At 42.0% G+C, this 66,451-nt stretch overlaps 3 protein-coding genes, 1 long non-coding RNA gene and 1 pseudogene across 4 annotated transcripts; 4 read left to right on the plus strand and 1 right to left on the minus strand.

Annotated features, from left to right (window-relative positions):
* Positions 1–489: 489 nt before the first annotated feature.
* LOC111954756 (myelin-associated glycoprotein) lies at positions 490–5,461 on the minus strand. Its single transcript, XM_023974673.2, has 9 exons — positions 5,287–5,461; positions 5,106–5,187; positions 3,961–4,329; positions 3,338–3,649; positions 2,139–2,405; positions 1,871–1,967; positions 1,728–1,746; positions 1,331–1,420; positions 490–1,159 (listed from the first exon to the last, which is right to left on the minus strand). The coding sequence occupies exons 1-9, from the start codon at positions 5,308–5,310 to the stop codon at positions 1,076–1,078; spliced, it is 1,344 nt and encodes a 447-aa protein (XP_023830441.1). The 5' UTR covers positions 5,311–5,461; the 3' UTR covers positions 490–1,075.
* A 4,013-nt stretch (positions 5,462–9,474) lies between these two features.
* Positions 9,475–13,250, plus strand: LOC111954857 (formyl peptide receptor 2-like; annotated as a pseudogene).
* Positions 13,251–16,543: 3,293 nt separating this feature from the next.
* On the plus strand, positions 16,544–22,323 carry LOC111954884 (fMet-Leu-Phe receptor-like). The gene is made up of 2 exons (XM_023974795.2): positions 16,544–16,755; positions 20,316–22,323. The coding sequence occupies exon 2, from the start codon at positions 20,317–20,319 to the stop codon at positions 21,379–21,381; it is 1,065 nt and encodes a 354-aa protein (XP_023830563.1). The 5' UTR covers positions 16,544–16,755; position 20,316; the 3' UTR covers positions 21,382–22,323.
* A 24,787-nt stretch (positions 22,324–47,110) lies between these two features.
* LOC111955359 (zinc finger protein 706) lies at positions 47,111–54,876 on the plus strand. The gene is made up of 4 exons (XM_023975578.3): positions 47,111–47,199; positions 48,080–48,221; positions 54,018–54,145; positions 54,286–54,876. Exons 2-3 carry the CDS (start codon positions 48,087–48,089, stop codon positions 54,111–54,113), a joined length of 231 nt encoding a protein of 76 aa, XP_023831346.1. The 5' UTR covers positions 47,111–47,199; positions 48,080–48,086; the 3' UTR covers positions 54,114–54,145; positions 54,286–54,876.
* Positions 54,877–61,444: 6,568 nt separating this feature from the next.
* On the plus strand, positions 61,445–61,947 carry LOC112067877 (uncharacterized). The gene is made up of 3 exons (XR_002893445.2): positions 61,445–61,484; positions 61,602–61,671; positions 61,761–61,947. It is a non-coding gene; the product is annotated as an uncharacterized lncRNA (long non-coding RNA).
* The last annotated feature ends 4,504 nt before the right edge of the window (positions 61,948–66,451 follow it).

Consider the following 66,451-nt stretch of genomic DNA (forward strand, 5'->3'; position numbering starts at 1 on the left):
AGATGATTCAAAATTAACATTTATCACACATGTTTGATACTGTATTTGAAACAGTTGCTAAGTGGTGATTCATTTTTATCCGAATTTTAAATCGTTCTCCTCCCTTAGTAAAATAATCCCCCAAAATGTCCCCACACTGCACCCCACACACAACCCACCCAACCCTCTCTGTAGCTAGCAAGTACTGTCAGATCTCCCTGCTAGCATTCTGCCTGTTGTTGTTTCATGGATGGACATGAGCGCAAAGAGACTCACACAGAGCAGACAAAGGAGATGAGCGCGCCATGATGTCATCAAAGATCCGTCACTTCCCTCCTGGTGGGAAATCAGGGGGCCCCGAAGGGGGGGGGGGTCAAAAAGTGATGTCAGATCACGCCCTGCTTCTTTTGCCATCCCCCCCGACCGGCCACCCACTCCTTTACTTTCTTTCCTGTTCATTGATGGAGGCAATGGAATGTGTGGAATTTCAAGAGAGAAAACACGGTAGAATGGCATTAAGAGATTTATTCGACTGATTACCACACAACCCACAACCCCCTGCATGGTTTAACATCCTCTACAGAGAAGACGACAGCAATACACTGATGATGCTGAACCACAAACCAAAATCCTTCAAGAACAATTAAGTACTATTTTAGGAAATACAACTATCAGTGCATAAAGCATTGCATTTATCCATATACACAGTCTTACACATTGAGATGTAAATACATAGCTCACAGGGGCAACACAGAGGCATTATGCCCATTGAGTTTATCGATTTGTACACTGAAAATACAGAAGCTATGGTTCATCTTACGCATGAATCCAAAGATATCCAATTTGGCCATCAATGCCCCCTTTTATAAAAAAAATCAGGTGCATGACGCCTCTGGATCATTTTGAACTCTTTCAGGCGAAGTACACTAGCAGAGGTGATGACATTCAGAAAACATCAGGTTCAAATATATAATATCATGTCTTTTGTGACTAAAAATGATACAGTATGATCCGAAGCTAAAGATACAAGATGATCATTTTCCATACGAAAGCTAAAATGAAAAGGTCAAATCTGGAGCTGTTTTGCCATGTGGTTTCAGGGCGCAGCTCTTTCACTCCTTCTGCCAATTCCATTGGGGTTTTCATAAGAGTGAGCTTTACCTGGAGCAGCCCTGGTCATCTGTCAGAGGAAAACATTGTGCATGGACACACACACGAACACATTTATGGTTTTTAACTGTACCTTATTCAAATGAATCCTCATACATAACAGTTAGCTTAAATATCTAAAAACTCAAACTTGGTATTTTGTTGTTTTGAGTTTCTATTTGAGGTTTTTCTTCATGGTCACCTGGAGTTGGTCATAGTCAGAGCTGGTGCTGGCGATCCTTAGGTTGGTGTATGTGTTGTCCGCTTTCCCTGAGAGGGAGAGCTCTATCTGCTAAAATATTGAGGATAAATCACTTTATGTAAACAGAGGAGTCATATTACCCAACAGAGGTAGCAATACTATATAACATTTAATTACGAAATAGGAGTATTACACGTTTTATACAAAACCCCAGTAAATTTGGTCAAAGACGCAACATGTGTAATAGTCATACTGAGAATTGTTCAAGTTTCGACGTGGAATTGAACACATCAAACTCTGAGTATCAAACTGCATCATCTACTGCCAATGTCTTAAAATTGCTCAGTGGTTGAGGTTGGTTAAACAGAATATTATGAAATGAAAATGTTCCTCTTACTTTCAGTCTTCTGGAGAGACTTAATAGGGAAGGAAAAGGGGGAACTTGGGTTAGAAGAAAGAGGATTGGAACAGTCCTTCAAGAAATCTATTATATAAATCTATTCCTAAACTCGATGGGCATGACTACGTAAACAATGATACCTTTTATATTTATACACATCCACGGTGACGGTCAGAACATAAAGCAACACCATCACTCCACAGATGATGTAGGGGGCCATCTTGAAAAATTGGTCACCTGAAAACAATCGGAAAAGAACATGTGTTTTTAAAGTTAATGTGTTGTCCATTTGTCTTGAGTGTTACCCACAACAGCACTTTTCAACCAATCAAATTGCACTCTATTTCGTATAGTGCACTATTAGGTCAAACGTAGTGCACTATTCATAAAGTGAACAAAATGGCTTACTTTCGAACTCCAGAGGCATGGCCTTTGACCTCTGTGATCCGTTCTGGTTGTGGGCCTCACAGAGGTAGAGCCCGCTGTCCGCCTTGCTGACCAGGAGGACTAGTGTCTGCCCATTGGCCTTCCAGGTCTCCTTCCCACTGATGTCTTTGTACCAGGAGTAGCGCTCTATCGGTGGGTTGGCATCACTCTGGCAGGTCAGGGTCACTGCCCTCCCCTCAGGCACAGGCCCCGTTGGGTTGGACAGGGCTACAGTGTTTTTAGGGGCATCTGGAAGACAAAATCCACACAGTTAATTCAACTTCCTGTGAGGTATACAAGCTCATTTTGATTTGAAATATTAAACACCAATTCCCACGGGGAACGTTCGTCATGTGAGCGTCAACGAGCGTATGAATGATAGAAATATAACGTGTTGAAGTGAATAGAAAAAAATACAAATGATTAGTGTCATTTTGAAGTCTCACTAATGAGCTGGAAGGTTGCCATAGTATTGAGAACATGATCTCGAAAGCACTATTGAGAAGATACACATACAGTGTACAGTATGAGGATGGGAAGAATCCTTGCACAGGTATGATTTTTTAAAATTATATTTTACCCCCTTTTTCATGGTATCCAATTGTTAGTAATTACTATCTTGTCTCATCGCTACAACTCCCGTATGGGCTCGGGAGAGACGAAGGTCGAAAGCCATGCATCCTCCGAAACACAACCCAACCAAGCCGCACTGCTTCTTAACACAGCGCGCATCCAACCCGGAAGCCAGCCGCACCAATGTGTCGGAGGAAACACTGTGCACCTGGCAACTTTGGTTAGCACGCACTGCGCCCGGCCCGCCACAGGAGTCACTGGTGCGCGATGGGACAAGGATATCCCTACCGGCCAAACCCTCCCTAACCCGGACGACGCTAGGCCAGAGTCTCTGGTGGCACAGCTAGCGCTGCGATGCAGTGCCCTAGACCACTGCGCCACCCGGGAGGTCGCACAGGTATGATTAGCTAAATCACTGCCTATTATCTGCTAATTCATGTCTAACCAGTTCGTTTTTCATGCCATGTGCTCTTTAATACTGTTTAGCACTTAACAGTTAAATCACTAAACACGTTTAAACACAGAATATGGAGATTACACTACTGTTTATGGTTGTGGTCATATGGTGGCGGTATGGTCATATGATTATGGTTGTTGTGTTCTCTCACACAAAACATTGAGGGTCAGGTTCCCCTGAGTCGTCTTGGTGGTGCCCCCTGGCTGCAGTGTGTAGCGGGCAGAGCACTTGACCATCAGCCCGTGATGCAGGAGGGAGGCGGTAAAGGTCAGGGTGGAGGTCATGGTCATGAGCCCATCTATACCCTCTTGTAGCTGGCTCTCAACACTTCCACCCAGCCCAGAGGTCCAGGTCAGGGAGGGCGGCAATGTAGGGCAGGGGGCAGGGGCAGAGCAGCTCAGTCTAACCCACTCCCCCTCCATGATGTTGCCCATAGGGATCAGTTGGGGTCTGGGTGGGGTGTCTGGGTGGATGACGATATGTGGGAGAAAGGGTGATATTGAATCAATAACATGACAGAAAGCCGTGTGGGGCAACCAGGTTGAAACTAACTTTTCTAACAATATCACTTTTCATGTTGAAATAAATACGGAATTTCTAAAATTCTGTTTTTGCTTTGTCATTATGGGGTATTGTATGTAGATTGATGAGGGAACAAAATATATATAATCAATTTTAGAATAAGGCTGTGATGGGACAAAATGTGGCAAAAGTGAAAGGGTCTGAATACATTCCTAAGGCACTGTATTTCTTAGGAAAGGTAAAATTCAGTACCTGTATGATTGATATTTAAACCTGGTAGAAAGTTATACTTGAGGGGATTTGTTCCAGCACATTCCAGCCTAAAGATATATGTGTCATCATATCCTGCAGAGAAACTGTTGAAAATAGTGGTGCAGTTCTTGTTCAACAGATTTCCCAACATCACTCCCTTGATGATGTTCTTGGCATCCGTTTGGGCTGTGTGGAAAACGATACTTCCCCATTCTGAATGTTTCTTCCAAAGCCCATGGGGTGTGCAGTTGTTCAAGGTAGCATCAAACTCTGCAGGGATCTGGAATCTACATGGGACCATTAGGCAGGATCCACCAACAGCCACAAGGCTTTGGGGCGTCCACAGACTCCACTGTTGGCAGAGAGCACCTGGAGAACACTGCACCATCAACAAACACTGAACAGCAAAACCTGGACTCAGGGATAGACGTAACATAGTAAACATAAAATCTGGCTGCCTTCATTTAGTATGATATGTTACGAATTACAATTTGTATATGATATATCACGCATTTCAATTTGTATAATATGTTAAGAATTTGCAAAACGTATGATATGTTACGAATTCCACTTTGCTGTGCAAATGTTAGCTACAGTTGGTGGCTATGTGGGGTTAGGGTTAAAATTACGGTTGAAGTTAGGGTTAGGTGTTAGGGGTTAGTTTTAAGGGAAGGTTTAGCTAACAGGCTAAGTACTACTGTAAGTAGTTGCAAAGTTGCTATTTCGTTAAAATGCTAAAGTTGTCCCTGATTTGATAAAAAAAATTGACCTTTGGGTTGCTAGATGTTCACGTTTACCCATCCTCCCCGACCAACCTTCCTCCTTCCTTTAGTTTTTTGGCATTAATAACCTTCTGTCTTATGTAACCATACCAAACATAACATATCATACTAATTTGAGTGTCACAGATGTACTTTTATTATATTACGTCTAGTCTATGAGGCCAGGCTGAACAGCAAAACAAATTTCTCTGCACACACACAAACACACACACAAAGATTTATCAATCTCACACACATTTGTTAAAACGTACAAGCACACATTGCAGAGCTGTTATCAGTAAAATGTCAGTAAAATTGTCAGTAAGTCTAAGTGTGTACAAGTTAAGAGGGATGTACAGTACGCACAATTAGGAAGAAACTGACCTTTCAACAGAAAAATGGTGAAAGCAATAAACCACAGACCCATCTGTGATGTTGTTGAGGTGCCTTCCACAGTAACGATACACTTCAAATAAACATAGAGACAGAAAAATACTGTTTATTGTGTAATGCTTCTGAGATACTCTAAACGTGTCTTTTAGATTAAATTATGAAAAAGCCTTACCTGTGACTGAGTGATGGAGATCATGGATATTGAGATCACAGATATATCCAAAATGGCACAGGGTGTCCAATCAAAGCAAGAAGCTGTCTTTTATTTTATATGCATTGGGAAATAAAGGGAAATCCAAACCCTGTTTGCTTAATGCTGAACCAATGACAAACATCAGAATAAAGAGGATGTTTCACAGTTGATGGAACATTAGAACATTTACAATTGGTTGCAACATTCTGTGACAGGACATCTCTGACTTCTCTATTGTAATAAGGCACAACATGATGACTTGACACAGTCTGCCGCCAGAGTGCAACATCCCCATGTAGGAGCCACCAAAACTATCAGGGGCCTGAGGCATCCTGCAGATAGCTTTAATAAAGCTCTGTACACAGTCGTGCAGTACATGCATCAGTAAGACAGCTATTGGTACATTGGAGAGTGAGATACTCTAACTAATTAAAGTATAATATTACTAATTACTATTGATTTGGCGCATTCGCCTCATTCTGGTGTGGTCTGTTGGCTGAACATAGAGAATACAGGCAGGAAGTGGACACTCTAGGACTCCGTTGAAGAGGGAAGAGCGTCTAACAACCGAGTAAGGCATGGGCAGTTACCACCCCCTTCCACACCCCCTATCTATGTGAGCGGAGAGAGGGGATGGAAAAGCGGATGGGAGCGGGAGAGATGGAACATGAGAAAGAGAGAGCGAGAATCTGATTACTTTTCTCTGGCCACTTCACCCAAGTGACACAATGACTTAAGGCTGGCGTTCACATCACTTAGACACACAGCACACTCACACACACACACACACACACAGGAAAGACAGAGAAGATCGTGAGGATTGTCTGTAAACTAAAGACACACAGCTTAGAACTATGAACCTCCACGCTTTGTTCAACCTCTGAAGCTCAACATGCTGGACAGCTACTACTGAAGCATCTCAGCTCATAGGTAAGCATTATCAGTATGAATAACAACGACCGTATACACGGTTTTCTGGCTTTACTTTTCATTTAGATTCTTAAATCACTTTATTTGGATATTTTCAAATACAGGAGAGAATATTCTCTAGATGTTCTGACTATCTACACTGGCCACTCAAGCTGTACACGTACGTAGTTGTAGCATGCTGTAGCCTCTTCTGGACAAATGATGAGATTCTGTGGATAGTTAGCTGAATATAACAGATCATCCGTCAGGACATATATAAGAAGATACTGTATGTTACTCTTTATCTGTGTCCATTGCTTCCATTGCAATATCACCACTTGCCAGCTCAAATTGAGTCGCCAACAAATGGATAAAATTAGCCACTGATATACATTACTACCGTAGATTAAAATATTGAGTAAAGTCTAGGCTAGATACAGACTTTTTTTTTCAGCATTCATTGAAACTTAATTTATCCAGCAACAGTAAGTAATTGAAAACAAAGCTGTTCTACATTTACGAGCAGGGGCGAACAGCATTAATCACGTAGGCAAGCAGAAATATTGTAGTAACACAAACAGTGCCATAAAATAGGATGTGTAACAAAACAATGTAATCTTTATCATGTATACAATGAAGTGCAGAACAATCAGTCCACTGTGCTAGACACATTGCTCATGAAGTCACATCTAACGATAAGACATCATCTTTCTCGACAAAAAGAAATGAAGCAGAAAGGATTTTACTTTGTAAGTTTAACATGAATGAAATACATCCTCAAACTGATAAGAAACACAATGAATGTAACCTGTCATTATTGACTTTGACTAGTGCCGAGAGCCAGCATTATGGCCACGCAAGTATTTAGGGGGATTCAAATTGTATTAGCGTCATATCAAAGAAGCCTCTGCTCATAAACAACAAACCGTACGAGAGGTGGAGTGAGCCTTGGCTCATGGCACAATAACGCATTCCTAATTGTCTTGCTCCTAGGTAAACCCCTTCCCTTATATAGACTGGAAGCTTATTGGTTGCCAGACAACAGGACTATGTTTGTTTTACTGTTGGCTCACTCATGGGAATATATATACAGTGCATTCGAAATATCAGGCCCGGTTTTCAATATTAATATTTTATTACATTACAGCCTTATTCTAAAATGGATTAAATAGTTTTATTTCTCATCAATCTACACAAAATATCTGATAATAAATAACAAGGCAAAAACATTTTTTATATATTTTTCAAATTTATTCAATACAAAAAATTGGCTGGTGACCAAACCCGATGGTCACTCTGACATAGGTACAGAGTTCCTCTGTGGAGATGGGAGAACTTCCAGAAGGACAACCATCTCTGCACACACACCAGTCAGGCCTTTATGGTAGAGTGGCCAGGAACCACTCCTCTGTAAAAGCACATGACAGCAGCTCGCTTGTCCTTTTAAAAAGGGGGCCTAAAGGACTTCAGACCATGAGAAACAAGACTCACTGGTCTGATGAAACAAAGAGTGAACTATTGGCCTGAATGCCAAGCGTCACATCTGGAGAAACCAGGCACCGCTCATCACTGGCCAATAATACCCTACGGTGAAGCATGGTGGTGACAGCATCATACTGTGGGGATGTTTTCAGAGGTTAACCAAATTAATCCATTTTAGAATAAGGCTGTAACCTCTTCTGCAGATGTATACTATCCACCACCAGAGGGTGTTGCAGCACCCCTACTTCTCGCAGCTATGACACAGAGACTGGTCAAATGAGTCATAAGCCAAAAACATTTATTGATTCCTGTCTATGCATGCCTCTGGAAAGGAAATGGAGATACTGTATGCAAAGAGGATCAGGATGGCAATCATGTTCTTACACGTTCCTTGTTGGACTGATATGTTTTAGGGGATTGCAGAGAGTATGTCAATATCCGATTAATTGTATATTATGTGGGTATGCACCACAGGAGGTTGGTGCCCTAATTGGGCTCGTGGTAATGGCTGGAGTGGAATCGGTGGAATGGTGTCAAATACAAATGGAATGAGTGGAATGGTGTCAAATACATGAAACAGGTGTTTGATACCATTCCATTTAGTCCATTCCAGCCATTATTATGAGCCGTCCTCCCTCAGCAGCCTCCTGTGGTGTGCACTTTGGGGAAAAGTTTCAAAAAGGGTAAACTGTGGGTAGTTCACAGTCCCAGACCCCCGCCACATACTCACAAAAAATACACACACATGCATTCCCAGTCACAGACACAGAATGAAAGACAGAGACATAGGAATGGACTGTCATGAATAGATTACATCATCCTGGTACACAACATCCCATCTGAAGATTCAGAATACTTCCTAAACAGCAAAATATATAATTTTAAATCTTAAAGTCAAGAATTTATAGAGTTCTGTTCATTTGTGACTATGAGTCCTCCTAATATTAAAATCTCTTAAGGATCCGCCCTTTTTTAAAGTTTTCGTCTAAATGACATACCCAAATCTAACTGCCTGTAGCTCAGGCCCTGAAGCCAGATATGCATATTCTTGTACCATTTGAAAGGAAACACTTTGAAGATTGTGTAAATGTGAATATAACACAATAGAACATGGAATGTGGAGAACATAACACAATATATCTGGTAAAAGACAATACAAAGAAAAACAACGAACGTTCTTTTTTATTTTTTTGTACCATCATCTTTGAAATGCAAGAGAAAGGAAATAATGTATTATTACAGCCTAAGGTGCCATTTAGATTTTGCAACTATATGGCAGCAGTGTATGTGCAAAGTTTAGACTGATCCAAGGAACCAATTGCATTTCTGTTCAAAATGTTGTATCAAGACTGCCAAATGTACCTAATTTGTTTACTAATAACTTTCATGTTCAAATTGTGCACTCTCCTCAAACAATAGCATGGTATTCTTTCACTGTAATAGCTACTGTAAATTGGAACAGTGCAGTTAGATTAACAAGAATTTAAGCTTTCCCAATATCAGATATGTCTATGTCCTGGGAAAGTTTCTTGTTACTTACAATCTCGTGCTAATCACATTACCTACGTTAGCCAACCGTCTCGTGGACAGGACACCTATCCCGAAAAATTTTTAACTGACTGGCTGCTGCTTTGTGACAAAGTGTTCTACCATTAGAGGAAACAGTGTTACACAATATGACTCATCTAGAGGAAATCCATTAAGTATACTGTAGACTAGAAGGAAGTCATTCTGTGTATTCACACCTTGTCCTTTTTTACAGAATGACACCAAACGCCACCATTCCGTTTGCCCTCGTCACCTCAGCGCCCGAGATGACGAAGCCAAGGTGGTGGACATCGATGCCATCATGAACAAATTAAACATTGTCCTTCTCACGCTGACCATTGTCCTGGGCACCACGGGCAACTCTGTAGTCATCTGGGGCAGTTCAAGCTCAAGCCCACAGTCACCAATGTGTGGCTGGTCAACCTGGCCGTGCGACCTCATCTTCTGCTTGAGCCGTGTGCTCTCGCTGACCAAGAAGCTCTTCTTCGACTACCCGTTCGGCATTTCTTATGCAAGTTCAACGGCTTCTTCAGGTATACCAACATGTTCTGCAGTGTGTTCCTGCTCGCTGTCATCAGCATGGACGGACGCTCTGCATCTGGCACCCCGTCTTTACCAAACGGCGTAGGACGATCTGCGCCGCCCGCCTGGTGAGCGCCGGCGTGTGGCTGGCGGCCATTTTGAGCGCCCCCACTTCGCCTACCGCCAGGTTTACCTCGGCAAGAACAACCTGAGCAAGTGCTCTCTGGAGGACAATGAGCCAAAAGCGATAACAGTGCTAAGCTAGCGCTTTACCTAATGCGCTTCCTATGCGGTTCCTGCTTCCTTTCCTCATCATCCTCTGCTGCTACATCCTAGCAGGGTTAGGCATCCGACGCACCCGCCTGTTGGGCAAGTCACGTCCCCTCCGTATCCTGGTATCGCTGGTCTGTGCCTTCTTCCTGTGCTGGGCGCCCTACCACTGTCTCCTACTGGTCAAGATGGTGAACAGCAACAGTACGTTGGTGACGGGGGGGCTGACAGTGGCCACAGCCTTTACCTACTTCAACAGTTGCGTGAACCCGCTGCTGTACTTCTGTATGGGGTTGGACATGAGAGGGTCGAGGTTCAGGCAGACCTTAGAGGGGGTGTACCGGAGAGCACTAGCCAATGACAGAGATGGTCGAAACACGCAGTCCAACGAGCGAACAGTGGATAATAGTTCTGGCTCTGCGTCACAACCTGCACTCAGTCTCAAGTGAATGTGGCCCACGTCTGAGGGAAGTCACATTTGGTATGAGGAGTGGTTCCAGTCCTTATTAGCTCACAGGCTAGTTAACACTAAATAGGCTTTCCCAACTTGTGTAGACAAAAAAAAATCATACTTTTTATCAGATGGAATACATATAGACATAGGGTAACTGTGAATTTACATAAATTACTCAATAAATCAGTTTCACATTTTCTAAGTGTTATATGATGAAAATCCCAGAAAGAAAGTGGAACTGTGTCTAGAAAATATAAAATAACCTATCAGCGGAAGTGGTACAACTTTTGGGGAAAGTCATAGATGACTTCAGTCATGCTATGTTTTAATAAGTGTCATGTTTCAACAGTGGAAAAACAAGGATATMTATTCCCATTTTCCATTTCAGCTTTTCCATTTAGAATCAACGTCTACTACAGGGCAGCATCCTTATGTGCCACCGGTGAATTTTCCATATTGCTGACACCTCATTCACTCTCATTGATTTAAAGAGGGGAAAATAAAGAGTTGAGAGAAAATAGAAAGAYAGGTAGAGGGGAGTCAGAAGAAGAGGATGTGATCTGGACAACTTGACTTGAGGAAGCGTGGTGGTCGCTTGTTTCTCTTTTAGTCACCACATTACTCCTCCTAGTCAGACTGTCTCTATCATGTCTCAGTCATATGACTGGTCTCTCCTTCAGACTAACTGTATCAGAGGTGAACACAGAGGCTTAGCTTAAGCTCTGTGGTTGCCAGATCAGATAAAACCGTGTGGTCACCTTTCCACTTAATATGCAATGTCAGACACCACACTCACAGTGGAAGAAAAATGAATTCAATTCACTTTATGACTCTCTCTCTCTCCCTCCTTCCCTGTTTCTCTTTCTCTTTCTCTCTCTCTCTCCCCTTCCCTGTCTCTCTTTCTCTCTCTCTCTCTTCTCCTCTCTCTGATTATATGTTTCAGGACTCTTGTACTAAAATATAAAGTATGAAAGAGACAATTCAGCTGACATCTATTTATCTTTTGATAAAAATTCTCAATGAGAATCAAAACTGTTTTCCTGTATTGTCTGAAACTGTGGAGCTAGCGGTGTCATACATGAAAGGCCTAAACGCCCAGGATGCAGAGAAACAGAAATCCCCCTCAGGACAATGGAGGAAAGGAACATAAATGGATGGGAACAAACAGACAGACCAGCCAGCCTTCTTCTCATCTTTTTGATGCTCTGCCCTTTATCAATGTAAAATAAGTTTTTTAATCAATGTGTGTAAAACAAATTGACCAATTGCCATTGTTGAGAAAGTACCATGCCAACGGATATCGCATTCTTCAACCAACATGTTGACCTATAGGAAGAGGGAACTCCTACTGTATGTCTGATTCATTTGATTTGTCAGGAGTCAAAAGGTCTTGAATTGAGCAACATGTGAAATAATAAAATGGGTTGAAGGCAGTGGGGTGAATGGTGCTGCTGTGTATGTAAGTACACAAGTTAGGTTTTCCTTTGCCTCTATTCCAGCAACACACATCCTCTATAGTTGCTTTTTCACTGGTCAACATTCACAAGGGGGCGACAGAGGTTTTCCTGGTGTCTTCTGTTGTGGCAGAATCAGATTTAGCTAAGTAACATAGATAGATAAGATGTTATTTTCATCATATGCTTGTGAGATACTTGTCATTAGAATGGGGCCCTTTGGACTATAGGATTGGCAGTGCCTTTTCCCCTTCTGTGATAGGGCTTAGTAACTTGGGGCCAGAGAGGGGAGAGGTCAGGCTTGTCTTCATAAGTCAATGTATCTGTTAAACCATGTGGTGCTATGTAGAATATCAGAAGGGGAGGAGGACAGAATGGAACGTTGTTTTCTTATGAATGTGTCTGTAACTATAATCTTAAACCATGTGACGGGATGGCGTTATTAATGGGGAACCAGTTAGTTATCTCGTACAATGTCTGTACGCCAGTCACTCCCTACTTTTCTCATAGGGGGAAGGAGTTTGGCAGTGTTTGGAACCATTGTATTTCCCCTCTGAGGTTGCCCTTATCTTGATCTAGTCTATGACCTAAGAGGCTCACTGTCTTTTCTGAGCTTATCCAGGAGGGGGGTGTATTTGAGATGGGAGTATATCAAATGACAATTGATATATGCCATTGGATGAGGCAAGGTTTTGGTAGACAGTGAAGTACCAAGCATGAGATTGAAACCTTGTCTTGGGAGACCAAACTGAACGATGATTTATAGCTGATGCTGTCTATACTCCTCTTTCGGGTAAAGGATTCTTTGTAAGTTGAGAGGGGTGTATCTTGGCTATAAATGAAACTAAGAATTGTTTTGTAAGCACTCTCAAAGAATTCATTTATAGATACTGAATTGATCTGAGAGTCAGAAAAGGGCTTTGGTGAAGCTTATATATATATATTAAAGATGTACATTATAATATAACTCTGACTTGTGTGTGGTTGGCTCTCTCTCTCTCTTTATTGAGTAATACAGGAAATTACCACGACACTTCTCATTTGTTGTGAAAGCAAAAGAAGAGTCTCTCTTGTCTTGTTGTCTTCCCTTGCTAGCAAGTTGGCTGAACACTGCAAGCTAGCTAGCCTTTTGAAATAATTGGATGTCTAATGAAATAATATTAAATGGCAAATACTTCCCAGTGTAACCTACAACATTATCTCAATTTGATTTGCTGCTTCAATGTATTGGCTCCCATATCAGCTAAACATACAATGTCATCATTTTTTGTCAGTGCCTCTCCTGTTTTAAGCCCCACCTGTTTAGCAACAAATATGTAATGTTGCCTGTTTTGCATGCTATTTTGGCATTAATATTATATTTCAAAATGATTATTGAGTTAATAAAGCTGCATACAAACATGTTCTCTTGAGTAAGGCATCTCCAAAATGCAGGTGTTTCAGCCTAGCTCAGTGCTATCTGTGGAGGAGAGGCAGCCAGTGGAAAATACTGAGCGTAGGGGTTGGTAATCTTCTCTAGTTGCGCCTTGATTGGCTCAGTGTTCTGTTACTCATGGAGACACTACGTCACCACAAAATCTACAGGGAGAGCTACATAGTTCAAGCCCCCTTGAGTACTGTCATAGATTTACATTAGAAGTGCCCATCCAAGAAGGCTCAAGGTCATTGGCCACAGATAAAATGACGTCAAATCATGTCATATTTACCGTAGCTTTGATTGTCCACATCATACTTTCAAAATCTTAGCTAGCAAGCTAGACAAGCAGTCATCGTCATGAATCACGTCGGCAAATCCTTTTCAATCCTTGTCATATGAATAGAAATGATAGATAAAACGTATCAGTGCTCATCGGCCATTGGACAAAAACATTACACAACAAGTTGGAAATTGCAAATTCAGCAATGAGTGGTTTGGAAGGAATCAGTGGCTAACTGCAAGTGTTGCAAAGCCATCACTATTTTTCTTCCACTACCTGCTATTCGGTGGTGAAGGTGTGTGGTCTAAGTCTGGGTTTAAGGGTCTCTTTTCCAAGCTTAAAAGGATAGACATTCACACGCAACATCATGGGACAGAAAAGGTTGAATACATAGGCCATGCTGTTATTCCAGCATGACTTCTGCCGTGGTCAAAACAGCTGGAAACTCAGAACTGGGAAATCTCAGACTACTGAGAACTCCGAAAAAAACAAGCTCAGACTGGGAAAAAAAGTTTAGAATGGTCATCCAACTCGGAATTCCAAGTCGAGAACTCAGGCCTCATTCTAGAGCTCCGACCTGAAGATCACTGACGTCATGATTCAACCTTGTTTTTTTTCAGAGTTCCCAGTTGTCTTGAAAGCACCATAAATCCAGAGGATGCCAGACTTTGATGACAAAGTTTCATTACAAAATTTGCCCACAAGAAGGACTGCCGCGCAACATTCCTGTTCAGGTGAGCACAGCACAACACGGTGTGTCCAAAAATGTATTGTATGCTGCTGCATAAATTATGTAATATGCCAGGGAGATGTGTATACTGTAGTTTAGAAAGTAATACTAAGTGTATGTTGTGTAGTAAGCTATGGGCTAAAGCCCATGTGCCTCACCTAATAATGTGGTCCCTTTCCCCTTCATAACTTAGCCTACTGTTCTGACTTGGTGGTACACATTTAGCCTATAGCCTGTTTTAGAGAAACGTCATCATCGAATATTGTAAGAGCTTTCATTGTCTGCTTATATGTCCCCTTTATTTATCCTACTGTTCTGACTTGGTGTACAGAGAGTATATTGTAAGAACGGCCCATGTTCTGAATTCTGTCGCCTCTACATTTCAAAAGTGCTGAACAAATAGTTATATTGACTACGTCCGTATTAGCTCGCTCGTTAATGTCTTAATCGAAATTACGGATTGCCTCTTATCCGCTCATTGTTCCCTTATGCCATAGTTTGTACAACTCAATTGTCAGTGGAAACCACATTTGTCAGCCATATCAGCAATGTTTTTTAAAAAGACAATAAATGAGGCTGAATGAACTGTTTCGCTGCCAGACAAGGCTTCGCTGAAAGCCAGGTGTAGCAGTGGTAAGGATTCACTTCATGGTGCTGAAAATAAAGCTCTGCTGTTAGTACAGCTTTATGTAGGCCCTAACAGTTTGTGGGCATTGTTTGTCACTGTTATAGTGCAATTCATGTATTGTTTAGTGTTGTGTTGTGTAGTGGCTTTGCTGGCATGCATACAAAGAAATAGTAACGTGAAGTTTGCCCCACCAAGATGTACATGCTAAAATCGCCACTGATCTTCTTTGATTTATTGTTTGAACAGTCGCTAAGATTATATTTATCAATGCCAAATAGGCTGCTTATTTAGTGCCAAGCTAAACTGAGACAGTAATCTTGAAGTTTAAGTGATATTAAAGATGATTAGCTGTGAAATAATCACATTTATAATTAAACAACATGTTATCAGTAAAATGTCAGTAAAATTGTCAGTAAGTGTACCAGTTCAGAGGACAAATCAGGAAGAAACTGACCTTTCAGCAGAAAAATGGTGAAAGCAATTAACCACAGACCCATCTGTGATGTTGTTGAGGTGCCTTCCACAGTAACGATACACTTCAAATAAACATAGAGACAGAAAAACACTGTGTTCATTGTGTAATGCTTCTGAGATACTCTAAGCGTGTCTTTTAGATTAAATTATGAAAAAGTGACTGAGTAATAAGAGCGTCTGCTAAATGACTTAAATGTAAATGTAAATGTAATAGAGATCATGGATATTGAGATCGCAGATATATCCAAAATGGCACAGGGTGTCCAATCAAAGCAAGAAGCTGTCTTTTCTTTTATATGCATTGGGAAATAAAGGGAAATCCAAACCCTGTTTGCTTAATGCTGAACCAATGACAAACATCAGAATAAAGAGGATGTTTGCTACAGTTGATGGAACATTAGAACATTTACAATTGGTTGCAACATTCTGTGACAGGACATCTCTGACTTCTCTATTGTAATAAGGCACAACYTGATGACTTGACACAGTCTGCCGCCAGAGTGCAACATCCCCATGTAGGAGCCACCAAAACTATCAGGGGCCTGAGGCATCCTGCAGATAGCTTTAATAAAGCTCTGTACACAGTCGTGCAGTACATSCATCAGTAAGACAGCTATTGGTACATTTGGAAAGTGAGATACTCTAACTCTAACTCAAATCTGCAATAAAACAAGAAATTGTGATTGAATGATGCATTTAGATACTTTGAGATTGGGATGCCATCATGAAAAAGCCCTTCTCTTGACTTAATAAGCTACTAACTACACCATCGTTCATCATAAAGTCCTAATTTATTGAGGCATTCACCTCATTCTGGGTCTGTTGGCTAAAAATTGAGAATACATGCAGGAAGTGGACGCTCTAGGACTCCAGGGAAGAGTGTCCAACGACCGAGTAAGGCATGGTCAGTACTGCACACCCCCTTCCAACTCTTGCCCCTTGTATCCGTGTGAGCAGAGAGAGGAGGTGGGAGATAGGGGATGGGAGCAAAAGAGATGGAGCGTGAGAAAGAGAGAGCGAGAGGCAGGAAGTTCACTTTTCTGTGGCCTTTTTACCCAAGCGGCACAATGACTTGCGGTTGGGGGCCACATCATTTAGACATGCACACACAGACACACGCACACAGACACACTCACACACACACAGGAAAGACAGAGAAGATAGTGAGGATTGTCTGTAAACTAAAGACACACAGCTTAGAACTATGAACCTCCACGCTTTGTTCAACCTCTGAAGCTCAACATGCTGGACAGCTACTACTGAAGCATCTCAGCTCATAGGTAAGCATTATCAGTATGAATAACAACGACCGTATACAGCGTTTTCTGGCTTTACTTTTCATTTAGATTCTTAAATCACTTTATTTGGATATTTTCAAATACAGGAGAGAATATTCTCTAGATGTTCTGACTATCTACACTGGCCACTCAAGCTGTACACGTACATAGTTGTAGCATGCTATAGCCTCTTCTGGACAAATGATGAGATTCTGTGGATAGTTAGCTGAATATATACAGATCATCCGTCYGGGACTATATAAAGAAGATACTGTATGTTACTCTTTATCTGTGTCCGTTGCTTTCCATTGCAATATCATCAAATGCCAGCTCAAATTGAGTTGCCAACAAGACGAATAATGATTAGCCACTGATATAACTACTGTAGATGAAAATATGGAGTAAAGTCTAGGCTAGATACGGACTGTTTGTTTTTCAGCATTTATTGAAACTTAATTTAGCCAGGAACAGGAAGTCATTGAAAACAAAGTTTCTTCTACGTTTACGAGCAGGGGCGAACAGCATCTGTCAGTCACATCTAACAATAAGACATCATTCTTTATCTTGACAATAAGGAAATCAAACAGAAATAGTATGTCATGTTTGTCAAAGACAAATTACCGGATTTTACTTTGTAAGGTGTATTTACATGAATGAAATACATCCTCAAACTGATAAAGAACAAACAATGAATGTATCCTGTCAATATTGACTTTGACCTAGTGCAGAGAGCCAGCATTATGGCAACGCAAGAATTTAGGGGGATTCAAATTGTATTAGCGTCATATCAAAGAAGCCTCTGCTCATTAAACAACACAAAACCGTACGAGAGGTGGATTGAGTCCTTGGCTCATTGCACAATAACGCATTCCTAATTGTCTTGCTCCTAGGTAAACCCCATCCCTTATATAGACTGGAAGCTTATTGGTTGCCAGACAACAGGACTATGTTTATTTTATTGTTGGCTCCCTGAAGGGAATATACATATACAGTGCATTCGGAAAGTATATGAGTAAAGAATCTGAATACTTATGTAAATGTGATATTTCAGCTTTTTTGCTTTTATACATTTCAAAACGTTTCTAAAAACCTGTTTTTGCTTTGTCATTGTGGAGTATTGTGTTTTGATTGATGAGGATAAAAAACTATTGAATCCATTTTAGAATAAGGCTGTAACGTAACAAAATGTGGGAAAAGTGAAGGGGTCTGAATACTTTCCAAATGCACTGCTCACTGATTGGAATATTCAGCTCTTCTGCAGTTTTACTATCTCACCACCAGTGGCGCTGCAACACCCTCAGCACCCCTACTTCCCCCGGCTATGATCCAAAGAGACTGGTCACATCACGGCTGGTACCGCCACACCAGCGGTCACGAGTCATGGAGGCAGTCAAATTCAAATTCCATGTGAAGTCACGGTAATTCGGCTTCTCCAAGCTCTGATGCTGCTGATGGTCATTAGTAGCCTACCAAACTTGCTAAGACGGAAACGCTTTGTGGCAAGTTCTCTGGGCGTCGCTAGTTACAGGGCAAGGTCTGGATTTTAATCAGATCCAATTTAGACACTTAACTTCCCATTTCATCTTTACAAAAACATTCTATTTGATCTGGACATTTTCCACACAACGTACAGTATGCAAACATCAGGTACATATTGTGAAAACTCTTCAAGTTACAATGTTTTTGTTATAACGTCATCATTTAACTTTTAATAGCATAACAAAAACGACTCGATTCCTTTTCGTATTCCATCTATCATTTACCACCATTTTGGCTGACGAAACATATTGTCCAAAAGTCCATTTATTGCATGTTACTGTTCTGAGGTAGGTTCTCCATAGGCCCATCATACATTCCATTCCTCCACAGTCAGAGGACAAAGGGATTTTGTCTGCTGCCTTAAGATTTACTATGGGCGTGAGGTGTCATAAAACCCCCACCTCCATACCTCTCAATCTCTCCCTCTCTGGTTGGTGTGAGAGGTGTCTCTGTAGGAGTGTGGCCCACGTTAACCTGACCCGAACAGGCCAGTCATGACAGAGCCTTTTGGTCCTAGACTTGGCGCTCCAGTATTGCTTGCCTTGTGGTAGCAGAGAGAACAGTCTATGACTTGCGTTACTGGAGTCTTTGACAATTTTTTTGTCTTTCCTCTGACACCGCCTAGTGTATATGTCCTGGATGGCAGGAAGCTTGGCCCCAGTGATGTACTGGGCCATAAGCACTACCCTTTGTAGAGCCTTATATCAGATGCCGAGCAGTTTCCATACCAGGCGGTGATGCAACTGGTCAGAATGCTCTCGATGGTGCAACTGTAGAACTTTTTGAGGATCTCCCATGCCAAATCTTTTCAGTCTCCTAAGGGGAAAAAGGTGTTCTTGGTGTGTTTGGACCATGATAGTTCATTGGTGATGTGGACACCAAGGAACTTGAAACTCTCGACCCGCTCCACTACAGCCCCGTCAATGTTAATGGGGGCCTGTTCGGCCCGCCTTTTCCTGTAATCCACGATCAGCTCTTTTGTCTTGCTCACATTGAGGGAGAGGTTGTTTCCTGGTACCACACTGCCAGATCTCTGACCTCCTCCCTATTGGCTGTCTCATCGTTGTCAGTAATGAGGCCTACCACTGTTGTGTCGTCAGTTGTGGTGTTGGAGTCGTGTTTGGCACGCAGTCGTGGGTGAACAGGGAGTACAGGAGGGGACTAAACACGCACCCCTGAAGGGTCCCCCGTGTTGAGGATCAGCATGGCAGACGTATTGTTGCCTACCCTTACCACCTGGGGGAGGCCCGTCAGGGAGTCCAGGATCCAGTTGCAGAGCGAGGTGTTTATCCCAGGGTCCTTAGCTTAGTGATAAGATAAGAAACGGTAGCAGCAACATTATGTACAAAATAAGTTAAAAAATAAGTTACAAACATCGCAAAAAAACTAACTAAATAGCACAGTTGGTTAGGAGTCCGTAAAATGGCAGCCATCCCGTCCGGCACCTTAATTGGGGAGAGCGTGCTCGTGGTAATGGCTAGAGCGGAATGAGTGGAATGGTGTCAAATACATGAAACAGGTGTTCGATACCATTCCATTTACTCCGTTCCAGCCATTATTTTGAGCCGTCCTCCCCTCAGCAGCCTCCTGTGGTGTGCACTTTGTAAAAAAAAATTAAAAAATTTAAGGGTAAAACTGTGGGTAGTTCACAGTCCCAGACCCCCTCCACATACTCACCCAGATACATACACACACATTCCCAGACACAGACAAAGAATGACTCAGACAAAGACATAGAAATAGACTGTCATGAATAGATTACATCATGCCTGGTACACAACATCCCATCTGAAGATTCAGAATACTTCCTAAAGTCAAGAATTTATAGAGTTTTGTCCATTTGTGACTATGAGTCCTCTTCCTGATAATAATAACTGACTGGCTATTGGCTGTGACAAAGTGTTATACCATTAGAGGAAACAGTGTTACACAATATGACTCATCTAGAGGAAAGCCATTAAGTATACTGTAGACTAGAAGGAAGTCATTCTGTGTATTCAAACTATTGTCGCCCTTTTTTACAGAATGACACCAAACGCCACACTTCCGTTCGTCCTCGTCACCTCAGCCGCCCGAGATGACAAAGCCAAGGTGGTGGACATCGAGGCCATCATGAACAACTTAATCATTGTCCTTTACACGCTGACCATTGTATTGGGCACCACGGGCAACTCTGTAGTCATCTGGGTGGCAGGCTTCAAGCTCAAGCCCACCGTCACCAATGTGTGGCTGGTCAACCTGGCCGTGGCCGACCTCATCTTCTGCRTGAGCCGTGTGCTCTCGCTGACCAAGAAGCTCTTCTTCAACTACTGGCCGTTCGGCATCTTCTTATGCAAGTTCAATGGCTTCTTCAAGTATGCCAACATGTTCTGCAGTGTGTTCCTGCTCGCCGTCATCAGCATGGACCGCACGCTCTGTGTCTGGCACCCCGTCTTTACCAAACGGCGTAGGACGATCTGCGCCGCCCGCCTGGTGAGCGCCGGCGTGTGGGCWGTGGCGGCCATTTTGAGCGCCCCCTACTTCACCTACCGCCAGGTTTACCCCGGCAAGAACAACCTGAGCAGGTGCTCGCTAGATGTCAAGGAGTCAACGAAAGGTGCTAACAGCGCTAAGCTAGCGCTCTACCTAATGCGCTTCCTATGCGGTTTCCTGCTTCCTTTCCTCATCATCCTCTGCTGCTACATCCTAGCAGGGTTAGGCATCCGACGCACCCGCCTGTTGGGCAAGTCACGTCCCCTTCGTATCTTGGCATCGCTGGTCTGTGCCTTCTTCCTGTGCTGGGCGCCCTACCACTGTCTCCTACTGGTCAAGATGGTGAACAGCAACAGTAAGGTGGTGAAGGTGGGGCTGACAGGGGCCACAGGCTTTGCCTACTTCAACAGTTGTGTGAACCCGCTGCTGTACTTCTGTATGGGGTTGGACATGAGAGGGTCGAGGTTCAGGCAGAGCTTAGCGGGGGTGTACCGCAGAGCACTAGCCGATGACAGAGATGGTCGCTCCACGCAGTCCAACGAGCGCACAGTGGACGATAGCTCTGGCTCTGCATCACGACTTGCAATGGTGAATGTGGCCAACGTCAGTCTCAAGTGAATGTGGCCAAAGTCTCAGGGAAGTCACATTTGGTATGAGGAGAAGTTTCTGTCCTTAATAGTTTACAGGCTAGTTATCCCTGAATAGCTGAAAAGCTTGTGTAGACAAAAAAAAATCATATTTTTTATCAGTTGGGATACATATAGACATAGGGTAACTGTGGATTTATGTAAATGCCTCAGGAAATAATTATCACACTTTCGAAGTGTTATGTGATGAAAATCACAGAAAGAAAGTGGAACTGTGTCTAGAAAATAACATATCAGGAGGAAGTGGTACTTCTGGGGAAAGTCATAGATGATATGTTTTATATGTGTTTGGAAAACATGAAAGAGTGGAAATACAAGGATATCTATTTTTCATCTCATGAGACAAGATTGTAATTGGAAATGACAAATTGGGGCGAAAATGGGGCGTAAAATGCCCTGGCAAATATTCTTACACTTATCAGTGTAAACTACAACATTATCCCAATTTGATATGTTGCTTAAGGGACAGCTCACAATTTACTGGGGGGGGCTTGGGTGTTCCAAAATAGGGGAGGGTTGTCAAACTTTGTTTTTGTTGCTTTGGGGAGGGTTGTGTGTTTTTTTTATTGGGCACTGGTTTTACTATATAATTTCTTCCATCCTAGCCAAATATCCTCATCTGCTTGCATGCACCTCCTCTATATCAAGATGTATTGGTGCTTCCCTAAATGCACATGCTTTTCCGTGTGCTAACTTTTACTATACCACAGGTCAGTATAGTCTACCAGTCTATCCAGCACTCATAGTGACAATAGTGGTAGGTGGATAAATTTGTCCAGATCTGCAATAGGCTAACTAACAATCACACCGCACATAAACCATTCAAAGCTGCACCTCATTCACTATCATTGATGATTCAAAGGGGGAAATAAAGAGTTGAGAGAAAATAAAAGAAAGGTAGAGGGAGTCAGAAGAAGAGGATGTGTCTGGACAACTTGACTTAGGAAGCGTGGTGGTCGCTTGTTTCTCTTTTAGTCACCACATTGCTCCTCCTAGTCAGACTGTCTCTATCATGTCTCAGTCATATGACTGGTCTCTACTTCAGACTAACTGTATCAGAGGTGAACACAGAGGCTTAGCTTAAGCTCTGTGGTTGCCAGATCAGATAAAACCGTGTGGTCATGTTTCCACTTAATATGCAATGTCAGACATCACACTCACAGAAGAGAAATGAAAACCACAATTCAATTCCCTTTATGACTCTCTCGCTCCCGTCTTCCATGTCTCTCTTTCTCTCTCTCTCTCTTCTTTCCTCTCTATGATTATATTTTCAGAAAGAAAAGTATGAAAGAACAATTTGTTATGCTGATGAATGAGGACCCAAAAGCGACGTAATAGTAACAGAGTCTTTATTCCAGTAATAACAAAATAATGATTCTCCTGGATATAATCAATGGTAATCCAAAACAGGAAACTGAAATCCTCTCGTCAATAGAGAGGAACGCCTGGAGACGCGACCACAGACTGCAGGTCGCTTCGGGAGGCACTGGCCGTAGCTGACATAGACACCTGCTCACACGCAGCATCTGAAGAAGGCAAAGAACACGACAGGCAAACAACGACACAGGAACAGCAAACATCAAACAAGAATCCACAAGGACAGGAGCGGAAAACAGAGGAGAAATAGGGACTCTAATCAGAGGGCAAAATGGGGACAGGTGTGAAAGAGTAAATGGGTCGTAGGGAGAATGAGAAACAGCTGGGAGCAGGAACGGAACGATAGAGAGAGAGAAAGAGAAAGAACCTAATAAGACCAGCAGAGGGAAGCACAGGACAAGACATGATCAAAGACAAACATGACAGTACCCCCACTCACCGAGCGCCTCTGGCGCACTCGAGGAGGAACCCTGGCGGCAACGAAGGAATCATCAATCAACGAACGGTCAGCACATCCGAGATGGACCCAACTCCTCTCCTCAGGACCGTAACCCTCCCATCCACTAAGTACTGGTGACCACGTCCCGAGAACGCATGTCCATGATCTTCCGTACCTTGTAAATAGGAGCGCCCTCGACAAGGACGGGGGGGGGGAGGGAAGACGAACGGGGGCGCGAAGAAAAGGCTTGACACAAGAGACATGGAAGAAGGGTGGACGCGACGAAGATGTCGCGGAAGAAGCAGTCGCACAGGACAGGATTGACGACCTGAGAGACACGGAACGGACCAATGAACCGCGGAGTCAACTTGCGAGAAGCTGTCGTAAGGGGAAGGTACGAGTGGAAAGCACACTCTCTGACCGCGACAATACCTAGGACTCTTAATCCTACGTTTATTGGCGGCTCTCACAGTCTGCGCCCTGTAACGGCAAAGTGCAGACCTGACCCTCCTCCAGGTGCGCTCACAACGTTGGACAAAAGCCTGAGCGGAGGGAACGCTGGACTCTGCGAGCTGGGACGAAAACAGAGGAGGCTGGTAGCCAAGACTACTCTGAAACGGGGATAGCCGGTAGCAGACGAAGGAAGCGAGTTGTGAGCGTACTCAGCCCAGGGGAGCTGTTCTGCCCAAGACGCAGGGTTTCGAAACGAAAGGCTGCGTAATATGCGACCAATCGACTGATTGGCCCTTTCTGCTTGACCGTTAGACTGGGGATGAAACCCGGAAGAGAGACTGACGGAAGCACCAATCAAACACAGAACTCCCTCAAAACTGTGACGTGAATTGCGGACCTCTGTCTGAAACGGCGTCTACGGGAGGCCATGAATTCTGAACACATTCTCATGATGATTTGTGCCGTCTCCTTACGGAAGGAAGCTTAGCGAGGGGAATGAAATGTGCCGCCTTAGAGAACTATCGATAACCGTAAGAATCACAGTCTTCCCGCAGACGAAGGCAGACCGGTAATAAAGTCTAAGGCGATGTGAGACCATGGTCGAGAAGGAATGGGAAGCGGTCTGAGACGACCGGCAGGAGGAGAGTTACTGACTTATCTGCGCGCAGTCCGAACAAGCAGCCACGAAACGGCGCGTGTCCCGCTCCTGAGTAGGCCACCAAAACCGCTGGCGATAGAAGCAAGCGTACCCGAACGCCGGGGTGGCCAGCTAACTTGGCAGAGTGAGCCCACTGAAAAAGCCAGACGAGTAGAGACAGGAACGAACAGAAGGTTACTAGGACAAGCGGCGCGCGCGACGCAGTGTGAGTGAGTGCTTGCTTTACCTGTCTCTCAATTCCCCAGACAGTCAACCCGACAACACGCCCTTCAGGAGAATCCCTCGGGTCGTGGTAGAAGCCACAGAAGAACTAAAGAGACGGGATAAGGCATCAGGCTTGGTGTTCTTATTTCCCGGACGATAGGAAATCACGAACTCGAAACGAGCGAAAAACAACGCCCAACGAGCTTGACGTGCATTAAGTCGTTTTGCGAACGGATGTACTCAAGGTTCTTATGGTCAGTCAACGACAAAAGGGACGGTCGCCCCCTCCAACCACTGTCGCATTCGCCTATGGCTAAGCGGATGGCGAGCAGTTCGCGTTACCCACATCATAGTTGCGTTCCGATGGCGACAGGCGATGAGAAAAGTAAGCGCAAGGATGACCTTATCGTCAGACTGGAAGCGCTGAGACAGAATGGCTCCCACGCCCACCTCTGAAGCGTCAACCTCGACAATGAATTGTTTAGTGACGTCAGGAGTAACAAGGATAGGGCGGAAGTAAACGCTTCTTGAGGAGATCAAAAGCTCCCTGGGCGGAACCGGACCACTTAAAGCAGTTTTGAAGAAGTCAGAGCCGTGAGAGGGCAGCCACTTGACCGAATTACGAATGAAACGCCGATAGAAATTAGCGAAACCGAGAAAACGCTGCAACTCGACACGTGACTTAGGGACGGGCAATCGCTGACAGCCTGGACTTAGCGGGATCCATCTGAATGCCTTCAGCGGAAATAACAGAACCGAGAAAAGTGACAGAGGAGACATGAAAGCGCCACTTCTCAGCCTTCACGTAGAGACAATTCTCTAAAGGCGCTGGAGTACACGTCGAACGTGCTGAACATGAATCTCGAGTGACGGTGAAAAAATCAGGATATCGTCAAGGTAACGAAAACAAAAATGTTCAGCATGTCTCTCAGTACATCATTAACTAATGCCTGAAAGACACTGGAGCATTTGCGAGACCGAACGGCAGAACCGGTATTCAAAATGCCCTAACGGAGTGTTAAACGCCGTTTTCCACTCGTCCCCTCTCTGATGCGTACGAGATGGTAAGCTTACGAAGGTCCAACTTAGTAAGCACCTGGCTCCCTGCAAATCTCGAAGCTGACGACATAAGGGGAAGCGGATAACGATTCTTAACCGTTATGTCATTAAGCCTCGATAATCCACGCAGGGCGCAGGAGTACCGTCCTTCTTCTTAACAAAGAAAAATCCGCTCCGGCGGGAGAGGAAGAAGGCACCACGGTACCGGCGTCGAGAGAAACAGACAGATATCCTCGAGAGCCTTACGTTCGGGAGCGACAGAGAGTATAGTCTACCCGAGGGGAGTGGTCCCCGGAAGGAGATCAATACAACAATCATACGACGGTGAGGAGGAAGGGAGCTGGCTCTGGACCGACTGAAGACCGTGCGCAGATCATGATATTCTCCGGCACTCCTGTCAAATCACCAGGTTCCTCCTGAGTAGAGGGGACAGAAGACACAGGAGGGATAGCAGACATTAACACTTCACATGACAAGAAACGTTCCAGGATAGAATAGAATTACTAGACCAATTAATAGAAGGATATGACATACTAGCCAGGGATGACCCAAAACAACAGGTGTAAAAGGTGAACGAAAAATCAAAAAGGAAATTGGCTCACTGTGGTTACCAGATACAGTGAGGGTTAAAGGTAGTGTCTCACATCTGATACTGGGGAGAAGACTACCATCTAAGGCGAACATGGGCTGTGGGCTTCCCTAACTGTCTGAGAAGAGATAGTCATGTTTCCGAGCCCATGCTTCGTCCATAAAACAACCCTCAGCCCCTGAGTCTATCAAGGCACTGCAGGAAGCAGCCGAACCGGTCCAGCGTAGATGGACCGACAAGGTAGTACAGGATCTTGATGAGAGAGACCTGAGTAGTAGCGCTCACCAGTAGCCCTCCGCTTACTGATGAGCTCTGGCTTTTACTGGACATGACATGACAAAATGTCCAGCAGAACCGCAAATAGAGGCAAAGGCGGTTGGTGATTCTCCGTTCCCTCTCCTTAGTCGGATGCGAATACCTCCCAGCTGCATGGGCTCAGTCTCTGAGCCGGTGGGAGGAGATGGTTGAGATGCGGAGAGGGAAGCACCGTTAACGCGAGCTCTCTTCCACGAGCTCGATGACGAAGATCTATCCGTCGTTCTATGCGGATGGCGAGTGCAATCAAAGAGTCCACGCTGGAAGGAACTCCCGGGAGAGAATCTCATCCTTAACCTCAGCGTGAAGTCCCTCCAGAAAACGAGCGAGCAACGCCGGCTCGTTCCAGTCACTGGAGGCAGCAAGAGTGCGAAACTCTATAGAGTAATCCGTTATGGATCGATCACCTTGACATAGGGAAGCCAGGGCCCTGGAAGCCTCCTTCCCGAAAACTGAACGATCAAAAACCGTATCATCTCCTCTTTTAAGTTCTGATAATCGTTAGACACTCAGCCTTGCCTCCCAGATAGCTGTGCCCCACTCCCGAGCCCGACCAGTAAGGAGTGATATGACGTAAGCGATCCGAGCTCTCTCTCTTGAGTACTGTGTTGGGCTGGAGAGAGAACACAATATCACACTGGGTGAGAAAGGAGCGACACTCAGTGGGCTGCCAGAGTAACAGGGTGGGTTATTAAACCTAGGTTCCGGAGACTCGGAAGACCAGGAAGTAGCTGGTGGCACGAAGACGAAGACTCTGAAACTGTCCAGAGAGATCGGAGAACCTGAGCGGGCCAGGGTCTCAACGGCATGACGAGCAGCAAACAATTCCTGCTCGTGTCTGCCGAACATTGCTCCCTGGAACTCGACGGCAGTGTTGAGAGAATCCATAGTCGCTGGGTCCATCTTGGTCGGATTCTTTGTTATGCTGATGAATGAGGACCCAAAAGCGACGTAATAGTACAGAGTCTTTATTCCAGTAATAAACAAATAATGATTCTCCTGGATTAAATCAATGGTAATCCAAAACAGGAAACTGAAATCCTCTCGTCAATAGAGAGGAACGCCTGGAGACGCGACCACAGACTGCAGGTCGCTTCGGGAAGGCACTGGCCGTAGCTGACATAGACACCTGCTCACACGCAGCATCTGAAGAAGGCAAAGAACACGACAGGGCGAAACAACGACACAGGAACAGCAAACATCAAACAAGAATCCGACAAGGACAGGAGCGGAAAACAGAGGGAGAAATAGGGACCTAATCAGAGGGCAAAATAGGGGACAGGTGTGAAAGAGTAAATGAGGTCGTAGGGAGAATGAGAAACAGCTGGGAGCAGGAACGGAACGATAGAGAGAGAGAAAGAGAAAGAACCTAATAAGACCAGCAGAGGGAAGCACAGGGACAAAGCATGATCAAAGACAAAACATGACACAATTCAGCTGACATCTATTTATCTTTCGATAAATATTCTCAATGGGAATCAAAACTGTTTTCCTGTATTGTCTGAAACTGTGTAGCTAGCGGTGTCATACCATGAAGGCCTAAACGCCCAGGATGCAGAGAAACAGAAATCCCCCTCAGGACAATGGAGGAAAGGGACATAAATGGATGGGAACAAACAGAATAGACCAGCCAGCTGCACCCTAGTTTTTCTCATTTTGTTGATGCTCCTTGCAAGAAATTCCCTCCGTATCATCATTGCTTTGCTTAGACTGAATATAACATAGGTCGAAATGTCCAATGCAAAAAAAACATTTTTACTGGTTTGAATAGTGTAAATGGTGATACTGTAAATATTGTGATATATTTCTGGTAATTTTATCTCTTCAATGTATTATACAATGTAAAATGTGTTTAAAGCAAATTGACCAATTGCCATTGTCGAGAAAGTACCATGCTAACGGATATCACATTCTTCAATCAACATGTTGACCTATAGGAAGAGAGAACTCCTACTGTATATCTGATTCATTTGATTTGTCAGGAGTCAAAAGGTCTTGAATTGAGCAACATGTGAAATAATAAAATGGGTTGAAGGCAGTGGGGTGAATGGTGCTGCTGTGTATGTAAGTACACAAGTTAGGTTCTTCTTTGCCTATATTCCAGCAACACACATCCTCTATAGTTGCTTTTTCACTGATCATCATTCACAAGGGGGCAACACAGGTTTTCCTCTCTTGCCTTGTTGTCTTCCCTTGCTAGCAAGTTGGCTAAACACTGCAAGCTAGCTAGCCTTTTGAAATAATCAGATTTTTTATGAAATAATATTCAATGGCAAATGCTTATACTTTCCAATGCAACTTACAACATTATCCCAATTGAATATTCTGCTTCAAAGTATTGGCTCCCCTATCAGCTAAAAATAGAATGTCATAATTGTTATGTTATAACAGGCTGTCTGTTTTTACGTTTCAAAATGAGGGGATTCTAATCAGGCTACAATCTTGTCCAGTGTGACCCGTCATTCAGGGCATGGGGGCAGAGTCCCACCTGTTTTGAGCCCCACATGTTTAGCAAAAAAAATGTACAAAAGTACCGTTAACGGGATCGATATGACAACAGCCAGTGAAAGTGCAGGGCGCCAAATTCAAACAACAGAAATCTCATAATTAAAATTCCTCAAACATACAACTATCTTACACCATTTTAAAGGTAATCTTGTTGTTAATCCCACCACAGTGTCCGATTTCAAAAAGGCTTTACAGCGAAAGCACCACAAACGATTATGTTACGTCACCGCCAAATCACAAAAAAACACAGCCATTTTCCAGCCAAAGACAGGAGTCACAAAAAGCAGAAATAGAGATAAAATGAATCACTAACCTTTGATGATCTTCATCAGATGACACTCATCGGACTTCATGTTACACAATACATGTATGTTTTGTTCGGTAAAGTTCAAATTTATATAAAGAAATCTCAGTATACATTGGCGCGTTATGTTCAGTAGTTCCAAAAACATCCGGTGATTTTGCAGAGAGCCACATCAATTTCCAGAAATACTCATAATAAACGTTGATCAAAGATCAAGAGTTATACATGGAATTTTAGATCCACTTCTCCTTAATGCAACCGCTGTGTCGGATTTCAAAAAAGCTTTACGGAAAAAGAAAAAACCATGCAATAATCTGAGGTCGGTGCTCAGAGCCCAATCAAGCCATACAGGTACCCGCCATATTGTGCAGTCAACAGAAGTCAGAAATAACATTATAAATATTCACTTACCTTTGATGATCTTCATCAGAATGCACTCCCAGGAATCCCAGTTCCACAATAAATGTTTGATTTGTTTGGTAATGTCCATCATTTATGTCCAAATAGCTACTTTTGTTAGCGCATTTGGTAAACAAATCCAAAGTCACGAAGCGCGTTCACTAAAAGCAGCCGAAATGTCAAAAAGTTCCGTAACAGTCAGTAGAAACATGTCAAACGATGTATTGAATCAATCTTTAGGATGTTTTTAACATAAATCTTCAATAATGTTCCAACCGGAGAATTCCTTTGTCTTCAGAAATGCGATAGAACAGAGGTCGCTCTCACATGAACGCGCATGGTCAGCGCATGTTCAGCTCATGATAGACCTTACTTAATCCCCTCTCCTTCGGCCCCCCTTCACAGTAGAAGCATCAGACAKGGTTCTAAAGACTGTTGACATCTAGTGGAAGCCGTAGGAAGTGCAAAATGACCCATATCCCACTGTGTATTCGATAGGTGATGAGTGATGAAAACCTACAAACTTCAGATTTCCCACTTCCTGGTTGGATTTTTTCTCAGGTTTTTGCCTGCCATATGAGTTCTGTTATGCTCACAAACATCATTCAAACAGTTTTAGAAACTTCAGAGTGTTTTCTATCCAAATAAACTAATAATATGCATATATTAGAAACTGGGACTGAGGAGCAGGCAGTTTACTCTAGGCACCTCTGGGCACCTTTTCATCCAAGCTCCTCAATACTGCCCCTGCAGCCATAAGAATGAATAAAGCCACATACAACATGGTCTCTTTTTTGCTTTCTTGAGTAAGGCAGCTCCAAAATGCAGGTGTTTCAGCCTAGCTCAGTGCTATCTGTGATGGAGACCCAGCCAGGGGAAATAAAAAGCGTAGGGGTTGGTAATTTTCTCTTGTTGCACCGTGATTGGCTCAGTGTTCTGTCACTCATGGGGACATGTTGCCAGAAAACCTACAGGGAGAGCTAAAAAGTTCAAGCCTCCTTGGGTGCTGCCATAGATTTACATTAGAAGTGCCCATCCAAGAAGGCTCAAGGTAATTGGCCACAGATGAAATGACGCAGTGGCGATTCGTCGTTCAGGGCTGTTTTGAGCCCCACATTTTTTAAAAGTATATTTATATTTTATATATGTTTTTTTAGGGGGGGGTGCTTGCCTGTTTTGCATGTTATTTTGGCATTAATACGTGTCACATATTGTTATGGGATTTTGATGAATAATGACTAAATTATGTATACATTTAGCTTAAAACTATAACTAAAAAGAATACAACTATGTTACTGTATGGATGTATGAACATTATTCTAATCATAGTGCTGAATATAATGTGTGTAATTTTAATCAATAATTAAAATAAGGACTGTCTGTTCCTTGTTAGAAACGAATGGAGTTATCATCAGACAGGCTGGAATGCTGTGTTCATAACAGGACATTCTGTCTCTACCCAGGGAGGGGAGAGACCTTGGGCTGGTTGTAGATTGTTTAACAGGTGGCAGACAATGTTAGAAGGCTTGTGAAACTGTATTACCATTGTATCCGAGAGGAGGAAGGACATTTTAAAACCTATGACGTCATTATTATTATTTAACCTGATGTAAATTGTACTATGATCAGTACTCTCGAGAATAAACGCTATTGATTGATTGATTTTGAGGCTGGTTTCTGTCCATTTTATGCAAATAAGTATCTTACAAATTCTTATGAATGGGCGTTTTAATTGTGTTGATTGAATGTTTTAATTGAATTGATTGATGAACATATAGGAATTAAATTCCTTTAACAATTTGGTCCTTCGAACCGGAACTCAAGACCTACCTCTGTCGTTCCAAGGACCCGCTGAAAACCGTGCACGGGCGGATCCAGGATCCGTAAGACAAAGACCTGACTTCTGACTTGAGAGTTTATTTCAGGCCAGTGGTGAACTGGTACACGACAGAGGTGACGAGATCCAACAAACATTGCTTTTCCCAGTCGGCGACAAGGTCAGTAGCCTATATTCTCGATTCTGGGGGGAATGATTTAAGTTATCRTTGATTTGATGTTCTAAAATGTTTAGAATTTATCGATAATTGGAGCTTTGCTATTCCAAACAGATCCACTGGGTTTTGTATGACCAATATACACTGGCAGGTCCGCAATGACCTGAGGTAATGTGCACTGCCATAAATAAAACTAAACTTAATCATGAGAGGCATATTCGCCCGAGATTCTGGGATACTGAAATAGGTATTGATAGATAGTACGGTCGTGTTGTGCAAATAGGACAGCAATTAATTCAAAAGACATACCTAAATAAAGTCCTAACCTAAGTAGTCTATCTGTATATGGGAAGTAGTCTGACTATGAAACGTAGTGGTAGATATATTAAAATAGGTGAGGATATAAACTAGGCTTTGTGAGAAAGAAAGGTGATTCTATACGGACAGGATAACTGCACTTAGTCAATACTGAAAGATGTGTCTAAAAAGGAGGAGAAGGAACCTAATCTAGAGGAGTGGGATAAAAGCCAAATCTATAGACAGAAGGTTCCAGGGGGAGGGAAACCTAATGTAGCGGAGTGTAATACGAGATATTGGTGTACTTTAAAAATCTTCCGACACAACCCGAAATAAGAGGTTAACTAGGGATTTACATCCCTAGGTAATGGCTTATAGTTCTATAGGTAAGACCTAATATCCGATCGACAGTCAACGCTATAGATAAAGTTTCCAGAAAGGAGAAAACACAAATAGAAATCCATACACATAGATTGTAAGCATTAAGGAGACACACACATAGTCAGGCAGGAGAACAACCAAAGTAACTAGGAAATGGTAAACAGCACATACATAGAACATAGAAATATATACACCTAGATTGTGAGAATAATACAATAGAACATAACTGTAGGAACTAGGAAACGGTAAAAACAGCACATACATAGATCATAGAAATACATATACATAGATAGTGATAAATACCATAGCTACTAGGAGCGGCAAGGATTTATTAAACATGGGTAGTAAATCCTCAAAGGAGGTCCCGGAATGGACGGGTGATGAGCGGTATATGCAGCGAAAGGATAAAATAAATGTATATTTCAGTTTAAAGTGGAGAAAGAAGTATGAATTTGACGGACGTTTAAATAAAGAAAAACTGGAATCAATGATTAAACAAATAAATATGGTTTGTGGGGACAAGGTAGAGAAACAACGAGCAGAGGGGCTAGACACAGCGAGGGTTTGGTTAGCTGAGGCGAGGAAGAGAGCAGAGGGAGAAAAGAAAAGAGAAGTAGGTTGCCAGGAACAGAAAACGAGGATTCCCACGGCTCCTCAGGAGGCTCCCCATAAGCCTAAATTGTATCCCTCTCTGGCCGATCGGCCGTGGAGAGATAATCCTGATGATGAAATAGTGGTGGTGAGGAGACGGCAGCAGGTGCTGCCCGCACAACCACCACCCCCATATGTGGAGCCTGCTGGAGCCGAGGGAGGGATAATAGAGGTAGAGAAAGGYAGAAAGTCGASAAAAGTGGATAGAGACGGTCAGAAGAAAGGGGGAGATAGATGCTTTAACTGTAAAYAAACTGGTCATTTTGCTAGAGATTGTGAGGCTCCGTGTAAATACTGCAATAAAATAGGCCACAATCACCGAGACTGTAAACAGAGAGAACAGGTTGAGTCAAAGCATCTGACCGTGACTATCGGGGTAATTCTGGACAGGCATGAAGGAGACCTTAAGACGAAAGGACCTAGGAGAGAAGGGAAAAATTGGACAGGATCAGACAATACCATATGTTTCAATTGCAAGGAGACAGGACATTTCGCCCGGGAATGTAATGCTCCCTGCAAACATTGTGACCGAGTAGGACCCAACCACCGAAATTGTAATTCAACTAAGGGGAAGTCTTGGAACGCCTTACAAAATACTTTTAAACTGGAAGAACTTGTCCCATTGGTATTTTTAAATCACTAATGCATGATCTTGAGACTGATTCCCTGACCTGTCAATGTTTTTAATTTTCTGTTTTTGATTTTGTTATACTCTTGTGAATTCTATGGTTTTTGCTAGATTACTTGTAGTTTTTCATGTTGTTTGTGTTGGTGTTCATGTTCATGTTGGTGCTGCCTATCTTAGCCAGGACGCTCTTGAAAAGGAGATTTTAAATCTCAATGAGCCCTTCCTGGTTAAATAAAGGTCAAATAAAAATAAATAAATAAATGGATGAGCGATGACTGAGCGGCATAGGCAAGATGTAATAGATGGTATAAAAATACAGTATATACATACGAGATGAATAATGCGAGATATGTGTAACGCTCGTCGTAAGGAATAGTGGACCAAAGCGCAGCGTGGTAAGTGTTCATGATTTTATTTAATATCAAAAACACTCGAACAAAGTAACAAAACGAAAGCAAACAGTTTTGTCAGGTAAACAGATACTAAACAGAAAATAACTACCCACAAATGAAAGAGGGAAAAAGGACTGCCTAAGTATGATTCCCAATCAGAGACAACGATAGACAGCTGCCTCTGATTGGGAACCACACTCGGCCAAAAACAAATAAATAAAAAACATAGAAATAAAGAAACTAGAATGCCCACCCTAGTCACACCCTGGCCTAACCAAAATAGAGAATAAAAACCTCTCTATGGCAAGGCCGTGACAATATGTAAACATTATTAAAGTGTTATTATTAAAGTGACTGGTGATCTATTTATTAAAGTGGCCAATGATTTCAAGTCTGTATGTAGGCAGCAGCCTCTTTGTGTTAGTGACGGCTGTTTAACAGTCTGATGGCCTTGAGATTGAAAAATAGCTTCTGTCTCTCGGTCCCAGCTTTGATGCACCTGTACTGACCTTGGCTTCTGGATGGTAGCGGGATGAACAGGCAGTGGCTCGGGTGGTTGTTGTTCTTGATCTTTTTGGCCAGGTGATGCGTTGTGCAAACCGCACCTCACCTCCTCCCTATAGGCTGTCTCGTCGTTATTGGTGATCAAGCCTACTACTGTTGTGTCGTCTACAAACTTGATGATTAAGGGGAGGAGTACAGAACAGGGAGTACAGAAGGGGGCTGAGCATGCACCCTTGTGGGTCCCCAGTGTTGAGGATCAGCGAAGTGGAGGTGATGTTTCCTACCTTCACCACTTGGGGGCAGCCCGTCAGGAAGTCCAGGACCCAGTTGCACAGGGCGGGGTTGAGACCCAGGGCCTCAAGCTTAATGATGAGCTTGGAGGCGACTATGGTGTAGAATTCTGAGCTGTAGTCAATGAACAGCATTCTTACATAGGTATTCCTCTTGTTCAGACGGGATAGGGCAGTGTGCAGTGTGATGGCGATTTCATCGTCTGTGGACCTATTGGGGTGGTAAGCAAATTGAAGTGGGTCTAGGTTGACAGGTAAGGTAGAGGTGATAGGATCCTTGTCTAGTCTCTCAAAGAACTTCATGATGACAGAAGTGAGTGCTATGGGACGATATTCATTATGTTCAGTTACCTTTTCTATCTCGGGTACAGGAACAATGGTGGCCATCTTGTGTGTCTTTTGCATTTAACCCAACCTTCTGAATCCTAGATGTGCGGGGGGCTGCCATAATCAACATCCATGGCACAACAGGTTAACTGCCCTGCTCAGGGGAAGAACCACAGATTTTTACCTTGTCAGCTCAGGGATTTGAGCCAGCAACCTTTTGGTTACTGACCCAATGCTTTAACCACTAGCCTGCCTGCCACCCCTATAGCCAGGTGTAGCGGTGGTAAGGATTCACTCCATGGTGTTGAAAAGAAAGCTCTGCTGTTGGGACAGCTTTATGTAGGCCCTAACAGTTTATGGGCACCGTTTGTCACCGTACAAGTGCAATTAATGAATTGTTAGTGATGGGTTGTGTAGTGGCTTTGCTGGCATGCATCTTAATAAAAATGTTGAGTTTGCGCCACCAAGATTTACACTCAAAAATTTTCTTTGATTTATTGTTTGAACAGTCACTGAGATTATTTTTTGGTTATCAACGCAAAATAGTATTCTTACTTAATGGCAAGCTAAACTGAGACAGCAATCTTGAAGTTTAAGTGATTTTAAAGTTGATTAGCTGTGAAATAATCAGATTTAAAATTAAATAACATGCCCTGAGTCTCCTGAGTGGCGCAGTAGTCTAAGGCATTGCAGAGCTTTTGAGATGTCACTACAGACCTGGGTTCAATCCCAGGTGGTGTCACAACTGGCTATGACTGGGAGTGCAATAGGGTGGCTCACAATTGCCCCAGTGTTGTCTGGGTTTGGCCGGGTGGGCTTTACTTGGCTCATTGTGTTCTAGTGACTTCTTGTGGTGGGCTTGTGGTAGGCTGACAGCGGTTGTCAGTTGAACAGTGTTTCCTCTGACACATTGGTGGGTGTTAAGGAGTGTGGTTTGTGGGTCATGTTTCAGAGGATGCATGACTTGGTCTTTGCCTCTCATGAACCTGTTGGGGAGTTGCAGTGATGAGACAAGATTGTAATTGGATATGATGAAAAAGGGGGGTTAAATAAAAACATGTAAACAGAAAATGCCCTGGCAAATATTTTTATACTTGCCGGTGTAACCTACAACATTATTGATATGTTGCTTAAGGGACAGCTCACAAATTACTGGGGCGGTCCAAAATAGGGGAGGGTTCTCAAACTTTGCCTTAAGGGACAGCTCACAAATTACTGGGGCGGCTGGGGTGGTCCAAAATAGGGGAGGGTTGTCAAACTTTGCCTTGGGGAGTGTTTGTGGTTTTTACTATATAATTTCTTCCATCCTAGCCAAATTTCCTCATCTGCTTGCATGCACCTCCTCTATATCAAGATGTATTGGTGCTTCCCTAAATGCACATGCTTTTCCGTGTGTTAACTTTTACTATACCACAGGTCAGTATAGTCTACCAGTCTATCCAGCACTCATAGTGACAATAGTGGTAGGTGGATAATTTGTCCAGATCTGCAATAGCGAACTAGCAATCACACCACGTATAAAACCATTCAAAGCTGCATCAGTTTTCAATATAAATTGACAAGAACAAATAGGAATACCTGATAGGCAGCGGACAGGCCAGGTGCATCATGGCGCATGAAAGAACAGTGATGACATGAAACACACAGCTCATAAAGAAAGTGAACTGTGCCTAGAAAATAGAAACTAACCTAGAAAATAGAAACTAACCTATCAGGGGGAAGTGGTACAACTTTTGGGAAAGTCATAGATGACTTCAGTCATGCTATGTTTTAATAAGTGTCATGTTTCAACAGTGGAAAACAAGGATATGTATTCCCATTTTCCATTTCAGCTTTTCCATTTGGAATCATTTTCTACTACAGGGCAGCCTCCTTATGTGCCACCGGTGAATTTTCCATATTGCTGACACCTCATTCACTCTCATTGATGATTCAAAGAGGGAAAATAAAGAGTTGAGAGAAAATAGAAAGAAAGTAGAGGAGTAGAAGAAGAGGATGTGATCTGGACTACTTGACTGAGGAAGCGTGGTTGTCGCTTGTTTCTCTTTTAGTCACCACATTGCTCCTCCTAGTCAGACTGCCTCTATATGTCTCAGTCATATGACTGGTCTCTACTTCAGACTAACTGTATCAGAGGTGAACACAGAGCTTAGCTTAAGCTCTGTGGTTGCCAGATCAGAAACCGAGTGTGGTCATGTTTCCACTTAATATGCAATGTCAGACATCACACTCACAGCGAAGAGGAATTAAAACCACAATTCAATTCACTTTATGACTCTCTCTCGCTCTCTCCCTCTTTCCTTCCTCTCTCTCTCTTTCTCTTCCTTCCTCTCTCTGATTATATTTTTTCAAGAAGAAAAAGTATGAAAGAGACAATTCAGCTGACATCTATTTATCTTTTGATAAATATTCTCAATGAGAATCAAAACTGTTTTCCTGTTATGTCTGAAACTGTGTAGCTACGCGTGTCATACATGAAAGCCTAAACGCCCAGGATGCAGAGAAACAGAAATCCCCCTCAGGACAATGGAGGAAAGGGACATAAATGGATGGGAACAAACAGAATAGACCAGCTAGCTGCACCCTCCTTCTTCTCATCTTTTTGATGCTCTGCACTTTATCATCGTTGCTTTGCTTAGATTGAATGTAACATGGGTGAAAGGTCGAAATGTCCAATGCAAAAACACAAATGTTTTGACCGGTTTGAATAGTGTAACTGGTGATACTGTAAATATTGTGATATATTTTGGGTGATTTTATCTCTTCAATGTATTATACAATGTGAAATACTTTTATAAATCAATGTGTGTTTAAAGCAAATTGACCAACTGCCATTGTCGAGAAAGTACCATGCCAATGGATATCACATTCTTCAATTAACATGTTGACCTATAGGAAGAGGGAACTCCTACTGTATGTCTGATTCATTTGATTTGTCATGAGTCAAAAGGTCTTGAATTGAGTAACAATTCAAATAAAATGGTTTGAAGCCAGTGGGGTGAATGGTGCTGCTGTGTATGTAAGTACACAAGTTAGGTTTTTCTTTGCCTCAATTCCAGCAACACACATCCTCTATAGTTGCTTTTTCACTGGTCAACATTCACAAGGGGGCGACAGAGGTTTTCTTGGTGTCTTCTCATTTGTTGTGAAAGCAAAAGAAGAGTCTCTCTTGTCTCGTTGTCTTCCCTTGCTAGCAAGTTTAGTAAACACTGCAAGCTAGCTAGCCTTTTGAAATAATCAGATTTCTAATTAAATAATATTAAATGGCAAATACTTATACTTCCCGGTGTAACCTACAACATTATCCCAATTTGATATGCTGCTTAAATGTATTGGCTCAAGCAAGTTGGAAATCGCAAATTCAACAATGAGTGGTTTGGAAGAATCAATGACTAACTGCAAGTGCTGCAAAGCAATCACTATTTTGCTTCCCCCGCCTGCTATTCGGTGGAGAGGGTGTGTGGTCCAAGTCTGGGTTGAAGGGACTCTTTTCCAAGCATAAAAGGATAAACATTCACACGAAATACCATGGGCCAGAAAAGGTTGAATACACTGGCCATGAGGTCAATCCATCATTACTTTTGCTGCCTTAAAAACAGCTGGAAACTCAGAACTGGGAAATCTCAGACTTCAGTGAGTTCAAGACAACTGGGAACTCGAGCTCAGACTGGGAAAAAAACATTTTGAACGGTCATCCAACTTGGATTCCAAGTCGGGCCCCTTTCTAGAGCTCCGACTGAAGATCACTGACGTCATGAATCAACCTTGTTTTTTTCAGAGTTCCCAGGTGTATATTGTAGCTTAGAAAGTAATACTAAATGTATGTTGTGTAGTAAGCTGTTAGTAGCCCATGAGCCTCACCCTAATAATTTGGTCCCTTTCCCCTTCATAACATAGCCTATTGTTCTGACTTGGTGGTGCACGTGTAGCCTATAGCCTGTTTCAGAGAAACACGTCATCATCAAATATTGTAAGAGCTTTCATTGTCTGCCTATATGCCCCCTTTATTTATCCTACGGTTCTGACTTTTTTTTAGAGGGTAGATCAGCTATAATATTACAGATAGATTGTAGCTTCCATCAATGTAATTGTCTGCATCACTTCCAATCCCCCATATATTTTTTTAAAATACACATATACAATCATACATACAGTTGAAGTCGGAAGTTTACATACACTTTAGCCAAATACATTTAAACTCAGTTTTCACAATTCCTGACATTTAATCCTAGTAAATATTCCCTGTTTTAGGTCAGTTAGGATCACCACTTTCTTTTAAGAATGTGAAATGTCAGAACAATAGTAGAGAAAATGATTTATTTTAGCTTTTATTTCATTCATCACATTCCCAGTGGGTCAGAAGTTTACATACACTCAATTAGTATTTGGTAGCATTGCCTTTAAATTGTTTAACTTGGGTCAAACGTTTCAGGTAGCCTTCCACAAACTTCACACAATAAGCTGGGTGAATTTTGGCCCATTCCTCCTGACAGAGCTGGTGTAACTGAGTCAGGTTTTGTAGGCCTCCTTGCTCGCACACACTTTTTCAGTTCTGCCCACAAACTTTCTATGGGATTGAGGTCAGGGCTTTGTGATGGCCACTCCAATACCTTGACTTTGTTGTCCTTACGCCATTTTGCCACAACTTTGGAAGTATGCTTGGGGTCATTGTCCATTTGGAAGACCCATTTGCGACCAAGCTTTAACTTCCTGACTGATGTCTTGAGATGTTGCTTCAATATATCCACATAATTTCCCACCTCATGATGCCATCTATTTTGTGAAGTGCACCAGTCCCTCCTGCAGCAAAGCACCCCCACAACATGATGCTGCCATCCCCGTGCTTCATGGTTGGGATGGTGTTCTTCGGCTTGCAAGCATCCCGCTTTTTCCTCCATACATAACGATGGTCATTATGGCCAAACAGTTCTATTTTTGTTTCATCAGACCAGAGGATATTTCTCCAAAAAGTACGATCTTTGTCCACGCGTGCAGTTGCAAACCGTAGTCTGGCTTTTTTTCTGGCGGTTTTGGAGCAGTGGCTTCTTCCTTGCTGAGCGGCCTTTCAGGTTATGTCGATATAGGACTCGTTTTACTGTGGATATAGATACTTTTGTACCTGTTTCCTCCAGTATCTTCACGAGGTCTGTTGTTTGCTGTTGTTCTGGGATTGATTTGCACTTTTCGCACCAAAGTACGTTCATCTCTAGGAGACAGAACGCGTCTCCTTCCTGAGCGGTATGATGACTGCGTGGTCCCATGGTGTTTATACTTGAGTACTATTGTTTGTACAGATGAGCGTGGTACCTTCAGGCGTTTGGAAATTGCTCCCAAGGATGAACCAGACTTGTGGAGGTCTACAATGTTTTGGCTGATTGATTTTGATTTTCCCATGATGTCAAGCAAAGAGGCATTGAGTTTGAAGTTAGGCCTTCAAATACATCCACAGGTACACCTCCAATTGACTCAAATTATGTCAATTAGCCTATCAGAAGCTTCTAAAGCCATGACATCATTTTCTGGAATTTTCCAAGCTGTTTAAAGGCACAGTCAACTTAGTGGATGTAAACTTCTGACCCACTCGAATTGTGATACAGTGAATTATAAGTGAAGTAATCTGTCTGTAAACAATTGTTGGAAAAATTACTTGTGTCATGCACAAAGCAGATGTCCTAACTGACTTGCCAAAACTATAGTTTGTTAACAAGAAATTTGTGGAGTGGTTGAAAAATGAGTTTCAATGACTCCACCCTAAGTGTATGTAAACTTCCGACTTCAACTGTATTTGCATATTTCCGTTAGGGCACGTCTCATCTGTGAATAGCTGGTGTGCACAACTCAATTTGACCTTGCACTCCTACTAAACAGTGGCGACCTGTAATTCAGAGCAGATGGGGAGAATTTATTTTAAAAATTATAAAAAATGAAAAATATGTTTTTGGGGGGGCTTGCCTGCTTTGCATGTTATTTGGGCATTAATACGTGTCACATATCAGTTTGCAAACATTGTAAATTATATATATAATTAAGTTAATAAAGCTGCATACAAACATGGTGTCACTCCCTGACCTGAGAGAGACGTTTTTTTCTCTATTTAGTTAGGTCAGGGTGTGATGTGGGGTGGGCATTCTAGGTTTTGTATTTCTTGGTGTTTGGCCGAGTGTGGTTCCCAATCAAAGGCAGCTGTCTATCGTTGTCTCTGATTGGGAATCATACTTAGGTAGCCTTTTTTCCCACCTATGTTGTGGGATCTTCTTCTTGTATTGTTGCTGTTGAGCCCTACAAGGCTGTTAGTTTCGGTGGTTTTCTCTTTCTTTGGTTTTGCTGGTTATCATTAAAGAATATGATGAACCTACCCCACGCTGCATCTTGGTCCACTTCTTCAGACGAGCGTCACACATGGTCTATTTTTTGTTTTCTTGAGTAAGGCAGCTACAAAATGCAGGTGTTTCAGCCTAGCTCAGTGCTTTCTGTGGTGGTGGGGAAAGCCAGTTGAAAATATGGAGCGTTGCACCGTGATTGGCTCAATGTTCTGTCACTCATGGGGACGCTACATCAACGCCAAGTCTCAGGGTAGAGCTACAAAATTCTAGCCCCTTGAGTGCTGACATAGAGTTACATTAGAAATGCCCATCCAAGAAGGCTCAAGGTCATTGGACACAGATAAAATGACGTCAAATCACGTTATATGTGCAGTAACTGGTCTGTAAAAAGAGAATTTAGTTGTTCCATGTAATTGCTCGGCTTTGTTACTTTTTGAAATAAAGTCTATTTCATTTCACAAGCTCCGGTATCTGAGAAATATTTGATTCAATATTTCCACGACAGCAGTCATCATCATGAATCAAGTCGACAATCTACTGGCAAATCCTTTTTAATCCTTGTCATATGGAGAAATAATGAAGTGAAGTTGGAAATCACAATTTCAACAATGAGTGGTTTGGAAGAAATCAGTGACGGTGGCTAACTGCAAGCATTGCAAAGCAATCACTAGCCTGCTACTCAGTGGAGTGGTTGTGTGGTCCCAAATCTGGGATTAAGAGGCTCTTTTCCAAGTTTAAAATGATAAACATTCAACATTTTCCATGCTGTCAATAAAGCATGATTTGTGCTGCACTCAAAACAACTGTTAACTCGGAACTGCGAAGACTTGACTTCAGTGAGTTCAAGACAACTGGGAAGTCGGGAATAAACAAGCTCCGACTGGGAAAACAAGTTTTGAAAGGTCATCCAACTCGGAATTGTAAATCCGGCCCCTTTCTAGAGCTACGACCTGAAGATCAATGACGTCATCATGATTCGACTTGTTTCTTCAGAGTTCCCAGTTGTTTTGAAAGCACCATAAATCCAGAGAATGCCAGACTTTGATGACAAAATTTGCCCACAAAGGACCGCAGCACCACCTTCTACCCGCGACTGAATTCCTCTCAGTACCATATTTGGTGGTGAGAAAATGTTTTTAACAGATGCTTCAGCTTTATAGCCCCTGTGACGTGTCTTGGTTACCCCTTCTGTCTGCGCTATTACATGCTGTGGTCCTGTGACAAGCTGACACAATTTTGGTATAATGTCTGCGCTATCATATCATTGTGTCTAGGAATTTATATCAAATAAAATAAAATTGTATTTGTCACATGCACCAAAGACAACCTTACAGTGAAATGCTTACTTATAAGCCCTTAACCAACAATGCAGTTTTAAGAACAATACCTAAAAAATGTATAAATAAAAGTAAAAAATAATTAAAGAACAGCAGTAAAATAACAATAGCGAGGCTATATACGGGGGTACCGGTACAGAGTCAATGTGCGGGGGCACCGGTTAGTTGAGGTAATTGAGGTAATATGTACATGTAGGTAGAGTTATTAAAGTGACTATGCATAGATAATAAACAGAGAGTAGCAGCAGCGTAAAAGAGACGGGAGCAGCAACATTATGTACAAAATCAGTTACAAAATATGTGAAAAAACGAACAAAATAGCTACTACAAAATAGTTAAGAGCCCATAAAACGGCGACCATCTTCTTCGGCGCCATCAAGGCCCATCCATCTCCACGATTATGTCTGTTGGGAAATGTATATATTGGTGACCAATATCAAAGAAAGTTTTGTAACTTTGGTCAAATTGCTGATTTTTTTTATAGCTATCAATTGGAAGGCGTCATACTCACCGTCAATAACGAACTGGAGGACTGAACTATGTAGTTGCAGTCCATTAGATTCTGTGTTTTACAAAATTAACCAAAGCAAAAGACACGTTTCATCAAAACTGGAAACATTATATTGACCGTCTTGAGGAGTGTGACATTTCCCAACGGACATAATCGTGTGTGAATTTGAAATGTATATTTGATACGTTCAAGTACAGGTGTGGGCATGTTGTGGTGTGTATTATGTGTGGTGGTTATGTTTTTGTTGTTGTGTTGTTTCTGTTTGTGTTTATACAAAATAAAAGGTCAAAACAAATAAAGAATGTGAGATGGAAAGTAGCTTATCAATTTTTCTGAGAAATGAAGCTCTGCTGCTTTTGTGTAACTTTGGGTTTCACCAAAATTCTAAATAAACATTAAGGGTGTTTATGAAACATAATTGAAATTGCCCATTTAGTTACTAAACTCACAGAAAAATGCATATAAGTGGAAGCCTATCTGGAATTGGGGTGTGATTGGGTAGGCGATACCAAGACAGGCCTCATTCTCATCCGGAGAAACAGTGTGTCGTGTTTCTCATGAAGCATAGTGGCTAGATGGTTCGTTTGTGGACTTTCCACAAAACCATTGTGTGCTGAGTTTTCTTTTATGGGAAATCCACACATTACCTTGTGAGTTCATGAATAGATTTCATGTTGTTTCATGAAACTAAGCCTAAAGCAGCAATCAGCTGCCCTGATGCAGAAGCATTCACTGCATACATACCCATAGGAATACTGTGGAATTCTGTCCCTGAAGGTCCCTTTTGGTGTTTCCAATGAGATTACCCCCGCACCAGTGGGTCGCCAGTGTTTTATGTTAGTGTGTGCTCTAGTGTTATTGTCCTTCCATCAGGTGTGTGACACTAAAGGCTTGTGGCGAGCAGAATCAACAACCTCTGCATCATTCAAGCAGTTGCTTTGTGAGAAGGTGCTAAAGTTCACAGTTAGCTATTGTTATGCAAATGCCGCTGAAAAGTAAGAGTGGCTTGGCTTCGGGCCCCAATTAGAGAAGGTCTGCAGGAGTCATGGCCCAGTGAGACACAGGTGCCAGGCTGCGTAGATTGAAACAGAAAAGTGAGCCTTTTGGGTGAAACATCGGAGTAAACCTTCACTGGAAATGCGCCAAAAGAGTATCTTATAGTCAAATAGATAGTCTTTTTTTTTTTACCTCACTCAGTTTAATCCTTTCATTACCATTGTATTGATGCGAAGGCACAATGGACTACCGCCACCTAGAGGTATGAGCACGATAAGAACAAATACAGAACACCCACGCTGCCAGGTGGCGCTTCAAAGAAAGGTCAAGGGGGAGGGATCCTGAGAGGAGTGGTGTGAGAAATATTGGATTTTTTTGCATTTATAGCAATGCTGGGATGGAACGTAAGTCACAGAAAATTGAGGTTGAGGTGGCAGCTGCAGACAGGTATTTATGTGTGTGAGACTTGACATCAGAAGAGTTACAGGGTGTGTTAAATGGTGGTGTCCCATTCTTTCAGGTTGTTGGCCTGAGGTAGGACCAGTGGCGATTTTAGCATGTAAATCTTGGTGGGGCAAAAAGGTAAATGTGGGATGCATGCCAGCAAAGCCACTACACAACACAACACTTAACAATACATTAATTTCACTATAACGGTGACAAACGGTACCCACAAACTGTTAGAGCCTACATAAAACTGTCCCAACAGCAGAGTCCCAATAGCAGAGTCCCAACACCTTACCACTGCTTCACCTGGCTTTCAGCGGAGCCTTGTCTGGCAGCGAAACAGTTCATTCAGCCTCATTTACTGCCGTTAAAAACATAGCTGATATGGCTGACTTGCTTAAACAAATGTGGTTTCTACTGACAATTGAGATGTACAAACTATGGCACAAAGGGACGTCAAGAGGATAAGAGGCAATCCGTAATTTCGATTAAGACATTATTGAGCGAGCGACGACAGACGTAGTCAATATAACTATTTGTTCAGCACTTTTGAAATGTACAGCGACAGAATTCAGAACATGGGCCATTCTTACAGTGTACCCCCTGTACAACAAGTCAGAATCGTAGGATAAATAAAGGGAGCATATAAACAGACAATGAAAGCTCTTACAATATTCAATGATTACATTTCTCTAAACTGTCACACCCTGATCTGTTTCCCCTGTCCTTGTGATTGTCTCCACCCCCCTCCAGGTGTCACTTCCCCATTATCCCCTGTGTATTTATACCTGTGTGCTCTGTTTGTTCGTTGCCAGTTCGTCTTGTTAGTCAGGTCAACCAGCATTTTTGTTCAGAGCTCCTGCTTTTCCCTGTCTCTCTTTTTCCTCACTCTCCTGGTTTTGACCCTTGCCTGTCCTGACTCTGAGCCCGTCTGCCTGACCACTCTGCCTGCCCCTGACCTTGAGCCTGCCTGCTGACCTGTACCTTTGCCCCACCTCTGGATTGTTGACCTCTGCCTACACTGACCCTGAGCCTGCCTGCCGTCCGGTACCGTTGCCCCCCCTCTGGTTTACTGACCCCTACCTGCCTTGACCTGTCTATTGCCTGCCCCTGTTGGAACATTAAATAATTGTCAATCTGATGTGTCTGCATCTAGGTCTTACCTTGATTCCTGACAAAAACAGGTTATAGGCTACATGTGCGCCACCAAGTTAGAACAGTAGGTAAAATTTTAAGAGGTGAAAATAGGCCAAATTATTAGGGTGAGGCACATTGAACGCCGTTTTGGTCTTTGCGTGTGAAAAAAGATACACATTATATAACACTATTTGATGCGTTAAATAAGCTTTTGTGGGCAAATTTTGTCATCAAAGTCTGGCATTCTCTGGATTTATGGTGGGAACGCGGGGGAAAAACACACAGACACTCCATTGAATAGTAGGCTAACGTTAGCGGTTGCTTTGCAATGACGGCAGTTAGCCATTGATTCCTTCCAAACGACTCATTGTTGAATTTGCAATTTCCAACTTGTTGTGTAATCTTTATGTCCAGTGGCCGATGAGCATTGATACGTTTTATCTATAATTTCTCTTCATTATATGACAAGGATTAAAAAGGATTTGCCAGTAGATTGTCAACTTGATTCATGATGACTGCTAGCTAAGACTTTGAAAGTAAGATGTTGACATGATCAGTCCAATCAAAGCTACTGTACATATAATGTGATTTGACGTAATTTTATCTGTGGCCAATGACCTTGAGCCTTCTTGGAAGTGCACTTGTAATATAACTCTATGGCAGGACCCAAAGGGCTGAAATGTTGGATGTCTATTCTTACTAAGGACATAAACTTGGCGATGACGTACTGTCCCCATGAGTGACAGAACACAGCCAATCACTGCGCAATGCTCCTATTTTCTGCTGGCTCGCATCACCACCACAGAAAGCACTGAGCTAGGCTGAAACACCTGTATTTTGGAGCTGACTTACTCAAGAAAACTAAAACGATATGTGACACGTATTAATGCCAAAATAACATACAAAACAGGCAAGCCCCCCAAATATATATATATATATATTATTTTTTTTTGTTGCTAAAAATATATTTTTGCTAAAAATGTGTGGCTCAACACAGGTTGGGCTTTTTGAAAACAAAAATATTGTGAGTGCTGTGTTTGAAGGTAGGGTATTTATTTAAAAAAAATCGTTTTTTCGACCAAAGTATAAGGGAGTTGTACTCCAGTCTAATAGCTGGCGGTAATGCAACATTTATTGGATGCCAACCGCCGGTAAACCTCATCGAAGAAGAAAAAGAAGGCGGCGCTCCGTAGTTTTGATAACTCCTAGCCAACTTCCGATTCTGGTACAACACCCAAAGAGAACGAAGCCGGGCGAAACAACGCGAAGGTATTTTTAAAAAACAAGCATTTTATTTATCAGATTGAACAACACACAGGTTGGTGTGTTTAACTTATAGCCAAATAAAATATTTGGTAACATTAATGTTGGTTTAGCTATCCAGTTCTGCGACGGTAGCTAAATAGCTAACTAAGCCACACTTGAAATGGCTGGCTAACTTGATTAGCTAGCTAAGAACTGTTAGAATTGGCTAACCATGCTCTATTTTGTTTCAGTTCGCGCCGCATACATGTTTGTCTTAGTTATTACGCAACTGTTAGTAATCAATTGGCTAGATGTGCTAGCTATTTTTGCCAGCCGAACTAAAGTTAGCTACAATGCGAGGTATACGGGGTATAATCACGAGTGCACACGGTAGCAAACAGTTGCAAAACATTTAGCAACGAAAACGAGATTCTATTGGACAAATTCACATAGGTCAGTTTCGTCCCGTTTTCTTCTATGTGAATACACCGCCGTTAGCCACTACAGTGGAATGTTTTGGCTCTTGCTTAATGCTTATCACATTCTTCTCAGAACAGAAGATAATAAACTCGGCCACACGCTTCTCTATTGACTAGTCACACCTGACTATCCAGCTGATGCCGTCACAAAATATGTTAGCCATTAGATTGTATGGCACGCCTAAATCTTATAGTTTAAATCTGTTACATAACAAACCTATTGTTTACTAAATACAAGCTAGATAGGTAAATAATCATACATAATCTCTTGTTTAGTTGTCAGCTGGTTAGTCACGTGTTTAGCTAAATTCACTTGTACATTTTCTTCATAGATGGCTAGATTGCTGACAAGACTGCAATACTAGTATCAACAGATAAATATCAATGCTATGAGTTGCATTTTTAGAAGTCTCTGTTTCTTTCAGGTAGGCTATGGCTCGCGGGCAACAGAAGATTCAATCCCAGCAAAAGAACGCCAAGGCGGCGGCTGCTAAAAAGAAGGGAACGGCAGCAGACCAGAAGACTACAGCCAAGGCAGCACTTGTCCACACCTGTCCTGTCTGCCGGGTGAGTGTTAGTGGTTGGTACTTTATGTGCCTTTAGTAGGCAGGGCTAGGGCTGTTACGGTGACTGTATTACCGCCACACCAGGGGTCACAAGTCATGACGGCAGGCAAACTCCGTGACCGTTTAGTCACTAATTAGGCTTCTCCAAGCTCTGATGCTAGCTCTGCTAGTTATTAGTAGCCTACCAAACTTGCTAACTGCCTGGTACTCAGCACTCTGTTGTCCCTCTAATTACTCTGACATCAATGCAAATGTAATCGACTATCTAATCAAACACTTCATGAGAGCTCGTGTTGCACAACATTTCTGTAGGCTATGCAATTACGTGAGAAAAGAGTGATGGCCTTTATTAAAAAGAGGAGGATCCCATCAGCTTTCTATAGGCTTTATTTTTCAACTTTCCTAATATTAAGCACAATACTTCTCTTTACAGCAGGAGTATAGCCTACATGGCTGGCATGAAAATGAACCACAGGAAAAGCATCCTCCGTTTGCTATTTAAGTGCATAGGTGACATGCATTTTTCCCGCTGCCCATGTTTCGAGACCGGTGCATGATAACGGTCCATTTTAAATCAACACAAATTTCACACATTATTTAGTGTGTATATATAAAGACAAGATTAAATCACTTGTGAATGATGCTAAGCTTTTTCAAATCATAGTTGTACACCTCATGTAGCCTAGCCCATAGGCCTATATGTTTTGATAAGGTTTTTATCACAACTAAAGTGGCCAAATAACTTCTTAAAATGAAGCACATTAATACGCTTTACAACGGGTGTAGAGCCTAACTGGCGTACATACGCAACTCATGGGTTTCAGGTTTGGGGAAGATAATTTTCACCATAACACACGTGGTCACTTGAGAGTTGTGTTTTCCTGCTAATGAAACATTTGCACTTATAGCCTACTGCCATGTGCGCATTGCTGTGCTTATAATGTGAAGATATAGCCTAATAGTTTAAAAAATTTAAGCTAAAAGTTCTCATCTGTTGCGTCAGGCTCATTGCTTAAAACAGTTTTTTTAATGCTAGTGGTTGTATTAATTTGGGATGTATCGCATCCCACAACTGTCCCAGACTTTTTGGGGAATGTTTGTTTCTTGCATAGAATAGGTAAACTTTTGTACTATGGGTGGTAGTAGATTGATATAGTCTAGTGCTTTTGCTGTTCGTTAGGCCTACTCATCTTGTTGGCTGGCGAAAAGTAAATGTGGACAGTTTTTTTCAATATCCTCAGAAATGGATAAGGATGTGCGCAGTTGTCTTTGTGTCTGTCTTCACTTTTAGCCTGTAAGAAAGACCCGATCCTGTGACGGAGCCATGTGAGTGAGAAGTGCTTCGGCACCCAGCCGGGAGAAGGGAATTGTAATTATTATATTTAGCCCAAGACCACGCTGCCACTGGCCGCAAAAGGCATGGATTTTTTTAGGGGGCATTACGGACACATGGGATGCCACTGGGAAATTCGAGGCCAAATTGTGAATGAGAGTCTGATGAAGTGTGTACAGCCTGCGCAACAAAACAGAGCTCATGCCTTTCATGCAACTTTTTTCAAATCATCATTAGAGTCGCAGCATGCAGCCTTAACTCTAAATTAAGCATATAGGAGTACCTGTTTCTATGTTAACCACTCAACACAGAATATGCGCACTCCCTCAAAATGTTTGGAGAACATATTCTTTCTATTTTATTTAGCTATGTTTAATTGTTCTTCATACTGTAAAATAATTCCATGTGATTCTAAGCAAATCTTGTCTGTTACATGAACTAGTGTAGCCCACAGCCATATGGCATAGCCAGATCAGGGCCTAACATAAGGACAACTCAAAGTATGCTATTCTGTTCTTCTGAAATAGACTACATTTTCTTCATGTCATGTTTCTTTAGACCTGTCTAAAATGGATTTATTGTGAAGGTGTAGGCTATATTACATGGATTTATTAGACTTTTTAAAGTGTAGATGTTCCAAAGGTCTGCATCAGTGGCTTGTATGCTATGCGTGGAAGCAAGGAGATGCTAAATGTGTTTGTTAACTTCTTATGGGCCAACATCCAGTGAAATTGCAGAGCACGAAATTCAAACAACAGTATTATAAATATTTAACTTTCATAAAATCACAAGTGTAATACATCAAAATAAAGCTTAACTTCTTGTTAATCCAGCCGCTGTGTCAGATTTCAAAAAGACTTTACGGCGAAAGCAAACCATGCGATTATCTGAGGACATCGCCCCGCATACAAACACGTGAAAAACATATTTCAACCAGGCAGGTGCGACACGAAAGTCAGAAATAGCGATATAAAAAATGCCTTTGATCTTCTGTTGGCACTCCAAAAGGTCCCGGTTGCATCACAAATGGTCACTTTGTTCGATAATGTCCTTCTTTATATCCATAAAAACTCAGTTTAGCTGGCGCGCTTCAGTCAATAATACACCCAGTTTCCCTCCATCAAAATGCATACAAAATTAATCCCAAACGTTACTAATAAACTTTTCCAAACAAGTCAAACAACGTTTATAATCAAACCTTAGGTACCCTAATACGTAAATAAAATATACAATTTAAGACTGAGAATCGTTATTGTCTTTACAGGAGAAAAATACCAAAGAACGCGCTCTCTTCCACGCGCTTGGAAACGCCACAGCCAAAATGGGAGCCACCTAGAAAAACTATCTTCTGGCTAATTTTTCCAAAAACCAGCCTGAAACTCTTTCTAAAGACTGTTGACATCTAGTGGAAGCCCTAGGAACTGCAATCTGGGAGGACTTGGCCTTATAATAAAAGTGATAGCCATTGAAAATAGGGGTAGGCTGATTTTTTTTTGGGGGGGGGGGGTTGTCCACGGTGTTTTGCCTGCCATATCAGTTCTGTTATACTCACAGACATAATTCTAACAGTTTTAGAAACTTTAGAGTGTTTTCTATCCAAATCTACTAATATATGCATATCCTAGCTTCTGGGCACGCTTTTCATCCGTACATCAAAATATTGCCCCCTACCCAAGAGAGGTTAACAGTCAATTACTGTGAGACCGGCAGTTATTTGCTTGACAATCGCGAACTGACAATTTCATGACAGCCACAGACCTATGCAGAGGACACCTGTTTTGGTGATTTCAACTAGATCATCAAATAAATACATCACAGCATGTTTTGGGGTTCATTTAGTAGTTTTTACCAGATTTTTAAGTACATAACCATTGGAAATGAATGTTGAAAGTTACATTTGTCCAAAACTTAAGTTGCTGCTTCTGTTTGACAAGACATTTTGATAAATATCCCAATAAAAACGTATTCAAATCAATAACCAATAAGCAGAAACAGTGTTATATATTGAAAACCTCAAATTTACTATATACACATGTGCAACAATAATAAAATTACTTTTGTATTTTTTAACATGCACCGTATAAACTGTACACGCACCAAAAACCCTGTTTTGATATATAACTGATAACGATTAGGGTGGAAATCAGGTTGTGTTAATTTCAACAGCACGTACAACTAAAAAAACGCATGGAAACTAATGTGGTGGCATTTTTCTGCTTTACCAAATGAGGAGAGTTACAAACTTCACACACAGTCAGTTATACTTAAACTACATCTTTAATGAGCTTTAAGCTTTAGCCTTTGACTTTCAACAATTCACTATCTATAATGAATTTTGAGATTCACTACAGAAAAATACAAAGATCTTTTATAGCCAAGATACACCCCTCTCAACTTACATGACGAACCACAGATCTTAGGAACTCTTCACAAAGGGACTTTTACTTGAGAAAGGAGTATCCCTTAGACAGATAGCATTCGCTATAAATTATTGCTCAGTTTGGTCTCTAAAACATGGTTCTAATCTCATTCCTGGTACTTCATAGTTCAAAAACATTACCTCATCCAAGGCATAACTCAATTGTCAACTCTAGATACTCCCATCTCAAGTAAACCCCCTCTTGACCTCACTCCTGGACAAGCTCACTGAGGGGAGTGAGCCTCTAGGTCATACACTATCCCAGGATAAGCGCACAGACATTGTGGAGACAAGTAATTGGTTCCCCATTAATCAAGCCATCCCTTCACATGGTTTAAGAATAGGTAAAGACACATTCACATATGAAGACAATGTTCCATTCTGTCCTCTTACCTTTCTGATATTCTGCATAGCACCAGGGACATGTGAAAGATAAGCCTGACCTCTCCCCTCTCTGGGCCCCAAGTGACTGAGCCCTAGCTGAGGGAAAAGTGCAACTGGCAAAACTATAGTCCAAAAGGATACATTCTAATGACAAGTATCTCACATAAGCATATTATATAAATAAAACATCTTATTTATCTATGTTACCCAACTAATTCTGATTCATCCGCCACACTGGAGATATTTTTTTACATCACTGGTTAGAGAACAACCCGTAGAAGACAGTCGGCTACATTTTTGAGGGATGCAATTTAATTTGGGGGTCGCCAAAAGGAAAAGAGAAACGCAACACTTATTTGTCAATCACTCATATCGATATCACGTTGAAATCAATTGCGCGAGAGGGGGGGGGGGTGAGGTGGCACGTCCTGTTAAAACTAGCATGGCTCAACCATCACAGTATCTGGAAATAATCACTGGTTAGAGGACAATTTGTAGAAGACGGCTAACTACATTTTTAGTCAAGTGTGTCGCCAACGTGGTAAGTGTAACGCAACACTTTTTTTGTTTGTTAATCACTTCCATCGATATCCCGCTGAAATCAATAGAACAGGGGGCATACGTTTTGGGCGTAGTAGTGTTTGAACTAACACTATTCAAAGGCCACATGGAAACTTGGAATAACCTATACATGGTCGGTTAGATGAGTACTTGAAGGCATACATCTATATTTTGGGATGTTGATTTCGGGAGGCTTCCATCATGGAAAAGGGACCAGACCACTTGTTTTGTTAGTTAACCTAAACGAATCACGACCCTCTATAGAATAACAACGGTGACAACCGTTGACTGCTATTTAAGTAATAGTTTGACAGTCAAATCCATGTATTGGTGTGTGACCATTGACTTTTATAGAGACCCCCCCCAAAAAAAAAAAAAAATTCTGTGCCATTTCCTGGTCATTTAATTAACTCCACGTTCTAAGTTCTGCTCATCCCAGAGCTTGGAAAAATCAATGGGACAAAACCAAAGATATTGATCTGTTTTAAGCAATCTTATGTCATCGTGATGTCTATAAACCTTTAGACTAACATCACCAATCTGAGGTTAAAATTATGTGTAATTCCACTAAGTTTTATTAGGGTGAAAAGCTTGTGTAAGGTAGTAACACAAACTGTCCGCATTAGGGAAATTTGCGCAATATACAATTTACAATGGCAAAATAATTTAACATGTCAATTTAAGATGATGGTATTTGTTGCCCAATCACAAAGTATTACCAAAAGTACATATATTTCAAGGGACATAACACTGAGACCCCTGGACATGGGTGGGGGAATATTTGTGTGACGACCTAAAATAGGGGCAGAAGCTCACCAGCACAAGCAGTCTCTCCAACCACCCCTGAACGTCAGAGTCATTTAACCATTTAGAGAGTTGAACAAATGCCTGGCACTCCAGACTACAGCCTCCATAGTCTGTGCAGCAACCTGAACGTTTCACGTGCCTACCTTTTTAGGTTTCTCTCAGTGCAGTCCAGTGTACTGGCCTGTGTGATGTGTAGTAGTTTGATGCATCTTATTGCTTTTTGTTTGTCACCTGAAAACTCAGTCTCAGCCAATGTTTGTTAATATCCTCCATTCCTTACCTGACCCTTACAGACGCAGATGCCGGATCCGAAGACATTCAAGCAGCACTTTGAGAGCAAGCATCCCAAGTCCCCAATGCCACCAGAGCTGGTTGATGTTGAGGCTTAAACGATCACCCACACAATGGACCTACAACTGGGGTAAGATGCTCACATCATTCAGACTTGCAGTGTACATGTCAGCAGCAAACTCTTGCACTACTGTYTGCTTCAGTTATATGTTGTATGGCTCAACATGTGGAAATGTTGTCACTCATTGTCTTTCATGTTGTGATTCACAGATACACGATTTGAACACTGCGACTGGTATAATGGCGTCAAGGGACATAACACTGAGACCCCTGGACATGGGTGGGGGATATTTGTGTGACGACCTAAAATGGGGGCAGAAGCTTACCAGCTCCCCATCTTATATGTCCAACCACTCCTGAACGTCAGACTCTATTGAAGCACCCATCTTACTTCTATGAGCCCACTCTACGTACATCCCATATTCCTATGCTGCTTCCTTCACTTAATTCCTGTTTCAATAACATCTAGACTAATTTACAAGTCTACAAGTTTCATAACTTTTTTTGCTATTTTTTCTCATCTGTGTACTGCTCTCCTACGTTTGCCCCCAACTCTTTTCTATACCTCCTCCCATACACTCTTGTTCAGATGTTCTTGATAATTTCTGCCTTCTTTGAGGATGGTGTCATGGTGGAATGGATTTGATATATGGTCAAGACCGAGCCTGGTTCTGCCTATATAAAGGCCCTGCTCGAAACAAGGCCAAATCCTGTATTAGTTAAAGATTATTTTTGATAATCCATGTTGTAACAAAAAAGTGTTCCTTTTTACCATTTCCAATAAATTTTGCATTCCGCTGCTTATTTGATCCATTCTGAAGGAAAGCAGTGAGTAAGTTTTTTGTATGTGTGTGAGAAGTTATGTATGCCTTGTAATCCTATCAGGAAATCGGGACTTCCGAATGCAAGTTAAACACTATTCCATCAATACTGATACCAGACAAATGCGTACTTAAGTATTTTCAAATGTATTTGCAATATCCTGCGAGGCTATGTAGCTGAATAGGGGTGACACTGTCTATGGATTTCACATTACTGGATGAGCGCACAGCCAGCCTGGTAGGGCATAGGCCCACCCACTGGGGAGCCAGGCCCAGCCAATCACAATTAATTTTTATTTATGAAAGAAAGAAATACTCTAAAGTTTTATCAGCTGCCCGGGTGGCTGGTCTCAGATTATCCTGCAGGTGAGGAGGGCTGGTGTGTTTGCTCATGGTCTGCGGTTGTGAGGCCGGTTGGATGTACTGCAAAATTCTCTAAAATGACGGAGGTGACTTATGGTAGAGAAATGAACATTCAATTCTCTGGCCGCAGCTCTGGTGGACATTCCTGCAGTCCGCATACCAATTGCACAATCCCTCAGAACTTCAGACATCTATTATGTTGTGACAAAACTGCACATTTTAGTGGCCTTTTGTCCCCAGCAAAAGGTGCACCTGTGTAATGATCATGCTGTTTAATCAGCTTCTTGATATGGCGCACCTGTCGGGTGGATGGATTATCTTGGCAAAGGAGAAATGCTCACTAACAGGGATGTAAACTAATTTGTGCAATAAATATGAGACAAATTAGCTTTTTGTGCGTATGGAAAATTTATGGGATTTTTTATTTCAAGTCATGAAACATGTGAACAACATTTTACAATTTTTTTGTTCAGTATAGTTTATTTTATTACAAATATAGCAGTATACAGTCCTCCAGATATATGTTGACAAGGACATACATCACTGTGTATTCGTTCCTCTGTACATACAAAAATGGCCAAACATTTTTTTTTTTTCATTTTCAATTGCTAATAATTTGTACTGGTTGAAAGTATGATTAAAGAAGAAAAAAAATGGGTGAGTTTTGTGAACCACGTTTAGTACATCTAAAAGAGACAATGAGAAATTCATGGTTCAACAAGAAATTATAGCCATCAAAAGGGTAGAATTTTAGCATTGATTGCACTTATAATACAGTACTTTACAGCTTTGATTGGTCACAGAATATATGACATGAAGGGGTGATGTAATTATCTGAATTACTGTAGATTTGAATAGTTTAGTTAATCAAAAGTGAAGTATGGTTATAAGTCCAATGGGTGTTGTTCATATACCACTCTCAGACTCAAAATCAATATATTAGATACATACTATTTATCAGCATATTGACAGATTATTGCTATCAACTGCTGGTTGCAAGTTATATTACCCTGTTTGTATCTTTTGGAAAAATGGCAGTTAAGTTGATTAAAATGGTGAAGAATAGATAGATGGGCTCCCACTGGTGTCACAGGCATCCACAGGTCTTGACCACCATGTTGCGATGCTTCTTTAGTATCACGTTGTTGTCATTGTAGAAGAGTACAGAGATTGGACTGAGCTTGGTGGGTGCACAGCACGCTTTGGGAACCTCATCCGGCTTCAGAAGGTGAACCTGCCATTGAAAACGGTAAATCAAACTCATTCATATATGCAGTTTCATTTAATCAATGATAATATCCTGTTATAAAAGAGATGTGGGTTATTTAAGCAATAAGGCCTAGGGAAGGGTGGTATATTGGCCATAAACCACAAACCTCCAAGGTGCCTTATTGCTATTAGAACACCTCATTCAAGGGTTTTTCTGTATTTTTACTATTTTCTACATTGTACACTACAAAACTATGAAATGACACATATGGAATCATGTAGTAAACAAAAAAGTGTGAAACATATCAAAACATATCATATATTTGAGATTCTTCAAATAGCCACCCTTTGCCTTGATGACAGCTTTGCACACTCTTGGCATTCTCTCAACTAGCTTCACCTGGAATGCTTTTCCAACAGTCTTGAAGGAGTTCCCACATATGCTGAGCACTTGTTGGCTGCTTTTCCTTTACTCTTCGGTCTGACATCCCAACACATCTGAATTTGGTTGAGGTTTGGGGATTGTGGAGGCCAGGTCATCTGATGCAGCACTCCGTCACTCTCCTTGGTAAAATATCCCTTACACAGCCTGGAAGTGTGTTGGATCATTGTCCTGTTGAAAAACAAATTTATTCTCCTGAGTGGCACAGTGGTCTAAGGCACTGCATCGCAGTGTTAGCTGTGCAGCTAGAGATCCTGGTTCGAGTCCAGGCTCTGTCGCAGCCGGCCGCGATCGGGAGGCCCATTGGGTGGCACACAATCGGCCCAGCGTCGTCCGGGTTAGGGGAGGGTTTGGCCGGCAGGGATGTTCTTGTCCCATCGCGCTCTAGCGACTCTTGTGGCACCCGGGTGGCTGTGGCACATTAGTGGCTGGCCTTCGGGTTAAGCAGGCATTGTGTCAAGAAGCTGTGCGGCTTGGCTGGGTTGTGTTTCGGAGGACGCACGGCTCTCAACCTTCGCCTCTCCCGAGTCCATACGGGAGTTGCAGCGATGAGACAAGACTGTAACTACCAATTGGATACCACGAAAAAGGTGTAAAAGTAACAAACAATTTAAAAACATTTTTTTTTATAAAAACAACTCCGTCCATCCCACTAAGCCCAAACCAGATGGGATGGTGTATCGCTTCAGAATGCGGTTGAAGCCATGCTGGTTAAGTGTGAATTCAAAATAAATCACAGACTGTGTCACCAGCAAAGCACCCCCACACCATAACACCTCCTCCATGCTTTACGATGGGAAATACACATGCAGAGATCATCCGTTCAGCTACACCACGTCTCACAAAGACACGGTGGTTGGAACCAAAAATCTCCAATTTGGACTCCAGACCAAAGGACAAATTCCCACCAGTCTAATGTCCATTCCTCATGTTTCTTGGCCCAAGCAAGTCTCTTCTTCTTATTGGTGTCCTTTAGTAGTAGTTTCTTTGCAGGAATTCAACCATGAAGGCCTGATTCACACAGTCTCCTCTGAACAGTTGATGTTGAGATTTGTCAGTTTCTTGAACTCCGTGAAGCATTTATTTGGGCTGCAATATCTGAGGCTGGTAACTCTAATGAACGTATCCTCTGCAGCAGAGGTAACTCTGGGTCTTCCATTGCTGTGGTGGTCTTCATGAGAGCCAGTTTCATCATAGCGCTTGATTGTTTTTGCAACTACACTTGAAATATTCCGTATTAACTGACCTTCATGTCATAAAGTAATGATGGACTGTTGTTTCTCTTTGCTTATTTGAGCTGTTCTTTACATAATATGGACATGGTATTTTACCAAACAGGGCTATCTTCTGTATACCTCCCCACCTTGTCACGACACAATTGATTGAGTCAAACTCATTAAAAAGGAAAGAAATTCCACTTTTAAGAAGGCACACCTTTTAATTGAAATGCATTCCAGGTGATTTTCTCATTAAGGTGGTTGAGAGAATGCCAAGAGTGTGCAAAGCTGTCATCAAGGCAAAGGGTGGCTACTTTGAAGAATCTAAAATATATTTGGATTTGTTTAACACTTTTTTGGTTACTACATGATTCCATATGTGTTATTTCATCGTTTTGATGTCTTCACTATTTTTCTCCAGTGTAGAAAATAGTTCAAATAAAGAAAAACCCTTGAATGAGTAGGTGTTCTAAAACTTTTGACCGGTAGTGTAGAGCCTTCAGTGCTTTTTTCCGTGGGCTGTGGCCCCCCTTGTCTGAATTTGGTCAATATGTCCTCCAAAATACTTTATAGCCCACTGTAGCAAAGACTTTCAGGAGTTAAACAACACAATTTAAAAAAAAAATCYCCTTGTTTGTCTCGTTCTTCCAACATAGCTAGTGACTTTATAAAACACAATATTTGGTATTTGTATTTTATATTATACCAACGATATAGGAAAGCATCTGGTGGCAAAATAGCCAAAATATATAATATAAATGTACACCCATAAAATTCTTAATTCATTCAAGGTTTACAAATATGCCCAATCAATAGAACATTATGTCAGAAAACAATAGTCGAAACCAAATGTCTCTACCATATATGGTTGAAAAGTTGCCGACGATTTACTCTGAGTTTTGAACCTCACCGACGATTTACTCTGAGAATTGAACCTCACAACACCAAATATGGAACACTTACAACCAAGTGCGGTGCAGTCTAAACTAGCAATGGTCACAGCAAATGATCGTTATTATTTCATCAACACTGTCAAGTACAAGTATATTAATGTTATAATATTGTAGAGAACAAGCTAATGTTTAATTCAATGTAATTTCTAATGACATCAGGCAAAGAAAACGACTTTTGGACATTAATTTCGTAGCTCCCTCTTGAATTGAGCCTTTTTCTCTACTCTGTAAGTGAATATATAAAAAGAATACATGTGATTCATCAGACGCTTTTATCCAAAGCGACTTACAATAAAAGCTGCTGTCGTTTATGTATGGGTGGTGATGGGAATCGAACCCACTGCCCTGGCGTTGCAAGCGTCATGCTCTATCAACTGAGCTACGAAGGAGTACACCGTAATGCGAATGATGACAAGCAATTTTAACGGATTCTAAAGGGAATCATAGAATTCCAAACTTTTTTCTATGGCGACACAGTAGGCAATTTTGTAAACAATACTTTTCGAARCGGTGTTGCCAAGAGACATCTAACCGACGTTCTATGGAACGTTTTCTGMGCGAAAACAACTTCAGTTTGCTGCTGACAACAAACTTGATTGGTTTTTGACACCTGAGATAGAACAATTTACTGGAAAATGCCTGGGTGCTTTTCAAAATTGGCGGAGAGAGTGCGTGGACGTCGGCGGCCTACTGCGTCGACAGGTTGTTCAAATTCATTTGTGGCTTGTTTTTCTTGTCCTTTTCTGTTTTGCAGGGTTCGTGATCGTCGACAGGTGGACKGCGACAGCAAAGAGGGTATGTGGAGTTTAAAACTCTTATCTTACTACGTTTAACAATGAAATTAMAATTAGCGAATCGTTGTGTATTTCTATKATTCAGACTTGGCAAAACTGCTTGTGCTAGAGATGTTGTAGCTAGCTAGCTTGCTAGCTAACATTAACTTCAGTAACTGTTGCTAAGCGATTGACTTTRGCTACCTAGCTAGCTAGTATTAGCAATCTTGCTACGTTTTATGTCCTAACACTTGTTTCTTTTATATTCCAATGTTCCTAATTTTAGAAACAACTGTCCTGGATGAGGTCCAGTTGGATGTGCCATTGGATGATTTGCCAGATGTTCCACAGCTGCCAGACCTCCTTGATGTCCAGAATGCTGCTATCATCCTTGAGGATGTGCCAGATGTGCAGACTATCCTTGAGGTACAATTTTCTGAAAGTTTGGGGTTTTATGTTTGAAAAATATCCCAGATATTCAAGTTGTGTCTCTTTGACATTAAACAAATCCCTTGTCTGCTTTCTGCTTTAGGAGGCCACTGGCAATTGGCAGTTGATTCCGATTAGGTTCAGCCCCCTGTACTGTGGGCCTGTTGTGATCAGGGTAAGAGACCCCCCCACACACACACACAGTCACATCACGGTTACAATGTTTACTGTTTCCAACATGAATGTATTGTAATGTGCAGAACAATGCCGGTCCGGTGGTTACAGCGTGGAGAACTTTCCAGTTCATCAGCCCCATCATCACCTACATGCGTGGGGGATCCCAGGTATGTGTCTTTAACTACCTAATCCTAATCTACATTGTCAGTCATTTGATCTTCGAGGAATGTTGTCACGAGCAATTGCTGAAGTGGTTTTGTTGATGTTGTCTTGTTGTTTATCTCAACAGCAGGTGGTGCTGAGGATGCACACGTGAGTAGGGTGAGAGGCCTGGAGACTCAACTGGTGTGGGCCATCTCCAAGGAGACAGCCAGGCTTGTCCAGAGGGCATCCCCTACTGTGCCACCAAAGTGCAGTCCATCACTTGGATCCAGGTAAGACGTAAATACTACTGATAGTATTAGATTAGGCTTTTCTTCACTTTTCCATTTGGCCTTAAATGTTATTCTCCTCTCTGTCAGCGTGTGGCTGGCAGGGTGACCCACTATGCGTCTCACCTCCGCCACGAGACGTCTGTGGACGTGACGCTTGGCTGCTACCAGTAAATAATATCTTCCTATGATGTTAAGACTAGACATTACTGGGCATTTTTCATTAGATTTGGTGTGTTTCTAATAAAAGTGTGTGGTAAACAGGTGTGTGTGTGTGTTTGAGCAGCAGACTGATGTCTCAGTGGTGTCCGCACTCTCTCACATGGGGCTGGACGGCTTCTCTCCTCTTCAGCGTGGTCGGAGGCTGCCTCCTTCTCTACCCACCACTCAGCAGTTCACTGACCAGAGCCTGAGGGCCACAACTGCTATGAGGTCAGACGTTACACACACATACTATTGACTAGGAGCATTAAGATCCTTCCATTGACCGATTGTTTTATGTCATTGCATTGGTCACTGATTTTGAATGCTTGTTTTGTTGTCGTAGGGCTGGAGGAGGACCTGCTGCCTGAGGAGAGGAGGTCCTCTGCTAAAGTGAGTTCCTCTAAATGTCTGTGTAGTCTGGGCTTGTCAGATGCTGAAGGATAGTGGTATAATGCTGTTATCCCCATTGACTCTAATGGTTGACATGCTCATTCCTCCCTTTCACAGCCTCTACCTTACCACCAAGAGAGTGGAGGACATCGCCCTGAGGCTCGTCTCCCTGCGCCAGGCCTTCACTGTGAGTGGACCACTTTCTTTTCTCTCTGTGACTTCTTGTTCTGTCTCCTAGAGGAAGATGTCTCACCCTAACTCTTCCCTCTTCCCTAGACCCTGCTTGGTTCCACCCTGAGCAGGAACCATCTGTTTGTGGCGGAAAGGTCCTCCTGGGCGCACTGGTTCAGGCCAACCACATGGTAACTCACTAACTCATTCTCTTTCAAGGGAAAGAGAGCGCCCTGAGGGGATATGTGTTCTGTTCACTAAGATGCTCTTTTCTTTGTCATAGGACGAGGCCAAGTTCTCCGTACCTATAAGGACTTTGTGGACATACCTGAGTGACCCCTCAAGCGGAATGACATTGAGAGGGAGCTGGCTGAGGCAAAGGTGAGTTAATTAACTCTTTCAAGTCTCACTGAGTTCTTCCAATGCATGTCTTTTATACATCACAGTAGCTGATCTATATGAAATCATTCCTATTTTCTCCAAACGTGTTTCTTGTCCTAGATCCATCATGTGAACATGATAGATGTCCTCTTTGAGCTGGTGCTGTTTGGGTTAATGACAGCTCAGAAGTCCCTGATGGTGGAAGTAGCATCTCACTGGTACATGTTTTGATATCTCTATTAGCAGTTTCACTTAAATTCCTCTTCTCTTCTTTCCTCTCCTTTTTGTTTCCTTAGCACCCTGGTGGGTTCGTGGAGCGTCTGTACGCTCTCCTGTACTCCTTCCTGCCCACTGCTGCAACATGGAGCCAGAGGCTGACAGATACCTGCTGCTGCTCAATGTAAGAGTCAAGAGGTTACTTCCTGTTTTACTTCCATATTCTTAGTGTACTTCCTTTTTACTTCCTTATTCATGGTTAACAGGTTCCAATGCCATTTTAGGGGGAGTATTTCTAATTGTCTCTCTCCTCTTGATAAGCTAGTAACTCAGAGCCATTTTCTATGTGTTGTGTGGTTGGTGTTCTCTTCAGGGCGGGCTGATGGCTCTGCTAGATGACATGTTTGGCCAGCAGCTGGCCTGGTACTTTAACCCAGAGTCTCTGGTCACTGAGCTCTCCAGCCTCCTGGAGTACCACTTGGAGAACCTCATGGCCAGCATGTAGTCCTACTGCAGGGACCATACTCCTTTCTCCTTCTCTCTTTTGAAGGAATTGAGGACTTGAAGTGCTTTGTTGTACCCTGATTAGTTAACACCCATTCATTTAATGTATTCTCTTGTTTTCTCTCCCCACAGGATTCTTGTGACACTTTGCCACCCAACAGGGATCTAGACACCAATGCACTACATTACTTTGCAGTGAATTTAAAACATTTTAATAAAATAAGTTGTAGTTCAAAAACATTTTGGTTTCCGTCTTTTCATTTATTTGATTTTATGACCATTTCCTTTTCCTAGAGTTATAATGCTAATATTAGATGAACAATGATGCTTTACTTTCTGCATATGGAAATAAAAAACAACTTTTAGTTGATTTAAAGATCCTACAGGCCCACACTTTATATGCTTTTGTACTGTACTATTTAAAAACATGTAGAACTACATACACTGAGTGCACAAAACATTAGGAACATCTTCCTAATATTGAGTTGCACACCCTTTTTCCCTCAGAACAGCCTCAATTCGTCGGGGCATGGACTCTACAAGCTGCCCTAAGCCTTCCACAAGGATGCTGGCCCATGTGTCAAGTTGGCTGGACGTCCTTTGGGTGGTGGACCATTCTTGATACACATGGGAAACTGTTGAGCATGAAAAAACCAGCAGTTTTGCAGTTCTTGTGACACTTAACCCGGTGCGCCTGGCACCTACTACCATACCCCGTTCAAAGGCAGTTAAATCTTTTGTCTTGCCGATTCACCCTCTGAATGACACACACAATCCATTTCTCAATTCTTTCAAGGTTTTAAAATCTTTCTTTAACTCCCCTTCATCTACACTGATTGAAGTGGATTCAACAAATGACATCAATAAGGGATCATAGCTTTCACTTGGTCAGTCTATGTCATGGAAAGAGCAGGTGTCCTCAATGTTTTGTATTATCAGTGTGTGTAATAACCTGGTACAGTATAAAGTATAACACTAATTGCTTCAGTCTTGAATGTTACTTCTCACTATTCCTACTCTACATTAACAGTCTGCCATTGTAGACTCCGGTAACTTGGGTATCTTAGTTTTTTATATTTGCCATTAATGTCTGAACCATTTACCATCTTTCCCACTGAAACCAGTAATGTTAGCGTTCACGTGAGAGAGGGTGTAGTAGTGCATACTGACCACTAGTTGGATCATAGTGTGGGTGGTGGAGTTCATGCAGGAACACAGAGGGTAGAGGCATTCTCCATCACAGTAGAAGGCAGAGTAACCCGTAGGAGCCAATACCCAGTCCTAATGGAGAGAAACACCATAGAAATCGAATGACAAAATTAGATGAATGACTAGAATAGACTCTTTCTATGAGAAATACATGATAAAGAATGCAAAGAACATACTCTACAATGCACATCCTACACAAATGCCTTGCTTKCCTAAAAATACTAACTGTGTGTTACAGCAAATAAGGTGGTACAATGTTAGCTCATGATTATCTATTCAGTACAATTAGTAGTTAAGAGAGATAGAATCTCACCTTCCAGCCTTGTTCACTGAATCTCACATATAATTCATGTCTCTTACAAGCCTGACGCCCACTGTTGACATGGCTGTGATCTGAAAGGGACCAAAAAATATGTDATGAACCAGGAAAGACTAATGTACACTTTGGATGCATTGGATTTCAAATTAAATGTAAACGCAACTTAAGTAATTTTGTAATTGAGATGAACTATCCCTTTAAACTGTGCATAAAAAAGTTTAACTACAAGACAAAAAAACAGTGTTGTCCCCTGACCTTGTATGTATACTGGGCAAGGGCAGGTCGTATTTGGGCTTCTTCTTATGGGGGTTGGGTTTCAGGGCGCGTGGAGGGCGACAGGGGGCCTGGCTGGCCCTGAAGAAGTTGTTTAGATGAGTACTTGAAGGCTTATATCTATATTTTGGAATGTTGGATGTTGATTTCGGGAGGCTTCCATCGTGGAAAAAGGACCAGACCACTTGTTTTGTTAGTTAACCTAAACGAATCACGACCCTCTATAGAATAACAACAGTGACAACAGGTGACTGCTATTTAGGTAATAGTTTGACTGTCAAATCCATGTATTGGTGTGTGGCCATTGACTTTTATGGAAAGACCGCCCCCAAATGTTCTGTGCCATTTCCTAGGCATTTCATTAACTCCGCGTTCTAAGTTCTGCGCATCTCAGCGCTTGGAAAAATCAATGGTACAAAACCTAAGATATTGATCTGTTTAAAACAATCAATCTTATGTCATCGTGATGTCTTTAAACTTTTAGACTAACATCACCAATCTGAGGTTAACATTTTGTGTAATTCCACAAAGTTTAATAGGGTGAAAATGAAAGCTTGTGTAAGGTAGTAACACAAACTGTCCGCATTAGGGAAATTTGCGCAATATACAATTTACTATGGCAAAAAAATTCAACATGTCAATTTAAGATGATTGTATTTGTTGCCTACTTACAAGGTATTACCAAAAGTACATATATTTCAAGGGACATAACACTGAGACCCCTGGAGATGGGTGGGGAAATATTTGTGTGACGACCTAAAATGGGGGCAGAAGCTCACCAGCACCCCATCTTATATGTCCAACCACCCCTGAACGTCAGAATCTATTGAAGCACCTATAGTTGTGTAAAGTACTTAAGTAAAAATACTTTCAAGTACTACTTAAGTAGTTTTTGGAGGTATCTGTACCTTACTATTTATAGTTTTGACAACTTTTACTTTACTACATTTCTAAGGAAAATAATGTACTTTTTACTCCATACATTTTCCCTGACACCCAAAAGTAATCGTTACATTTTGAATTGCTAGCAGTACAGGAAATTTGCCGGTTGGATGTACTGCCAAATTCTCTAAAATTACGTTGGAGGCGACTTATGGTAGAGAAATTAACATTCAATTCTCTGGACGCAGCTCTGGTGGACATTCCTGCAGTCCGCATACCAATTGCACATTCCCTCAGAACTTCAGACATCTGTMGCATTGTGTTGTGACAAAGCTGCACATTTTASTGGCCTTTTGTCKCCAGCAAAAGGTGCACCTGTGTAATGATCATGCTGTTTAATCAGCTTCTTGATATGGTGCACTTTTCAATGTGGATGGATTATCTTGGCAATGGAGAAATGCTCACTAAAAAACCTTTTAGGCGTATAGAACATTTCCGGGATCTTTCATTTCAGCTCATGAAACATGGGACCAACCTTTTACATGTTGCGTTTTTTTGTTCAGTATAGTTTATTTTATTACAAATATAGCAGTATACAGTCCTCCAGATATCAGTTGACAAGGACATACATCACTGTGTATTTGTTCCTCTGTACATACAAAAATGGCCAAACATTTTTTGTTGTTGCCATTTTCCATTGTTACTAACTTGTACTGGTTAAAAGTATGATTAAAGAAGAAGAAAAAAACGTGTAKGTTTTGCAAACCATGTTTAGTACTTCTAAAAGAGACAATGAGAAATTCATGGTTCAACAAGAWATTATAGCCATCAAAAGGGTKGAATTTTAGCATTGATTGCACTTATGATACAGTACTTTACAGCTTTGATMGGTCACAGAATATATGACATGAAGGGGGGATGTAATTATCTGAATTACTGTAGATTTGAATAGTTTAGTTAATCAAAAGTGAAGTATGGTTATAAGTCCAATGGGTGTTGTTCATATACCACT

Source organism: Salvelinus sp. IW2-2015, linkage group LG30 (genome assembly GCF_002910315.2).
Source record: "Salvelinus sp. IW2-2015 linkage group LG30, ASM291031v2, whole genome shotgun sequence".
Lineage (NCBI taxonomy): Eukaryota > Metazoa > Chordata > Actinopteri > Salmoniformes > Salmonidae > Salvelinus > Salvelinus sp. IW2-2015.

What these genes read in the sequence shown, in the direction of transcription:
- LOC111954756 (XM_023974673.2), bottom strand. Translation starts at nt 5,310, where the DNA reads ATGATCTCCATCACTCAGTCACAG. An exon ending in CACCATTTTTCTGTTGAAAG is followed by an intron (nt 4,330 to 5,105) that starts GTCAGTTTCTTC and finishes AGTGTTCTCCAG; the next exon opens with GTGCTCTCTGCCAACAGTGG. An exon ending in CTGACTATGACCAACTCCAG is followed by an intron (nt 1,160 to 1,330) that starts GTGACCATGAAG and finishes TTCCTCTGACAG; the next exon opens with ATGACCAGGGCTGCTCCAGG.
- LOC111955359 (XM_023975578.3), top strand. Translation starts at nt 48,087, where the DNA reads ATGGCTCGCGGGCAACAGAAGATTCAATCCCAGCAAAAGAACGCCAAG. An exon ending in ACACCTGTCCTGTCTGCCGG is followed by an intron (nt 48,222 to 54,017) that starts GTGAGTGTTAGT and finishes TGACCCTTACAG; the next exon opens with ACGCAGATGCCGGATCCGAA.